Genomic DNA, 70,503 nt, shown 5'->3' with positions numbered 1-70,503 from the left:
AATCTCAAATCTTCTAGATCAAGAATTTCATTTTTGAGGCTTTTTATTTTTGAAATTTTTTTTTGTGTTTGCTATTGGTTTTTCTGTCAAAAAGGACTGTGATTGTGTCTTTTTTTTTATAGAACCCCTAGGCTTCCCTCTTTTCCTTCACTGTGTGTTTTAGGTTGATTTTATAGAGCATTCTTAAGTCTTTAAATCCTAGATAATTTGGGATTCAGGAAGACTTTCATGGCTCCTTAACTCATACTACAAAATTAAGTTATGGCAGAGAAAAAAAAAACCACTTTGGCAGCTTAATTTCAGCTACCAGAGTTGAAACTAATTTTTTTTTACTTTTTTTTTATTATTTTGGATAAAATAGATATCCACAATGCCCCTTTTTGCACATTGCTCACATTGCTGAATCAGGAATAGGGCAAAAATAAAAAGACAACTATTTTGTTAGGATGATGTTATATTATGAAAAACTTTAATCTTTTTTTTTGTTTTGTTTTTTTTAAATTTGGAAAGCTCCTTTAAGCAGAGGCTTGACAACTTTTGAAATTTTAAAAGCTTCGCTAAATAAAGGTTCAATAACTCCTGAAAATTTAAAAGGCTCCTCTAACCAGAGGCTATGAAACTTTAAATTTAAAAAGCTCATCTGACTAGAAACTATGAAACTTTAAATTTAAAAGACTTCTCTAACTAGAGGCTATGAAACTTTAAATTTAAAAAGTTCCTCTGACCAGAGGCTACAAAACTTTAAATTCAAAAGTCTTCTCTGACCAAAGGTAACGAAACTTTAAATTTTAAAAACTCCTCTAATCAGAGGCTATGAAACTTTAAATTAAAAATTTGAGAGAATTTATAGATTATGCCTTTTGGTCTTACAAATCATGTCTAATTAAGATGAAGTCCTCTAACTAGAGGCTCTTAAAATTAAAAAGCTCCTCTAACCATAGGCTACAAAACTTTAAATTCAAAAGGCTCCTCTGACCAAAGGTAATGAAACTTTAAATAGCTTCTCTGACCAAAGACAATCAAACTTTAAATTAAAAATCTGAGAGAACTTATAGATTATGCCCTTTGGTCTTACAAATCATGCCTAATTTTGATGGAGTCCTCTAACCAGAGGCTCTTAATATTAAAAAACCCCTCTAACAACAGGCTATAAAACATTATATGGCTCATCTGACTAGAGGCAATGACACTTTAAAAAAAGCTCATTTAAACAAAGGTAATGAAACTTTAAATAACTCTTCTGACTAGAGCTAATGAAACTTTAAATTTAAAAGTCTGAGAGGTAACGATATTTGAAAGATTCCTCTAAATAAAGAGTTCACATCTGTTTTACTTTTAACTTTTCCTTTTGTTAGTCTTAGATTATCCTAGACCCATCTATCTATTGTGTCACATACATGCATGAATGATATTTTCATGCTTTTACAATGTCATGCAATGAATGATGATCATGATGCAAACACACTTATGATGCAAATGAGGAGACCATCTTTTTTTTTATCATTTTCTTTTAATATTTGAAATTTTTCAATGCTTGTTTCCTTTCTTCTTCTTTTGAATCCCATGCATTCCAGTAGTTGGTTAAGTTCAAATAAAAAGATTTCTTTTCATATTTCTCATATTCAATGTCTACCACTTTTATGACTTATTGGCCTCCTTTCTAATTGACCTTTGTTCTTTACTATTTTGCTTATCATTTTAAATTTCTTTCAAAATAATGTATGTGTTTTTAATAGTCATTGTTGTTCCCTTATCATCTTTTGAATTTTATGATAATTATAACACATTGCACATTTCTCTTTTTAATAAGAGGGACAATGGAAGAATAAAAAAAGGTGAATTTTATTTCACTAAAAAGGATAAGTGTTTCACGCATTATCCAAAAAGATATAAACAAGAAAATAAGTGATCACATAATGAACATTTAGATCATCATGAACTAATTCATCGTGGATTTTTTTTGAAAACTTTTGATTAATGCCTTTGACTTTCTAAAAACACAACAGAGCAAGCTAACTCAAAACTAATAAGATTTTCTGGCACATATTGAGAATTGACCCATTCCATTCAATGCTTCTTTATCTAAGTCACTTTTCATATTTTCAACTTAGATATCTTTTTGGTTCTTTTTGCTTTTTTTTTTTTTAAGCATAGTACTTCTTTACTACATCGACATTAACTGGATTTGGCAAATCATTCCCATCCATTCTTGTCAAGATCAGTGCCCTACTAGAAAAAGCTTTTTTCACCATATATGTACATTTTAATTAGAAGTTCATTTTTTTCAATGATCTTGTTGGTTAGGAAGAATCTTTTTCAATACTAATTCTCTTTCTCGAAATTATTAAGAGCAAACTTTCTTGTCATAAGCTCGTATCATTCTTCTTTGATATAGTTGACTATGACAAAATACAACTAGTCTATTTTCTTTAATGAGATTTAACTATTCATAATGAGTGAGAACCTACTTAGCTTCTTCTAACTCAACTTTCATGAGAAGGTGCAAAGAAAAAATTTCAACTTTAATAGGCAAAACCATTTTCATCTTATATACCAATAAAAATGGTGCAGCTCCTGTAGATGTGCGAATCAAAGTTTGATAAGCATATAATACAAATGGTAGCTTTTTATGCCAATCTTTATATACATCTATCATTTTTTCAACAACTTTTTTTATGTTCTTATTAGTTGTTTCAACTGCCTCATTCATTTTTGGATGATAAGATGTTGATTTATGGTGTTTGATTTTAAACTGAGCATAGACCTCACTCATTATTTTATTATTCAAATTAAGAGCATTATCTGAAATAATCTTTTCTGAAAGTTCATATCGACATATAATCTTTTTCTTGATGAACTTACAAACCATCATTTTTGTCACATTAGCATATGGAGTCATTTTTACCCACTTTATGAAGTAATCTATCACCACCAAAATGAATCGATGTCTATTTAAAGCTTTTGGTATAATGGGCCCTATCACGTCCATTCCCTACGTAAAGAAAAGCCAAGGTGTTTATATGACATATAAGGATGTTAGAGGAACTTGCACCTTATTTGCATAAATTTGTCATTTGTGATATTTTCTAGCATAGTCGATGTAATTTTTTTCCATTGTTAACCAATAGTATTCTACTCTCATGATTTGTTTAGTCATCATATGACCATTTGTATGAGTTTTACAAATACTTCTATTGTATGAGTTTTATAAACACCTCGACAGATTTTTTTTAGCAATTTTTTTGGCTTCAGCAGTATTCACACATCTCAATAGTGTTCACACATCTCAAAGAAACCCATAGCCAATTTTTTCAAAATTCTCTTATCATTCTTAAATATATGCTCTACGTATTGCTGATACTTGACATATTATAATATGTCAGAATACCATGATTTTCCATCAACTTTTTTCTTAACATTTGAAAAATGAGTTGATTTCTCATGCAAGTTCAACTTGATGGGTTAAATTTTAGCATTTTCATTTAACTTAAACATTATTGCCAATGTAGCCAAAGCATCAATCATCTGATTCTCTTTTCGAGATAAATGATGAAACCAAATATTTTCAAATTTTTTGATCAATTTTGATATGTACTTTTGGTATAGAACCAACTTTAAATCTTTGGTTTCACATTTTTCTCATAATTGGTATATGACCAGAGTAGAGTTTCTATAAACTTTCAATATATGGGCCTTCTTTTCAAGTGTAGCTTGAAGACCCATAACATATGCTTCATATTTTGTCAATTATTGGTGCAATCAAAGCTTAATTTTATAGTAATTGGGTAGTAGTCTTCTTCAAAAGATATCAAAACTACTCTTATACCATGCCCCAAAGCATTTGATACATCATTAAAATACATTTTCCATGTATCTTCATTAGGTTCTGATTCATCTATATGCAATACAAACATTAAGTCTTCATTTGAAAAATTGAATGTCATAGGCATATAATCTTTATGAACATGTTCTGTAAGAAATTCAATAATAGCACTTTCTTTTAGTATCTTTTGGGACACGTATGCAATGTCATATTCAGAAAGTAACACTTGTCATCTTATTATTCTTCCCAATAATGAAGGCTTTTCAAAGATGTACTTGATTGGATCTAGCTTCACAATGAGCCAAGTGATATGAGATAATATGTATTGTCTGAGTCGATGAGACGTCCAAGCTAGTGCACAAGACATCTTTTCCAATGGTGAATACTTAGACTCATAATCAATAAAGTTTTTGCTTTAGTAAATAGCTTGTTCTTTCTTTCTTGTTTCATTATATTGCCCTAAAACACATCTCATTGATTTTTCATGCACCATTAAATATAAGATAAGAGGTCTTTTAGGGACGGATAGCATTAATACTAGTGGGTTTGAAAATATTCTTTAACTTTTTCAAACATTATTTGACAATCTTCATCCCATTCCCCTAACCTATGCTTTTGAAGAATATTGAATATGGGGTCACATTTAGTTATAAGTTGAGAAATGAAACAAGCAATATAATTCAATCTTCCTAGAAATCTTTTTACCTTTTTTCTGTACAAGGAGGTGGTAGCTCTTACATGGCGTGTATCTTATTTTGATCCACCTTGATTCCTCTTTTACTGATAATAAATCCCAATAATTTTTCTAAAGTCACGCCAAAAGTACATTTAACGTAATTGAGCTTAAGCTAAAACTTTCTTAATTTTTCAAATAATTTTTTGAGATTAGCCACATGATTTTCTTCTTCATGAGATTTGGTAATCATGTCATCCACATACACCTCTATTTCTTTATGCATTATATCATGGAATAAAGTTACCATGGCTTTTTGATAATTTGCCCTAACATTTTTCAAACCAAAGGGCATGACTTTATAGTAAAATATTCTCTATAATGTCACAAAAGTAATCTTTTCCATATCTTTTTGTACCATCGTATTTGATTGTACCCTAAAAACCCATCCATAAATAAAAACAGAGAGTGCCTAGTGGTATTGTTTACTAAGGTGTCAATGTAAAGCAATAAAAAATTATCTTTTGGATTTGCTTTATTCAGATCTTGATAATTAACATGCATTCTTACTTTTTCATCTTTCTTATATACTAAAACTATATTTGCTACTCATTCGGGATATTTGGCCAATTCTAAAAATCCCACATCAAATTGTTTTTTTTTTATTTTATTTTCAACAATATTTCAGGTTCATCCTTCTCAAATTTTATTTAATTGGTTTGTACTTGGGCTTCACAAGTAGCTTATGTGCTATAATTTTGATATCTAGCCCTGGCATATGTTAGTATGACAAGCAAATACATCTACACATTCATGTAGCAACTTTATCAACTCTTGTTTTATTGGTGATGGCATTGAAGTTCCAACCTTAACCTCTTTTTTAGTTTTTTCATCCCCTAATTTCACAACTTCAGTGGCTTCTTGATAATGCATGATTTGCTTGTCTTCTTGTTTATTAATCTCAATAGTTCTGGAAATATTGTATAGTTTTTCACATTCTCTTCATCTTTTAGTTCACCAATATAAATAGAATTTTTAAAATCAAATCCTAAAATATTCTCATAATGATCTTCACATTGATTATTTAATTAACAAAAAGTAAGTGAAATGGACGAAGTGTAAAGGGATATATAGTAATGCGAGGAATTAAAATAAAAGACATAAAAAAAATAGAGAAATTCACTATACTTGTCGTTTATTCAATTGAAAATAAGGAAACAAACACACATAAAATATTTAATGCTTTTAACAAAGGCATTTAGATTAGGTTCAATACTTTACTCTGAAAAAAATTTAAAAATAACAGAAAGCTCCTCAACATGTCAATTCTTCAATTCTATACCAGGAGGAATAGGATACACCATGGATAATATAGATCTTTATTCACCTTTTCACCCACCATCTGTATTGAAAATTCAGTGAAGATATCCTCTACTGATAGTGTAAGCCTTTTTTTATATTTTTTGCTACATCTGTATAGATATAGCCAATTGTGATGAAAGTTTCGTAAAAGAAAAAAAAAAGATAGGCCTTCAGTTTTTACCTCTTGCCCTAGAAAATGAGTTAACTTTTTTTTTATAAACTTCATCATTTCTTTTCAAGTAAGCTTGTATCCCAGATCAAACCGATCATCTTTTTTATGTATCATCCATGGTCATTTCATACCATGTAAATTAGTCCACACATGTTATCCTTTTTTTGTCACTTTTTTAAGGGCCATCTTGAAAGCTTTAGATAGACATATAATAAGCACTTATGATCTTTCACCCATATAGGTTGCATTAATGAATTTAAAAGATCTGAAAGAACATTCTAGGGCTCCTTAATTGCTTCAACATATAATACAGTAGATGGTTTAGCCATCAACAGATCTTTCTCACTAGCAACAATGACTATTTTTTCATCAATTATGAATTTTACTTTCTGATGTAGAGTGAAAAAGGTAGATCTTGTTATGTGAATCCATAGCCTTCCTAAAAGATAGCTATAAGAAAGAGTGATATCGATAACTTGGAAAACTATATCAAAAGCACAAGGGTCGATTTGAATTGGGAGCTCGATATCACCTATCACTTCACGACAAGTCCCAACAAAAACCTTTACTATCATGTGACTCATCTTCATGTAAGACATGTTAATTGGCAATCTAGATATTATAGCCATAGACACTTAGCTAGTGTGTAATCCTTGTATCTTATGGAGATATGTAAAGCCTTGGCATCTCTCCTACCATTAGGAGAAATCTTGTCATCACTAAACGATATAAAATTTCCTACTATGATATCTTTTACTATGCGATTAAGTTTCTTCACAAATAGACTATGAGCTATATAAGCCTCATTGAGTATTTTGAGCAAGGCATTTCTATGAGGCTCAAAATTTAACAATAATGAAAGCATAAAAATTTAAGTCGATAAGCGATTCAATTGCTCCACCACACTATATTCATTGTGCTTAATAAGTTTCAAGAATTCACAAGCTTTTTTTTCTGTAATTCGATTTTTATGGTCTAGGATTTAGGCAAAGTGAATATCTTGATCAATGGGTGGTTTATCTTCTTTTACTAAGCTCGTCTCTCTTTTTCTTACTTTTTTTTGTTGTATCAAATGCTTCAGGCGAATAACATCGCCCATTTCGAGTTATGTCTCCTACACTAGTTATGTTTGCTATGCTTATGTCACATGAGCCATATTAAAGGGAACCATTATCTGAACCTTATGATATGATATTATAATCATACTTTTAAGGGACTGCCTTATCAATTTTATACAGAAATAGGCTAAAAACCTCAATTATCACTTTTGGTATAGTCGTACAAACTGATATATCAATTTTAGCACTCGATTTTTCATCATAAAATATGGTGACAGGCTTAAAATTCATATGAACTAACTTATCAACCTTAACACTCGATTTCTCTTCATAAAATATGGTAATAGGCTAAAAATTCATTAAGTAAGGCTTACTTTTGGATTAATCTCTCATCACAAGATTCACTAAACTTTTTCCATATTCCTTATAAAATTCGACCAAGAAAGAATCCATTATCCTCTGTAATTCCTATCTAAATGCTTTACAATCATGAAGCGAATGACTAACCATCCCCATGTGAAATTTACAAATATGATCAAGATTATATGTGAAATTGCTATTACATGAGTTTTTAATTATTGGGTGAATCATATTGGCTTTCACTAGGGCAGCAGATATTTGATCCATAAAAGTTTTGATCTCGCTTACTTTTCTTTTAATGTTTTGAGGTGTCTCACTACTCAGAGCATTTATAGATCCCCTATCATGATTGGGTAACAGATTGGCCTCTACATTTGGTCTGGCCTTTGTTGTGAAATTTAAATTTTCATTATCAATCAAGTTTTGCACCTTATGTTTTAAAATTGTATAATTTTTTAGAAAATGGCCCTAAATCCTATAGTGATAATCACAAGAAGTTTCAATATCATATCACTTTAGATATTAAGGTTTTAAAGGCTTTATGGGTTGTCGAGCCACCGAATGTTTCTTGAATAAATGAAGGAACAGTTTCATGTAAGTTATAGGAATTAGATCAAACCATTGTTGCTCTTAATTATTTTTAAGTTTTCTTCGATTAAAGTCTATGGTGTTTAACTGAAGGAAAGGTTATGGTAGAGGTGCTCAAGGACGAGAATTGGTTTAGAAGGTACATTTTTGGGTTTACACTGGTTGGTAATGGTATGTGTTTTGGGAAATGTTGGAAATGGTTCAATAAGAAAGTTGGTATATAGGATATTAGTGGTATAAGGTAAAAAGTCTCGATTTTAGTTTTTCAATGGTGATAGCTTGCACTTATGCTTTTTTTTTCTTGAATGGTCCTTTTTTTTTTTTATCTAGCAACCCCTTCGATTTTTTCATTCTTAATGGTTTTTTCTGTTATCTCACTTGTAATCACCATATTAATAAAGTTTTTCGTGACATAACTAATGAACCTGTCATAGAATATGGCTCAAAGGGTATTGATGAATAGAATAGTTATTTTTTTCGGTGGAAAACGGCTGAACTTAGGCGGCAACATCTCGCCATCTCTAGGCATATTCTTTAAAGTTTTTGTTAGCTTTCTTTTCCATGTTTTGTAAGGATAATTTATCTAGAGCTATTTTTGTGACATGCTTGTATTGAGTAATAAATTCTTTAGCCATATATTTTCATGAATAAATACAATTCATGTCTAATTGAATATACCATATAGTAGCTGATCCAGTACAATTATCCTAAAAATAATGGATAAGTAACTTGTTGTTGTTTGTATACCCAATCATTTTTTGATAGAACATGGTGATATGTGCCAAGGGGCATTTGATTTCATTATATTTTTTAAATTTTGGTACTTTAAACCTTCATAGGATCACCAAATCTAGAACCAAACTGAGTTCACTTGCATCAATTGTGCTAAAAATGTTCACACCTTCAACCGTTCATAGCCTTTTTTTTAAGAGATCTAACTTCTATTGGGCCTTTATATTCTTAGATTATTCGAACATACCTTTCTTTAGTCTTTCTTGTTCTCTTAGGTCATCTAAATTTGGACCATAAGTGCCTCAACATGACTTACCCCATTATTTAGACCAATGTGTCCTTAACTATGTGGTTGAACCATGAAAGAAGGTAAATTAAACTAAGCACATGGCTACCTTTCAAGCTGTGTCATTTATGGATACACTTGATGAGAGGCTTAAACATAAAGTGAAGTGAACTATGGAGGATACAATGGATCTTCCTTATCACTGGTACTTTTTTCGACTTGAGGTTCTTTCTTAGTGGTCACTTCATCATTTACCTTTTTTTTCCTTGGTCATTTTCCTTATCATGTCCATCATTACAGCCATTTTTTTTTCAAGTTTCTTCTTGAAACCTAATCATTTGTTCTATCAACTTTTGTTGAAACCTAATCATTTGCTCATGCATATCAAACTAAGCTTTCTTCATCCTTTTTATTCTAGATGCTTGCTCATTTTTTATGATTTTGACTTGTAAGTGAGTGTTGTAATGATCATGGGTGGTTTGATCTATGTTTTCTGATGGCCAACTATCTTTGCACCTGATCGAGTTAAGGAAAACTCTTTGAGATTTGTTATTTTGAGGCCTCTTTCTTTTAGATATGATGTATTTTTTAAATTTAATATTGAATGAAACACAAATATGATGCATGAATGCATCAATCCATCAATACAAAGAATGTTCTTGTTATATATCCAATATTTGCAAAAGATTTTAAGTATAAACTTAAACTACCACATCATAACATCACATTATTCTTACTGAATACTTCTTTCATTACAATATTAAAATTTTTAAAAGAAACACCTTACATGGTTGTACTGCTTATAAGCATTATCTAAAAAATTGTTCAAGCATTGGTTATGCTGTCCTAGGTCAATTTTTTCCTTAACTTGTTTAGCTTCTTAGGCCATGTCTCTTACTTTGAAGCTAACTTTTCTTATCTGTTCTACCAAGTGAGTGATTTAAGATTCTTTTAACAGATATTCTTCCTTCCAATATTATGCTTTATGTTCAAATTAATCTCATTCCTTTCTCAAAACTTGAATTACTTAACGTCGATAGTGCATTTACCGTTTCAAGTCCTCTATGAGATCTTGTAATATCTTTTTTTTTTCATAAACTAACTAAGCTCTTCTTCTTTAAAAAAAAATTAGATTGAAGCTATTTTGCATTCTTTTTTAATTCTTCAAGCTCTATGGTCATTGAAGTGACAAACCTATGCTAGCTTTTAGAAATCTTATCTTGTTCTCTTTCAAGCCTTCAAGATTTGGTTCAATCTTATTAGTCTTATCTTTCCACTTATTAATCTTACATTGAAGTCTTTTTTTTCAAGCTCTCATATTTTTTTTTCTTCAAATTTGCACTTCATAATCTTCATGTCTTCAAGGATCTTTTCACAATGGGCATCTTATTAGTGGCATAATCTCTTTTCTTTAGGACTAACTTTGCTTATGATATCAAATATCCAAGTGAGGCTTTGTTCGTATACCTTGCACAATCCACTCTTTGGGTCTGTTTTTATTTTTTGATAATCTCTCTCACCTTTTCAAGAAATCCTAGCTCCTCGAAAGAGAATTCTAATTCCTAAAAGCCATGAGTCATTGGAACGAATTACTATAATCCTATTTGTCGACAAACCATTACTGAAGCATAGCTTATACCTCCACATAGCCCTAAGAGTGGAACCCATGACTTGTCACCATATTTGTACGACATGACTTCTCCTAACATCCATGGAGCTCTCTATATAACTTGAGTCCTAGTGAGATTTTACAAAATCAATACCCATTCTTCCTTCAACTTTGATTCTAGCCACTTAACATTGCAGTATTCTTTAATTGGTCTACTTTCATTACTATAAATAAGATGAAATTTACCCACAAAATGTTGAAGATGACTTTTTGCCCAAATGCAGAGTAACTATACACACCTTATCAAGCATTCTCCTCTTCTTCGATAATGTTTCATTTATCTTAAAGTTTTTGCCAGTATAAAAAGAACAAGATTGATTTTGTTGTCCACCTTCTCGAGAAAGTTAATTATTGATAACTCAATGTATCCCAGAATCTTCGAGAAAATGATCAAGCCATAAATTGAAAAAGCTATCATTTTCATACCTCATTCATCCTCCAAGTGTTTGACAATATAATCACACAAGATTTCTTATGGGATGCAATCACTTTTGCCTTTTATTTGAATATATGAGTTCATATTCTGAATGGGGACCTCCATTGTACAAGCAAGTTTTTTTTTAAATTTAAGTTTTTGACCTCACTAATAGATTTTATCTGGATTTGAGATATGCAACTATAGCAATATAGTATACTCTTCGATTGTTAAATTCATATCTATCTCGTTGAATATGAAATATATGTATACAAGGTCTCCAAACTAAACTAAAGCTCTTATCATTTGGTTTTACGTAGACACCTCAAGGAGTCAAGCAATATGACCATAACTTTTCTCAAAAGCCATTTTCTTAAAAGTTATTATGTGGCGCCAAATCTCTACTAACTCAAAGATGTGATTTTGTTAAAGCCCCAGTTTGATTTCTTCAGGCAAAATTTCCTGTTTAGATTTTCTCATATAGTTTCTCATTCTATTTTGGGCTTCTAAATATAGAGTTATCACCACATTAGTCTTTTCATACACGATGGTCTTCATAGATGAAAACATCATGATGGTGTTTCTAAAACAAGATAAAAAATCTTCTAACTAATATTGGCACATTGACAACCACATCCCATATACAAGTGTTTATGATGATGCATGATCATGAAACAACAAAAAAGCAGAATAGATTAGGGTTAGTCATCGTATTAAAATAAATATTCTCTCATGTGTCCTAATATATGGTATAAATTACAAAAAAGGTATGGCTCTATCTAGGTTGATTTCTTAAGGTTCACTATATGTAGGGGTTTGGTAATTAACACTGGCTAAAAAAAGGTTTTCAAATTGATCTCCACTATCATCCACTCTGGACTAGTAAGGCCTCCAGTCCTCACCCATAATGGGCTACCAACGAAAATGGTTTAACTTGAGTGAAAATATTTTGCTAGTCCAAGCGGAGGCATTATAACCTTATGAAAGCGTAGGTACTCTACTCCCTCTTAAAAAATGATAGATTTGAGAGCCGGGGTATAAAGTTCATACACGAATGAAAATATGCATGTGTGTAAGGGAATGTAACAATTATTAGTCAAAATAAAATCAATAATATAATTAGCAACAATATAAGATAAATAAAATGACATAATAAAACTAAATGAATCCATCATATTTTTAACCTTTTTTTCCTTATTTTTATTCTAAGATGAGATAAGAAATTAAAATTAAATATCAAAAAGATCAAAAATCAAGGTTTGGATGATACATGTTTAATTTTTTACTTGACTCTCAAATTTTTCCAACAAAGTCGCCAAGCTGTCATAATGATTTTTCATCTAGGGGGACTTGATCGCCAAACTTGATGAAAATTTTCATAGTCGCCACAAATATTTTTTATAGGGTGTGATTGGCCACCCAAAAATATCATCTTTTAATAAAAATCTTAAAATTAATTAAGATTTACTAAAATAAATTTAGGTCTATGAAATCAAGGTTAAGTCCGAGAGTACAGTTACAAGTGAAGAAAGTATTAGCACCTTCACGTCACCCATTTGAAGAATAGTACCAATTAAACATGTATAATCATTTGATTTTGATGATATGGTCTTCTTTATATTTAAATTTAATTTCCTAAAATTTATTTATAAAAAAAAATATTTCTTTGTTGTGAAATTAACATTATTATTATTTCATATTCTATAAATTCTCCAACATTTGGAATTAATAGAAATTCTTTATTTGGAAAATATTTCGAAAAAATTTACCATTCACAAAATTTTTGAAAATTTTTCATAGAATATTTTATTTATTTATTTATTTATTAAAATGATTTTAAAAGCATCTCGACTCTTTGGCAAGATCTCAAAATTTATTAAATAGATTTTAGAATTATCCCGATTCTTTGATGAAATCTTAAAAATTTTAAATTAATTTTAGAATCATCTCAACTTTCTGTTGAGATCCTAAAACTTTTTTTTTATTGATGATAATTAAGAAAAATGAGATTTTCTCAATTTTTTTGAAATTTTTACCCGAAGGATTTAATTAAATAGTTGGTTGATTTTTATTTATTTATTTATTTATTATTTATTACTTATTATTTTCATCATTTTTTTATCATTTAAATAAATCTTATTTAATAAAAATATATATTTTTTGAATTATCCCAACTTTTTAATGAAATTTTAAAAAATATATTTTGGTAATAATTAAGAAATTAATTTAAAAAAAACACTTTTATTTTTTATTATTTATGGTTTTAATATTGTTTAAATAAATATTTATTCTAGTAAAAATAATTTTAGATTATTCCGACTTTGTAGAGATATCTAAAAATTTATTTTTACTTACAATAAGAAAATCAAATTCTTTTAATTTGTTTTTAAAAAAATTACATTTAAAAAATTGACTTAAACAATTCTTTAGTTTTTATTTTTTATTTTATTATTTTTTAACAAAAATTATTTCTTTAAATTATCCTAATAGTTTCGTGAAATTTAAATAATATTTTGTTTTAAAATTATAGGAAAATAAAGCTTTTTTTTACTTTTCCTTAATATTATTGTTTTTATTTATCCTTTTATTTTAAATTAAAATCTTAGTATTTATTTTTTATTGCTTTACATTTTTTATTATTACTAATATTATTTATTTTTAGTAAAAAAAATATATATATAAATATATAAATATTATGAATCATAAATTGTAAAAAATATATATTAAACAAAAAAAATAAAATCAAAATCAAAAAATAAAAAAAATAGAAAAAGAAAAACTTACATACAGGTCAGATCTTTTGGCAAGTCCCACACAAATCCTCACAAGTTGAAGGACGGGTTAATATGGTAAAACGATATCGTTTTGGTGCAGCTATAAAATGCCCTTTTTTTTTTAATTTTTCCTTTTCCCTTCTCTTTCTAAAAAATCAAAGCCCCTCTCTCTAAAAATTCAGCTCCTTTATCGACCATCATGAAGCTTAGATTTCGATTGGTTGTCATCGTGCACCAGTAGTTGAAATCTTCAAAAAACATCAAAAAATTCAAAGATACCTAGTTTCTAGAGGATTTTCCATATTTTGGTTATAAAAAAACTCAAACGGGCATCGAAAAATTTATTGATTGTCGAAAATTTCAAAATTTTTCCTGAATCTAGCAACCCAAAAATTTTTTTTTTAAATTTTCAAAAATTCCCAAATCACTCTTTTTTCTGTTCTAAACACTTTCTTAAACAGATTTTCCAAAAGAAATTCCCAAATCTCCTAAATCAAGAATTTTATTCTCGAGATTTTTTTTCATATTTTTAAAATTTTTATGTGTTTGTTGCTGATTCCTCTATTAAAAAGGACTATGATTGTGTTTTTTTCTTTTGTGTCTCTTTTTTTTTTTTATAGAAACCCTAGGCTTTCCTATTTTCCTTCCCTATGTGTTATGGCTCGATTTTATAGAATATTTTTGAATCTTCAAATCCCAAACAATCTGGGATTCAGGAAGATTTTCATAGCTCCTTAACTTATGCTGCAAAATTAGGTTGTAGTCAAAGATAAAAAAAAAAAAAAAAAAAAAAAAACCACTCTAGCAACTTGATTTTAGCTGCAGAGTTGAAATCAAAATTTTTTTTGACTTTTTTTTTTTGGACAAAATAGGTGTCCACAAGTTTATTGGTAAAAATGTTAGATTTTTAATTTTAGTAATTAAAATTAAAATTTTAATAGCTTTAAATATTAAAAAAATAAAAAAAAAGAATTTAAAATATATATTATCGTTGTAAAAAATTTTAATTTAAAATAATTATTTTAAAATTTTATTAAATACAAAAATTTACTGATTTATACTTTTAAAAATAAAAAATATTGATGCTTCTCACAACGAAGGAAAATAGATTTTATTAGTTTAGACTGAGAACTAATACTAATAGTTAGATCAACCATTGTCAATGAAGTCTTGTTTATTGTATCAATTGTAAAGTGTAAGTTTTTGAATTTTTAAAATTTTAAGTTCAAATTTTATCATATGTGAAATTGATTTAATTTTATATTAAATTTATTTAATTAATTTTTATTCATTTATTTCTTATATACTAATGCTTGTAATTTCTCGTCAAAAGAACATTTTTTTTTTAATTTTAAAGTGCGACTAATAAAACAATTAACTTTTCAAGAGTGACAAAAGTATTGATAATTTCATTCAAAATCTCCGTAGATTAGTATTCTTTTCCTTCAAAAGCTTTTATCGCCCTTCTAAAATACTTTGGGTTAGAAGTAAAATTTTGAGTTGCATTAATCAGTTTTCAACAAAATGGCTCATAGCTTTGAACCCAAAAAAAAAGGTTCATAGCTATCGGGTGATTATAAATAGATTTTCAATTATATAATTTTACAATTACGAATTCTATCGAAGAAGCAATAATCTATTAGTATGTACTAACAAAAATGTGTGATGATTGGAAGGTTGAGATAGCTTTTGGCTCCAAAATTGGAATATTGGAACAGCTAACAATTTAAAAAATGGAAAAAAAAAAAATCAAAAGGTTTGCCATAAGAGAATGTTCCAAAGAACCCACTCTTGGACCCAAACATATCCTTTTGGGCATTGTATCTGACCACTGTTTAGGTTAGGCTTGTAAACCGGACCGTAGCCCAGACCAAATGTTTCCATCAACGGCACCCTCTTCAGACACCACTGCCCAAGTTACAGGGAGCGTAAGACTAGGACAAAGACAAAGACAAGGACAAAGGCAAGTTGTTCATGCTCATTTCTTTACTTCGATGAGGAGAATCAATCATTACTTAAATAATGGAAACTGATAAGGACATCTCTCAATTTATTATAGTTATTTATTTATTAGAGAAGACCAAGCTAAAGTCTATGTCTTAAAAGAGAGTACACCACCAAGTATGACTTGATCACACGCTATTCACAATGGAGGCACTGTAACCGTTCTGATCATCATAGAACTTAGACCAAAGCATAACACCTCCATACTTAGCTGAGCTCCTAATCACCGGAAGTATTTGAGAAGTTAACACATTCGGTGGAATATACCCACTTCCAGCCGCTGCTGGTGCTGCCGGTAACCCCAAAAATATATTCCCTGCTTTTATGGATGAAGTCCACTGGTTCCATGAGTTGACAAGGTTGTTAGTGTTGCCTGAAGTGTATTGGCAAGGGGGATTGTTATAAAACTGAATCCAAACATAGTCAAAGAGGCCCGTATTAAGGGCAGTCCCCAAAAAACTGTCAGGAAATGGACACTGGGGAGCAGCTGTTAAGTACACCTTCCTTCCCTGGTTGCTGTAAGCTGATAGATAACGAGCAAGATCATCCCAATATTGGGTTGAGCCAAGCTCTATATCAAAATCAATGCCGTCCAACACTGCGTCGCCTAGTGGACGGGAAGAGGATTGACCACCCAAAAAATTGTTCCATAGATAATCGGCTACATTTTTGGCGTCTGCTTGTGAAGCCAGAGAGTAGCTGCCAGCACCGCCTCCAATTGAGAGCATGACCTTGATTCCTTGGCTTTGACAGCTTCTTATGTCGTTGCTAACACCAGTACAACCATTGGATGCTGGATTACAGTGACCAGCTAGGTTGATTTCAGGGGTTTGACCATTGCCAAATTTGTAAAGGAAGGCTATGTTAACGTAGGTATACCTGCCCATGGCACAGGTTGCGGTCAGGGTGCCCTCGTTGCCATTCTGGCCCCAATAGATGGCGATGCCACCAGCATGGGAAGTTTCAAATATTATTGCCAAGAATAAAAGAAGAAAGAAGACCGTCGGTTCGGTTTGAGAGTTTCTTGCCATTTTTGCTAAAGACGTGCTTCCAATGTGCTAATGGGCTTCATCTATATAGTGCCCGTCCGTCCAATGGAAAGAAAAGTTTCTGAAGTCAACAAATAAACGTCAATGAATAGTATCTCCATGCCCGTCACTCACGGAAGAAAAAACCAAGTGTGAAGAAGCCAAAACAATAGCATTTTCTATTTACCTGAAGAAAAAGAAATTTGACCAAGAGCCTAATTAAATTCCAGTTTAAAGCAATTTGATGATAACTAATAATTATCAAAATTGTTAACATCGAATCAGATAATATTTTAAATTTTTTTAAAATATGTTATTTTATTGGTATTAGTGGTTTTGATAATTATTTTAAATTTTTTGATTTAATATAAATATATATATGAATTGATACACTATGATATAATTAATAATTTATAAAATAAATATGTAATATCTCAAAAAATCAAATAAATAAATTTAAAAGTATAAAAATAATATCATAAATTTTTTATGATATTTTTTAACATTTAATTTGATCCAATGATATTTAAATAAATATTTTTTATATAAATATTAAAATAAAAATAAAGAGATGAAAAAATTAACTTTGATATCACAATTGTTAAAAAATTGAGTACAATTACTTTTTTAAAAAAGATTAAAATATTTATAAATTTTAATTTAAAAATTAAAATATAAAAAATAAGTTACAATAACAAAAAGAAAATCTTATTATTTTGTCAATTAATTTTATTTTTATTAAATTAAAAATAATCAAATTATAAAATATAAATTATAAAATATTTTTTATATTTATGTACCAATCAAAATAAATTAATTTATCAAAATCAATCAAAATTAATAAAAATAAAATATATTATTCCAAATTAAACCTATTATAAAAAAATATTTTTAAATATATCATATTTTAATATAATTAAAATGTAGTAATCGGTGTGATCGTTATTGAAATGAAATCAACCTCTATGATAATTACTAAAGCAGGATGCAAAGCTTTTCAAGAGGTCAATAAACCAAAGTTACCGCTCCACTTATTCTTTTTCTTCGTTCCTGATGTTTGAGCGGGCTTTTGTGATAATCGACTTTCAGAGTCATTAGTGGTATAACAATAGTAAGTCAAGTCAACTATGGGCGCACAAACATCGAGAACCAGGAGACTCTGGACTTGAAATTTTCAGCCATCGACTTTCCACTAGAATTCATTAACATTTTCCACTAAAGAACCCATCTAGTACTTAATTTTGTAGAAAACGAAGGAAGGTGGAGGTGTTCAATTAATGCTTTTTTTCTCTGTTCTTTATTCTATTTTTATTTTGTAACTTTTATTACTTATTTTTTATTAAATAAATTTTATACAAAATTAATAAAGATAAAGATAATGAATTAATTTATATTTAATTAATTTTGATTTGTATCAATTTAATATAGATATTTTTTAATTGATATCGAATGAATAAATTTTTAAAAATGTGTTTGAGTAAGAGAGAAATTCAAAATGTTTCATCACATCTTTGGTATCCATGTGGCACCTCTCTTTTTATTATATTTTTCAGTTTCTGTTTTTTGATTTTTTTATTTTTAAAATTTTATTTTTTATTAAATAAATTTTATAATAAAAAATCAATTGAAATAAAAATGATAAAATAATTAGGATACAAAATAACATGTATCCGATAAATTTCCATTTATGTGATTTAATTGATACACTTTTTTTTTTAATTCAAGATAGTTGGATTGAGTTTTTTTTTTTTAAATCTAACTTAGGTGAAGGCAAAATTTTGGATATTATATCTCAATCTTGATATATATAAAAATATATTTAATTATTTATTTAACTTTATATTTATATATTATTTAAAATATTATTTAATACTTTAATTTAATAAATTTGCCCATCATCTCATTTGATTTTTTTATCATTTTTTTAATTTTATTTATTAGATAATTTTTGCAAAGAAAAAATCAATTAATGTAAGGATGACAAACAACTTATATTCATAGATTTCAATTCATCACAATTCAATTGATGTGTTTTTTTTTTTCTTTTTAAATTGGATCAAAATTTACATCAAATTAAGATTGAGCTTGAAGTGTTCTGCACCAACCTTTCTCGAAATATATAAAAAATATATATTTTATTATTTATTTAATTCATATTTATATATATTATATTAGTAAAAATATTATTTAATACCTTAATTTAATAAAAATATTACATTTATATATAATTAAATTATAATCTATATTTTAAAAAATATACTTATATTTGTTTATATTTTACCATTTATTAAAATTTGACATAAAAAATTTACTTCTCTCATATTTAAAATATAATTTTAAAAAATAAAAATTGTTCCACAGCTAAGCGCGGGTCTAATGCTTGATTAAAATAAAATCTAGATTGATAGGAGTACAGCGCAGACAGTTCCTGCAATAATCAATGATGTTCTAGATATTCATTTGCCAAATTAGCATAAAGGTAACAACCATTAAGTTCCGCTTCCTGCGATGACATGCAAGTTTCAGGTCATCTGACAGTCCCTAATATACGGCTCTATTGCTACAGTACTGGTAGAGCAGCGGTAACTCTTCTTGCAGTCTTCACCCATCTGCCAGCCAGACATATGACAAACATGAACCTGCCAACCTCGCCCTGCCTGGGATGCCCAAAGGTGACAAGTGGAGTGCAGTTTGAACTAACCTGATGGAGATGGTCACTTGACTAGGTATATGCAAATGAAGTTTCTATCACGGTACATCAAGACACAAGGATATGGCTGTAAGTCCTACCTGCATGAGGAGTATGAGTTAGAAATGAGAATGCAACAGTTTTCGAGCCATGTCCATCATCAATCAGAAGTTTAATACACTTGTTCCTAGAAAAAAGGGCCCTAAATGTTAGAAATTGCAAGTTCCGGCTTGTCCTGTTGTCCATCATATTTCATATGAGAATACAAGATCAAGGTGAGAACATGGAAAGAAACGATATTTATGGTTCACAACCAATCTACAAAGAAAACATCTAATAATCTTATAATCAGTATCACTGGAGAACTAAGCATAAAACGCCCAACTTTGCACGCTAAATGAAGAATATATAAGACCACCTACCTCTCAAGATGAACAGCATTTTGAACCTGATGTCAAAGCTCACAATTAAGCCATACCCTATTTCAATCATGAAGGCTTCAGGACACTGAACCGACCATTCCTTTTTAATTGCTATGACGAGAGAAGGCCACTTAAAAGATGATCAAAATGGTCTTACACTCTTATAGATTTAGACAGGAATATAAAATTTTTGGGGCCTATGCTAAAGCAAGGTATGGCCACTGACCAGACCTAGGATCAGCAACTATGGTAATGCTGTCAATTTAGGATAATCAGTGTTCACTCTGTCCCAAATTCAGTCCCTTGATACAATCATGGTATCGGCAGTCGCAGTGCCAAGACCAACATACAACCAAGTCATGCCAAACCTGATTTAAATGAAGGACAACTGACTTCTGTTACTTATAGTCCAGTATCTTGCAAATTCAGGAGCACTTTTCCAAATTGATCACCAGTAATCTCCACATGAGCAAACACCATTCTGGAAATGGTGAAACCGATAAGTATCCCTGACTATGATTTCACGTTCAGCAATTTGTGAAATGAGCTTAACAGCAATATGGCAGTCCCCGCATATACGAAGATTCTTGGTGATTCTAATAGGTGTCCCACGTTTAGTATTTAAAATGGCAAAGACAATAGCCAACTTCTCACTGTGAACAGCCAGATGGCATTCCTTGTCTTCCTCCTCCACATCATGAAGTGCAGAGTGAGTTTCAGGGATATAACCTGCCTCTTTCATCTTCCCCAGTAGAAAATCTAATTTTTCATAGATTGCCTTGGACTGTGGATGTGACTGATCACCAGCAAGAAAGGTATAAACCTGATTGTTGATCTCGGTATTGCTAGCACCAGCCATTTTCTTGATCCCTTTGCTCTTCATGATTGATCTAACAGTTGTAACATCATCCCATCTACCAGCCTTTGCATATATGTTTGATAACAAGACATAATAACCAGATGGCTCAGGTGCTAATTGAGAAAGATGATCAGCGGCAAGAAGCCCAATATTCATGTTAGAGTGCATCCAGCAGGCACCCAACAAAGTTCCCCATATCCTCTCAGTAGGTTCTATTGGCATCTGTCTGATGAAATTATAGGCTTCCTCTACTTGCCCAGAACGTCCAAGTAGGTCTACCATACAAGCAAAATGTTCTACCCTTGGAAGAATCTTATGCAGGTCTGTCATCAAGTTAAAGAAATACCACCCCTGGTCCAGTAATCCTGCATGGCTACAAGCCGAAAGAACTGAGACAAATGAAATAGAATCTGGACTCAGACCAGAGTTTTGCATTTCAGAGAAAAGGGCCACAGCACTGTAACCTTGGCCACTCATCCCATATGCTGAGATCATAGAAGTCCAGGACACAATATCCCGAAACTTCATCTGATCAAACACTGCCTTCGCTTCTTGTAAGCATCCACACTTTGCATACATGTCAATTAATGCATTCTCCAATGACAAATTCGGAAGGAGTTTCTTCCTCTCTATATATTCATGAATTTGTCTTCCTAGAAAAATGGCTGAAAGATCGCCACATGCTGGAAGGATACTAGCAATAGTAAAAGTATCTGGTTGTATCCCATATGCTTCCATCTGTGAATACAAATCAACAGCTTCACTTGACAACGAATTATTCACAAATACCGCAATCATCACATTCCAAGAAACCAAACTCTTTCTAGCCAACTTCCAAAACATTTCTGTAACATACAAAATATTATCAGAACAAGTGTTAGTCACAGCTGGCAAGAGGCTGGACATAGTCCCAGCATCAGGTTTTATCCTCAATAACTCCATTTCCCTACAAACATCCAAAGCTTTATCAAAACATCCATTTTGAGCGTACCCAGAAACCATTGAATTCCAAGAAACCACATCTCTAATTGGCATTTCATGAAGAACTCGCCTCGCTTGGACCAAACATCTACACTTTGAATACATAGAAATCAGCCCATTCCCTATAAAAAGATTCAAGTCAAGACCAACTTTGACCACAGCACTATGAATTTGCAAACCAACCCGCAAATTATCTGATCCGGAACATGCCTTTAAGACACATGGGTAAGTATAATGATCAGGGCTAAAACCATGACTAGAAATTTCTTTGTATATAAGAAGAGCATCGTGATAGCAACGGTTGTTTACATAGCTTCTTATCATGACGTTAAAAAAAACGACGTTCTTTTCAGTAATTTCATCGAATATGTGGCGTGTGACTGTTGGTTCCCTGCAAGCAGCATAGGCTCTCATTAATTTGATGGCAAGAGATAGGTTGAAGCGAAGATGTTGGTCATTGAATATCTTGGAATGGAGTTTTTTTAGTGTTTTGATATCTGGGTATCGGTCCAATATTTTACCACAAAAATCTTCATTGAGGATAGGTGGATAAAATTCAGGTTTTGGGGGTGATGATGAAGCTAAGTTTTTTAGTTGATTGGCTGTTGAGAAATGGCGGCAATGAGGAGTGATAGCTCTCATTAGCTGATGTAGATTTTTGAAATGCTGGATCAAGTCAAGTAATTTTCTTGCCAAGCATGTTTTAAGGTACACCAAAAATACTGGGTTGCCTAAAACTGCAGCACAGGCTGGCTGGGGTGATTTTTTGTCCCAATCGTCTCAAAGGGCTACGCAGCTAATCATTTACTGTAAACTCCGATTGTTCCAAGCGAATCTCAAGGTTCCTTAGGTCGAGCGATGAGATTAAAACTAACGTAAAAATGAGATTAATTAGATTAAAATTAGTAATAGGATAAATATTTAAATGTATAAATAATAGGGACGATGAGATAAATTAAAATAAAAATAAAAAATTATTATTAAAAATTTTAATTATTGAAAATTTATTTATGATATAAATTTTATTAATAAAATTTATTTAAATTATTTATTAATATATTAAATAATAAATTTTATTTATTACATTAAATTAATAAAATTATTTTACAATTTTAAATAAAAAATAAAAAACAATTTAAGGATATTTTCGAAATAATCATAAAACCTAAAGAATAAAAATTAAAAAATTAAAAACCCCTACCGGCCGATTAATCAACTAAACCAAAATTGGCCAATAGATAACTCGCCAGTCATCAATGCCAAGTCATTTAGATGACAAAATCCCAATTGACACAATTTTAACAAAATTTTTTATTACAACTACACTGCAGCTAGAGGTGCAGTGTAATTCAAAAGGGAGTCCGAGGCAAGGTAATTCTTAAATGTTAAATCTTTATCCAGTTAAAATAATAATTTTAAAAACCACACCGTAATATAATATAAAATTTTAAAATTTTAACAAAAATTATATATAAATTTGACAAAAACTAAAAAATAATATAAAATTTTAAAATTTTAATAGAAACTATATATAAATAAATGTTATAAAAATTAAAAATATATATTTCTTATTTTACATATTGATATAAATTTGACATTATAATTTTTATACTTTATATGCTTTTCAATTTAAAATAAGTATGACACAGATACATAAATGACCAAACTACATCAAAGATTCAGATTTCAGAGAAAAGAATTTTAGGCCTATGAAAAAAAAATGAAAAGGAATGCCTTTACAAATAAGAATAAACCTCTTATTCTTCGGAAGAAAGAAAAAGAAAATAGATCTTTTATTCAACGTTTAAGTTGTAAGTTTACATGAAACTAACCTTATGTTCGGCTAATGATAAACAAGTTATAACTAATTCACAAATAATTAGAGGCTGTGATTAAGATAAACCTATCTGGTTAAATTTTGCAACGTTAAATGGCGAATTCACGGCAGCAACTTGCCTGAAAGGAGCTCTGCATCCTTCCACGTTCTGTGTTAAAGGCATCATGCCAGCATGGTAAGTGAGAAAAGCCTTGATTCTTATTGCATATCATCTTGGAACAAAGCCTTTGAGACAGGACCATGAGAGTGAGCTCTGCAGTCTTCATTGTCTTCTTCATCATCAATGCTGTTTCCACATGGGCTAGACCGCTTTTTTGCTGTCATTGGGGTCTCACATACCATGTCATAGCTTGCTCTGCTACGGTTCTTCCTTTTTGACAGTTTTCGAAGAGGATCAGACTTGGGTTTCATTGCCTTTGGCTGCTTTGGAGCCCAAACTCTCTGCAAATCGGGCATCCAACTTGTAAATGATGAAAATCGCCGAGCCCTCTCCCTCCTCTCCTGAGCCTGAATCAATTTCAGGGCATCCTCCTTAGTCCTAATCACTCGGGGACTTCTTTTGTTATCATTTTTCTGCAGTTGGGGGGACTCATCTTCTATTGAAACTGGTTCATTATTTCTGTAGTTTACATCTTCCTCTGGTTTTTCTTTCCAGGATCGATTACTGTCCTCACTGTTGAGTAAATGATTAGGCAATTCATCCTCATTGTCAAACAGCAACAAATCCATCTTCTTATAGATTCTATCAACTACATCTCTGAGAGAATGATAATACCTGAAATTATGTGTTTCAAAATTTATTTAGCATCTCCGCCTATAACTTTTCTGAACAGCAATAATAGGCTTCTTTCTTCCACAAGGAAAAAGGCAATAATGCTTAGGCTCACTGTCAATTACTGAGAACTACATAAAACAGCATATTTTATTCAGGTACTATCCAGTTTAAGGTTAGCATACTATATTCAGGTACTATATTCAACATAACAATTTAATTTTACTCTGATTCATCAAGCCAGCCGATATCCTGCTAAGGACTAACCTATGCAATCAAGGATGCTACTTTCCCTCAAGTTTTAGATGACAAACCATTTCTCCTCACAGAGCTAACATATCAGTAAAATAAAGAAAAACACATTCATAAGTGTAGATATATATACCTGCTCTTTATGATATTTTCCACATACTTGTCAAGTCTCCAATCACCAAAAAAGCCACCCTCAAGATGGCACTGAATAGACTCCAGTGTTGAGCAAATTTGTTTTACAAATTTCTGTTTCGTAGGCTCCTCAATAGTTGCACTGACCTCTGATTGAAGAATCTCCATACGAAACAAAATCTGCAATTCATATCTTATTCTCATTAAGGAAATTTGCAGATATTTGAGCCCATTGTTCACCTTACAGGAGGAAAAGAAAAACCCTTGCCAAGCATAGAATGAACAAAAGAGAAATTATTGTTAAAAATGAAGTAAAGAAACAGTGCATCATATGAATATGCAGGAATAAAAAGGATACTCTCTAACTACACTAACTGAAACAGATCCAGAAGACCTTGAATCAGATGCCTGAGAGGATGGATCTCTCATTTTATGCATAGCAGCCAAGTCCTTTGGCTCCCTTAGTAGAAGTTCAATTAGTTCAACAGCAGCTTTGCTAGCACATGCATCATTAGCTTTCACCAGAGAGGTTTGACTTTCCCAAATGCCTTCCATTTTATTCTTTTGATATAACCAATAAATGGTTGAACTCACAAGCCGTTCTGCCAAAGCCCCTAATTCTACTTCACCCGATTCTATCCCTTGTTTAATTTTAATAGGGAGACTATTGAAGAAATTTTCCATAGTTCCTGAACAAAAATCATTACCAGCTTCATCTAACATTCTGGAGAAACCTTCTCCTGCTGATTGAGAATAAGAGGCCAGCTGTTCTCTATCTTGAGGCAACTCAATTGGCCTATGATTAATTTCTTCTGTAGCATCCTGATCTGGCTTGGCACTCTCTGGTATCTTCAAGCTGGAAGAACTACATTTTTGGACCTGCTTCATCCAGCATTTCAGAAATTTTAACTTCTTTGAGTTATTGCAGTCCCTGGAAAAGTAACTTGCTTCTAAATCTATAGCTAAATGTTCAGCTGCTGCTTGACAGAAGGCACTCCACGTGAAGTCATGAAGCAAACGCAACTTCTTTTTATTCTTCTTCCTTTTCGCAGCAAACTTGTGGGAAGGTGAAGAATGAGATTGGGACTTCAAAAACCCGGCAGAGTTCTTTGAATGAACATAGAGTTTGTTAGTTTCATTGTCCCTTTTTGCAACACATGCAGCCAAATCCACCCTACCATATTCTAGTAACTTGTTAGGGAGGAACCCATCATCAATGATACACAGCATTGCCGAAAAAACAGTGAATGGCTTCAGGATTCCTGTATACAAATCAATATTGCCATCTGAAAAAGATACCAATGCCCAGTAACCTTCCCTATAAAGAAAACTCAAGAAAATTTGCCAAATGGGAACAGGTTTTCTCACCAATGATTCACCCATATCCCTTGCAAGTATTTGAAGAACTCTATCTGCATAAAACTCACCCGAATGATCTTTTGGATCTTTCCATGATTTTCCCAAGGATTCAACAACAATTATCGGATTCAAGAAGCACCCCTCAAATTTCTCACACTCGTCATTCATCCTCAGTGCCTTAACACGCACTTTTGTTACTCCATCAAAATAATGGTCTAACAAGGAGTTATTCTTTTGGTCATCAGCTCTCATTTGTGGATTACTGACTTCAGGTGTAAACAAAACATCACCTTGTTTACTTCTGGAACACGTTTTGAAATTAACAAACTCAAGCTCACAGCACTTACATTCTAAAGGCTTCCCATTGGCATCTAATATCTCAAGACTCAATTGGACATTTCTCCTTCTACCAGAATCATCATTAAAATCAAAGCCAGGAAAACAATTTGACGAAACCACAATCATCGGATAAATCAGACCAAAAGGAACAAGAGCGGAACCTAAAACAATCGATTCCGTAGAACAAAATCCCCAACTTAAACTTCTAATCCCACTCTCCAAAAACTCAAACCCCAAATTTTCAAAATCTTCATTTTCCCACGATTTAAACTTCAAATCAACCCAACAACAATGAATATCCCTACTAACAAACGCATCATTCACACCCTCAAAAACCCCACGAAACTCTTTAACAAAAGCACCCAAATCCCTCAAACATTCATCATCCATTCCCACATCAAAGAATTCATGTAACCAATTCAAGTCCCTATAAACCGGAGATAACAAAATTACCAAATTAGACCTAATCAAAAGGGAGCTATCAGAGTTGAACAGCGTACCGGCCACCGGATCGGGGATCAGTGGGTCCCAGGCGTAGTCATGCACGAGCTGGCGCAAGGAGGCGGCAAGATTTAAAGCGCGAGAGGGGTATAAAGGGAAGGAGGCTTTATTTATTATGGTGGGGAGAGAAGTGAGGAAATGAGTGAGGGAGTGGAGAGTGGAATCTGGGTGGTTGAAAGAGAGAGAGAGGGAAGGAAATGGGAGTTTTGAGGAGGAAAGGAGAGGGGAAAGAGAAGAAAAGAAGGGTCTGAAAGAGAAGAGAGAAGAGGATAGAGGAGGGAAAGAGAGGAGTGTTTTGAAGGAAGAAATGAGGGTTTTGATATATGGATTTGGGTCTTGGATTTGGAGAAGTGGGTTTAAGTCTATTAGGAGGACTATGCGCTGGGTTTTGCTATAGTTTGGGAATGGGTCTATTGCTTCTGCCGCCATTCAAGAATGAAGAAACTGTGAAGGCTTGCTTTTTATTTGAAAATGGAGGCAATCAGGCAAAAGCGACTGCACAGATATTGAAGAATGGAAGAAAAGGGCAAGAAACAAAGGGACTAAACAAGTGCTGGTCTAACATGCAGGAGGAAAGAAAAGAAAATACATCTAAAACGGCCGCGTTTAGGCTTGACCCTACGCGCTTGTTGGCGGGAAATAGCGGCAAAACAAAGATGACGTCTCAAAATAAAAAAAATAGAAGAATCGGGAAAATACCAAACTAAACGGCACGTGGTACTATAAGTCTTTCCAATTTGTCTATTTTTTATGATGTCACACATTTTAAAAAATTACTAGTACGTTAGCCCAAAAAAATTACAGTACAAGATATAAATTGTATTTTTTAGTATTTATATTTGATGTATTTTTTTGTATTTATTTTAAGATTTATATTATTAATGAATAAAAGATTGTCACTGAATAAACCTAAAAATAAAGATTTATATTCATTTTGTACATATTAAGAAAGATACACCTATATAATTATCAACAATAACTGTTTTTTCTAGCAGTTTAAAATAATAAATTAGAAAATAAAAAAGAAATAATCATATTGCCCCCCCAAAAAAAATAAATTAATAGCTACGAATAAAACTTGAGGGTTAAACCAAATGATTCATCAACCTTTTTTAAAAAATTATTTTCAATAAGGCGAGAATTTAATTTTCAACATTTATAAAATTTTTTTTTTAATTTTCCTTAGATCTTGATTTTATACATAAAAAATAATATTGCTCAATAATAATACCTCATTTTACACCCTTTTCCTATGTTAAAAACAAAAAAAAAAAAACATGTCTCTCAATTCTCAAATTATTTTGTCAGAATAATAATGAAATTATTAATTCCTTACTATGTAGCTTAATTATTTTTTTAGTATAAAAGAAGTTGTAGTATAAAAATAAGAAAAAAATTTTAATTGTTAAATTTTAAATTTTAAATTTGTTAATATCAAAAAGTAATTGTATAAAACAACTTAATTAAATTTTCATCAAATAATAAAAACAGCAATAACCTTCACCTTTCTATTCATAGCATCACAAACCTCTTATAATTCCCTCTGCCGCTACTCCATAACCAGACCAAACAAAAACACAACCTTTTCCTATCTTATATTTGGCGTCTTCTGCTGTATAAAGCCATCCCTCACCTCTCACCCTTCTTCCATCTTCCTGTCTTTACAAATTCATTGAAAAAACAATAAAGAATTCAACAATGACTACAATACCATGGTGCTTCACATTGGCCCTCTTCATGGTCATTCTCCTGGCAATTCCTAATGCAAGTTTGGCTAAGATGAATGTGATTGATAAATGCTGGAGAGAGAATCCTGATTGGCGGAGTAACCGGCAACAGCTGGCCAAGTGCTCTGTTGGTTTTGCTGGCAAAATGACCAACAACACCGGTAAAGGTGTTGTACGCTATATGGTCACCGATTCTTCTGATGACCCTCTAAATCCTAAGCCAGGGACCCTTCGTCATGGAGTCACCATGATCAAGGGAAAAGTATGGATCACTTTCAAAAGGAACATGCACGTCACACTCCAGAGGCCACTTCTTATTAGCAGCTTCACCGCCATTGATGGCCGTGGTGTTGACGTTCATATTACAGGCGCAGGTTGCCTCTTGGTGTATCAGGCGACAGATGTAATCATCCATGGGTTGCGCATCCACCATTGCAAGTCACAGCCACCTAGTTCTGTGATGGGTCCAGATTCGAAGGTGATACCCCTTGGTCAGATGGATGGGGATGCCATCAGATTGGTCACTGCAAGGAAAGTGTGGATAGATCACAATACGTTGTATGAGTGCCAAGACGGTCTCCTTGACGTCACTCGTGGTTCGACCGAGGTTACCATCTCTAACAATTGGTTCAGAAATCAGGACAAAGTCATGCTTCTTGGGCATGATGATGGGCATTTGAGAGACAGGAACATGAAGGCCACTGTCATATTTAACCATTTTGGACCTAACTGCAACCAACGAATGCCAAGGTAATAATAATTAAGCTCCAAGTTTTAATTGTTTAGTATCTGTCCGTAAACTAATTATAAGTAATAAATTGTTTATTTACACGAATTCAAAATTCAACTCATTAATTTAAATAATCTTTTGACATCGAGTAAATATGAAATTCAAATATCCATATTTGTAACTTATTGCTATATTAACTACATTACAGAATACGCCATGGATACGCGCATGTAGCCAACAATCTCTACCAGGGATGGGAACAATATGCCATCGGTGGGAGCATGAGCCCCAGCATCAAGAGTGAATGCAACCTTTTCATTGCTCCAAAATCGGGCAATAAGGAGGTAAACACCACCACTAGTATTAAGTCTTGTTTTCTGTGTGAAATATTTCGCTCCGAATTTGAATTAATGGCTGACTCTGAATCCATATTACGTTCAAATAGGTAACATGGAGACAAGGCAACATGGCAGACAAAGCTTCATGGAAATTCTATTCTGTGGGGGATATTTTCGAAAATGGAGCATCTTTCAGTAAGCAAACAGGACTAGGTGGGGCGAAGCCATATTATAACCAGGAACAGAGTTTTAAGGTTGCCGAAGCTAGATCAGTTAAAGAATTGACAAGTTCATCAGGTGTTTTACAATGCTCTAGGACTTTGAGATGCTAAGTCCAAGCGAGAAAAAAAAAATTTTAATGCTATACAATAAATTCATTGTTAAATAATTACTTGTACCAAATCGTTTTTATTTGGCTCAAATGAACGAAGAAATTACTCAGATTTATGCTCGACGGCAAATATATTCGTGAAATTAACTTTTTAAGAATCAAGTGAATAGCCTTTTTTTTTTTTTGGTCTCCTAATCCCATAACATTTAATTTTCCAAGTTTTCAAATTGGAAATTTTTAATTAAATTTAAAGTTCAAATTTTAATCATTAAAATGTAATTAACATAATAATTAATATAATTTCATAAGGTTTTATGAAAATTTCAGTTCACTATTGAAACACAGAAATTTTCATTTTTACATTTTTTAGGGTATTTTTATTTATTATTATTACTATTTATTTTTGTTTTTCTAGATAAAGAATTCTTTATAAAAAAGAAAAAGAAAATCCCCTGACCCCAGTCCCAACCGTATAAACATGAAGAAGATATGGCAATGGGGTTTTAGCATCCACTTGAACCCAGTTGCCACATTCTACACGAAAAACTCATGAAAATTTATATTTTTAACAAATTATCGACAAAAAATTTAAGCAATTGAGAAGTACTAACAATTAAAATTACAAGAACCAAAAAGAAAACCATGTCTGCTTTTTCAGTCTCGAATTTAATCATTACTGATTTTCTTTCATCAATAACACAAGCCTCAGCTGCTACTCCAAAACTCCCCTGTTTTTCTCTACTCCATAAATCTCTACCCTTTCCTCACTCTGTTTCTCACTCTCGAAGGAAAATTTTAACCTTTGTTTCTTCAAAATCATCGGAAGCGGAGGAAGTGCCAACGGCCGAAGATGAGTGGCTCAACAGACTCCCAGATAAGAACAAGCCCCTTTACTCTCACAGCTTGCCTTGCATTGAAGCATGGCTTAGGAGCTTAGGGTTTTATCAAAGCAGTGAGGACCGTGCTGTTTGGTTGATTGAAAAACCTGATTGGCATGCCCAGTTATCTCTTGATGTCACTGATCTATATATAAGGTAAAGTTATTTATTATTATTTTTTTTTTTGGATTTCAAGCGGTTTCTTTATCTGGGTATTGTGTGTGTGTGTGTGTGTGTTTTACTATTTGTTTAGTTTTATATGGGTATATTTATTTGGATTGATTGTTGATCTGGTTTTAAGAATTTTTGAAATGGTGTAAATTGGTTTTTCTCCTGATAAATTACGTGAACAGGAACAAAATTCATTAGCATTTGATTTGCATGAGGTAGCTGGTGTTGCTTTGCTGAAACTATATTCTGATAAGGGGCAATGGGCATTTGCTGTATGCGTGAGAAAAACTATAGGAAAAACAACAATGTAGCTAGATGAGATTAGAAAGATCTCCCTCCTGTCATTTTAGTCCCTTGCTGCAGCTGTTTTTTGAGGATTTGTCTATATATATCCTTTTTCGCTAAATGGTTGTTGCCTAATTTCCATTGTGGAGCATTCTGTTAGACTGTTGAAGGTTACGTGTTCTATTCCTTTCTTGAATTTATTTGGGCTAGATGTCATGAGGCTTTGGATGACTTATTCCGTTAGATCACAACCATTCAATGGATGATGAAGATTTAGATTTAAGCATTGGACTTATTCGATTTTTAAGGAGCTCAAAATCTCATACATATGTTTTTGTAGTTTAAGTTCTAATGAATAACATAAGATTTGTATATAAAATTCATAAGTTTTAGGTGTTGTAGCACTATAGACTGAAAAGGCTTCATTATATGCTAAAGTGGTTTATGTGAAATACTAACAATCGGAGATGGTAATGGCAAAATTTTAATTGGCTTGACCAAGTTCTGTATGAGGTGGAAATTAAACAGAATGCTTTGCAGCATAACTGAAGTTGAATGGATGTTCTGCATTCAAAAGCAGTGATCAAGGATCGAGATAAAGTTGGGAAGGTCTGGCCATTTTCACTTTCTACAAGTGGTAACACGACTGGTGATCACAACCATTGGTGTGGGGATGCTATTGCTGCTCTAGCTCCCTTCTTGCAACTCCACCTGGACTTAATGGAGCAAAAACTATGAATGTTAAATCCCTATTTGCTGTTTTTTGATGCACATTTTCTCATTGAAGCAGAATTAATTAAGAGAGGTGCATAGAAAGTCAGAAACAAAGAGGAAAAGGAGTTATGCCGGAAAATCGATACTTATAGTTAGAGAGAATGAGAGAAAGCTTTATGATGTTAACTGATGGAGTTCTTAGAAGAGAATGCTTAATTCTCTCTTGACCTTGGCTGAAATCTGATTTTTCTTTGTGTATCTTGCTTCTGAGGTTGGAGCAAGCCATATCTCTCTCTTAGACAAACTGCTAAGAGGAATTATTTCTATTTAGTGAAATTCATTAGGAGATTGTTTGAGTTTTAGCTGGCCGCACTTGATTCCTTGACGATGTTGGTTTAATTTAATTTAATGTACACCATACATATGAGGGGGAAACTGGATTGGGGAATGAAGAAACGTCAGTGGAAATTGTTATACATCATACTTCTCAGCTTTTAACAAAAATTTATTCTATGATTGAACTGAGAAGAATGTATCATACACTGCAGGTACTTGAAGAGTGGACCTGGGAATCTTGAAAGAGATGTGGAAAGGAGATTTAGTTATGCATTGAGTAGAGAGGATATAGAAAATGCAATACTTGGAGGACCATGAAGACCAATGGTTAGTTCCTGCAAATGTATAACTTCACTCAAGCAGTTGCATAGTGTTTAAGATGTCAGTTAGTTTATCCACATGCTAAACTTTGAAGGTTTCATAAAACTGCAATCTTTTTTCTATGATGCCATACCTTTTCTCCTTGCTGGTTGTAATTTTCTACCTAATTTTTCATAACCCTCTAGCTAAGGTGACAATCTCTTAAATTGTGCTAAGCAAGTAATGGGCATTATGACCAATTGATGTACGTTTTTATCATTGATTTCAGATTGAAAGATGCATCACCCATTATCATCATGATGCTTGTTTTCCCATTTTCCAAGTTATCTTTTCATTTTTGCTTTGTGGTGATTCCAATTCTGCAACATTAGGAAAAGCCGAGAAGCTCAGGAATAGGTCTGAATATCTCAGAGAACAGAGTACAACTGCTAAGTAGATAAGAAAGAAGTCACAAGCTATTACATTATATTCTCTGACGCTAGAAACGCATCTTATCTAGCAATGCTAGTCCATTGCTTTTCGCTCTGAATATAATGTGGCACTCGAGTGTACTACTTGTCCGACCTTTGCAGCATTGGAGAAGTTCTAAGTAAACTCTTGAAAGCAATAAGGCAGAATGGTGTATGAAGGCATCTACACAATCTCGTCCTCTCTCCTTCTTGCTCCAGCTTCCTCTAAAGCTAATAAGTAAATCATGTGTCCTGTGTTGTAGTTCTTCAGATTCCCAGCCTGGCAGACTTGAGGAAATCTAGAAAACCTAGAACAAGAATTTCTGTTTCCTCTCCTTTCCTCTTAGACCCAGCAACTTTATTTAATCTACATATCCTATTTCCTAATTGCACATCTTTCCATCGAGCTGGGATGATATGAATTGGCCGATGAAAAGTTTATGAACTTCAATGCGACTCTGCAGACTGATAGTGGGACCAGTATTCCTTGACAAGTTGCCCAAACAGCGAACCTTCTCTCTCCATCAACTTCGTTGGCTCATCGTACTCCACGAGTTTGCCTGAAATATAACAAAAACAACATTCATTCATACGTGATTTTGTTATCAGTAAAAAAGACACAAGAAAAGTTCCCCCATTTTCAAAGCCGAATCTACTAGCAAAAGGCCGGCCCTGCTTAATCTTCAAGTAGAGGGCTCTGCCATTTGGAGTTTGATTGTCCAAGGGACTCTGATCCAGGGAAAGGATGAGTTTTAAAAACAAAATGTCAGAAGGAAAACCGCAAATGAGGCAATATGATGCCCATGTATCAAAAGCTAGGTTGTCAAATTATTGAAAGATGCCTGCGCATTGAGTGCAAAGCACATTCGTAAGTAAAGGCTAATTCTCAGGTCAGCATTAAAGAAACTCACCATCACTGACGGCAAGTACCATCGTGCAATCCATAACAGTTGGTATCCTGTGTGCCACTGTGATAACAGTACAATCTGCGAATTCGGTGCGGATAGTTTTTTGTAAAATCAAGTCAGTTGCATTATCAATTGATGCAGTTGCTTCATCAAGTACCAATATTCGACTTCTCCTCAAGAGTGCACGGCCCAAACAAAACAGCTGCCGTTGTCCCATGCTCCAATTCGATCCATCTTCCACAACTGCATGACCAGTTGTTTTTTGTCAGTGAATAGTGACCATGAAAACAACAAACATACAACATGATCAAATTTCAGATAATTACCCAAGGAGTCCAGTCCCTCTTCCTTTTCCTGAACAGCCTCTCGAAGTTGGCACTTGTCAAGAACCTTAAAATACAGACGAAAAATTAGCTAATCCAAAATATTCTTAGCGTTACAGGAAGCAAGAAATCATTGGCCAAAAAAAGTCAAATTTTACCTCCCATTTCTCCCGGTCAGTATGTTGGGATAGAGGATCCAAATTGTATCTCACAGTTCCATTAAAAAGGGTAGGATCCTGAGGAATTATTCCAAAACGCGACCTCAGATCGTGAAGGCCAATAGTAGAGATGTCAATGCCATCAACTATTATCTTCCCTCCAGCTGGCTCAACCAAACGGAATAAAGCACTGATTAGTGTTGTCTTCCCACTGCCAGTTCGGCCAACAATACCAATCTTGTGCCCTCCTTGAAATGTACAACTGATGCCTCGAAGAACTAATGGTGCATCGGGCCGATATCTGATCTGCTTGAATAAATTTTCTCAGTATACTAACTGGTGCTGAATAGAAGTTATTTTATGTATGTTAACAAAAGGAAAAATTATACCTGCAAATCACAGATATCGACTTTACCCACAGCTGGCCAATTGGATGGAGGACGATTCTCCTCTATCACTTCAGGGGCTTCACTTGGTATATACATGTATTGGTTAAGCCTTTCTACAGAAATGATGTAATTTGCTACGGTGCATTGGTTTTGAATTGAAAATACAAGGGACATATTCAATGAAAGACCATAGGAAAGAGCCATGCCAATAAACCCTGCAATAAGATTGTTATAGATTGATATGGAAAAGACAGTGGCTTTGTCTCCTAAAAGATTTATTGACATAAGATTCTTGAATGAGTATAAGAGATTGACAGTTTCTTCTACTAACCAGAACTGAAAGTGCCCGGAGGAAGAAAAACCATGCAGAGTGCAGCAGAGGCAAGAACGGTAGCACTAAGTGTCTCTAACCGCTGGATCAACCATTCATTTGCGGAAAAACCATGGAAGAAAGGACTAGCATTAGTGTCAATGAGGTCAAGGTTCTTTATAAAGAACCGCTCTTCCTCTTCAAAAGCCCTTATTGTAATGGCTCCTGCTATTGACTCAGCTAGATGGTTTGCTACCAAGGATTTGGTTGTGCCATTTATCCTCATCAACTCTTTTGCAGTGGAGAAATAATATTTCTATACAGAACATAAAAATTTTCAAGGTTAGTCATATTTACATAATGGCATATTGAATTTGTCAGATTTCAAAGCAGATGAAGGAACTGTTCCTTCCTGCTAAGTCTATCTCTGGTAAAAAACTTGTAATGTTACCTGTAAGCGAATTGCTGCATAGATAATCGGTATTGAAACAAATAGGACTTGCCAGGTAACAACAGCCAGAACTCCAAGATTGCTATAAGCATTTATGGTAGCCCCAACAGCAAAGATTAAGCTGAATGGGACATCAAGATCAACAATGCTCAGGTCTGAAGATACCTATATGCAAAGAAAGAAGGTATAAATATGAGTTACTTGAATCATTTTCAGTCACATCCATATTCGGTGAGTGGGATGCTTACCCGACTTAGTATCCTTCCCAGAGGAGTGGAGTCATAAAATGACATAGGTGCACGAAAAAGGGAATTTAGTAGCCGTGAAAATAGAGATTTTGAAGATCTAATACCCAAGGTAACGGTAGAAAGGGATCTACAAAGCAACAATAGTGTTGATGAAAATCCAATCACCAAATAAACTCCGATCAGTTTCAATGGGCTGACATTAGGATTGTCGACATTAGCAGCCATCCAAGAGTTCTGTGATATCTGACAGCCCACAAACAAAAGGTGAGTAAAAGCAGAAATGGTGAAGAACAAAAAGCCTTTGTTCTCATTGAGATACTGTATGTATGGCTTAAACCCTATATCTCCTCTTTCCCTTTCTTCTTGCTTGATCAGTTGATCACCTTTTGATGCTTTAAACTTTTTTTCCAAATAACTCTTCTTGATCTCTCTGGTGGATGTTCCATGTCTCTTGGAAGAGTTAGCTTCAGCAACTCTTCCAGACCCAGCAGTTTCTTTGTGTGCATTGACAAGGTCCTGAAATTCTTGACTAGAAGCTATTAAGTGATGATAAGGAGCTGCTTGCAGGATCTCCCCATCTGACATTAACTGTCAATAGAATCAACATTACAATAAAATTTTTTATTAGAAAAAGAAATTCCAAAGAATGTTCATAGGGAACAAAGAAAACACAATCCTATATTCCAGGAATATATACTAACCAAAACAGAATCAAAAGCAGGTAGGAAATCAACTTGATGGGTCACAAGTAAAACCGCCTTCCCTGAAAGTGCTTCCATAACATATTCCTGCAACGATCCAAGTCAGCTTTCACATAAGTTGATAAAAGAAAAGTTGCAGTGTGACAGCAGATTGTGGTTACATTAAATAAACTTGTAGCTGTGTGGGCATCCACGGCACTGAATGGATCATCCAAGAGATATAGATCAGCATCCTGATAGAGAGCACGAGCAAGTTGAATTCGCTGTTTCTGACCACCACTAAGATTGACTCCTCTTTCACCTATTTCGGTTTGATCACCATAGGGAAACAACTCAAGGTCCTTCACCAAGGAACACCTCTCAAGTGTTTCTTCATATCGTCGCCTATCCATGGCAGACCCAAATAATATGTTCCCTTGTATCGTTCCTGTCTGGATCCAGGCTGTTTGAGAAACATAGGCAATCGTTCCAAATACTTGAATCTGTACATTGGACAATGGAGCATATTACTAACAGTAAAACTAACTTTATCTTCATGAAAGAAGAAACAAGATTGAGCCCACCTATATGCTTTTAGACCCGCTAAGAAAGAAGATGAAAGGCAACAATATGCTAAAAGGAAAGGCTAAATGCATTCCATCATTTATAAAGAATCAAATTTAATGACTTACAGATCCTTGGACGTTAGGGACTTCCCCCAGAATTGCGGCTAACAGGGTTGACTTACCAGAGCCAACTTCTCCACATACAGCCACTTTTTCCCCCATCCTAACCTCTAAAGTTATGTTTCTTAAAGTGGGTTTTGAAGAATTCTCTTCCCAGGAAAATCCCCCTGATTTAATAAAAATGGCTAAGTCGGCATTCTCCATATGGTGTTTTTGCCGGACATTTGCACTCTGCAGCTCTGGTGCCTCAAGGAATTTCACAACACGCGCAAATGCAACCTTTGCTTGAATGACTATCCCAATAACATCGGGTATAGATCTAATGGGATCCTGAACAAGACGTAATGTGGCCACAAAAGTGAAGACATTGCTAGCATGGAGAGGAATTTTCAAGAAATAACATGCCCCAAAGGTACCAGCAGAGACCAAAACAGGGGAGGACCAAAACAGAAAGCCATTATATGCTTTCCGCAACTGCACTGCTGATAACCATTTGTATTCCACAGCCCTTAAATTTTCAATAACTTTCTTAAAATGGCTCTCCCACGCATATAGCTTCAGCACCTTCATGTTTATAAGAGCCTCAGAACTAGCCTTAAGTCTCTCATCTTGTGCAGCCATTAGCTTGCTTTGAAACCTATGCTGCAACTTGGCGAGCGGAGTATTGCACAGGACAGTGAGGACGATAACAACTAGGGCTGCAATCGTGGCTAGTCCCACCGCACGGAAGAGAATCACTAGAGCAATGCACAGCTGAAGGCTTGTTGTCCACGTCTGATGGAACCAGAAAGGAAATTCTCCAATCCTATAGGCATCAACTGTAACATAATTCGTTATCTCACCACTCGAGTGCATCAACCTTGCAGCATTGGATAATCTCAGTTGCTTCTTATATATAGCTGCAGTGAGCAAAGACCTTACTTTCAGACCTATTAGTCTGGTACGAAAATACCACTGCCTTTGCGACAAGGACTCTAAATTTTTTGCAAAGAAGAGTAATATGGCCAATAAATAACCTTCATATTTGAAACTTCCTTTTCCCTCAGCAACCAAAATGAAAGCATTAAGAAGCAGAGGACCGGACGACAAAGTGAGTATCTTAAGCAAAGCAAAAAATCCAGACACAAAAATCTCTCTCCAGTAGCATGATATTATGATCTTCAAAATAGATGGCTGCGATGATGGTTTGGCTTGCTTTTGCTTGTTCAATTGCTCTAAGAACAACAAATAGCAGCTTTCTGCTCTCTCTGCCGCGCCTAACTGGGGTATATCTTCATCCTGAAGATTCTTCTCCTTACCTTTTTTCATCAAAGGATTTAACCACCAAAAGGAGAATTTACTAAAGCATCCGGCTGTGGCAAATGGGGTAACTTTCGCAGTATAATCAGCTTTGGTACTGCCATTGGACTCGGCATTTAAAGGGTCATAAAGGCCATTTTCATTGGTGTTCTCATCCCCATCTTCATATTTATATCCCTTGTAAGCGCATAACAGCAACAATATTGCTCCAGGTAATGACAGAGCATCCAAAACTATTTTTATTGTAACTAAGTTGTTCAGAATAGCAACAAAAATGGACAAAACGCAAACAATTGCTGCAAATATGAAGGCGATAATGGACAGTAGACGAAGTGGTGTCTTGGGAAGTTGATTACCCCTAATGCTCACAGTTAAACCCACCAACAACCATGTGCAGCCCTGAAACAGTGATAGAAACCACCAATTCAAAGGCAAAACAGTCTGTGTTTTCCTCAACTTCTCTTCCAAAATCCAAATGCCTAAGCACAAGTACATCAACCCAAGACAACCATTAACAATAGCAGAAGCCATCTGCAAAGCAGAACGATTTTGAAAGCGAGCGGTAATGCCAACTGTTTTTGAGGATGATTTCTGAATCATGTTGAATAAGAGCATGATTAAGAGCAGAATATTGAAACAAATTATTATCGCATGATTAATGCACGAAGAGCGATGAGTGAAATGCCAAAAAGTAGAATTGCATGACTTTCCATCACTATCTGAACAAGCAAATTCCCCACAAAAGATGGTCCATAAATCCTCCATCTTTGCTCTTTTCCTCGATCTTCAAACCTGTTTATACCTCAAGAATTCGATAGGTTCTAATAAGAAATTAGTAGTGCATAAGATTCTCAAAACATCAATCATAGAAAAGAAATTTTAATCGATTTTAAAGCTACTTTCTTTGTAAAAGAAAATCAAAACTCAATATGCAACTAATAAGTCCAACTGTCCCACTCAAACAGAAAATAAAAAAAATAAAAAATGAAAAAATAAAAGGGTCTTAAAAGGGAAAGAGAGCTTGCAACTTGAAAGCGATAGAAGTATAAAGAACTTTGAAGGCAAAGGAAAAGCAAAACATTCATGCCCATAAACAAAAATGCACTAATAATTTGCTTTAGAGGAAAAAAAACTCATGATTTCAACTCTCAAGTAACATACCGATCAGTTGGTCAGAAGACAAGGATCCCGCCCAACCCTTTTCTCGGCAATTTACTTCCACAACGTTCTGGTGCAAATGCTCCTATAACAGAAATCGATTCAAGTCGAAGAAAATCAAAACCGAAGTTATCTAAAGCAAAAATCCCGGGGAGCAACAGAAGAGAAATTGGCAATAATCAAGAACATGCACGGTTATGTTTAAAATAAAAATAAAGCAAATATCAACGTGGGATCAGGGGCAGGATTAAAAATTCTGATGATTTCAAACCCGTATGACCGTAAAAGAAAAAACAATCCTTACAAAAATGAAAGATGAATCGTACTATTAAATGCGATTTTTCGAGGAAAAAAAAAAGCCAAAAGGAAAGCATTCAAAACAAATGATGAATGAATTAACTGCACCAATTCTCTTTATGTTTTTACAAAAAGAATAATATAAAACTAACCAGTGAAGTGATCAAACGAAACCCCGAAAACTTCTCACAAAGGTGTTTCTCCTCGTATTAAAAAAAAAAAAAAGTGAATTAGGATTTGTTTTCAACTTCTTTCTTCTCCCTGGAAAAGAAGAAAAGAAGGAATGAAATTGTTATTAGTTCATTCACATTTGTTTTGCAGTGTCAAGGAACAGCTCGCAAACCAACAGTGAAATGCAGAAAGAGACATAAAGTAAAGACATATAAATGAGCAATTAATGCTTTGTTTAAGAAAAATAAATAAATGGTTGTGAGGCTTACAAAGAGACGGAGATGAATTAAAGTGTGATGTCGTCATGGCTCACGTCCTTTTTGGACGTGTATTTGGTCCTTTTACCCTTTTTTGGTTTTTTCGTACGAAAAATTATTAATTATTTAATTTTCATTCATGACAATCTTTAAGTGGCTTTTGATAATTTGCATTTAAAATAAAATATTTAGATTTTAGAATTAATGTAAATTATGTGATAAAAGTACATATAAATATAATTTTCATGATTATTTTGTAATTCATGAATTCATTATATATCTATTTAGTAATAAATTTAAAATACTTATAATTATTTATAAATTTAAATTTTATTTTTTTATATCTTTCAAATATATAATTATATTGAATCTTAACTTGTACACACAATATATATATATTATTCTATCATTTTATTTTATATAATAAATAAAACTTTAACTCAACCTATTAAATTCATTTTTCAAACATAACATTGAATTTTCCTTCTAAATTTGACAAGTACCTCAAAAGGCTTTACCTCCACATAAATATTAATTGGTAATAATTAAAGAAAATATTGTGAAGGCTTTGGAATAAAATAATGAGAGATGAAGAACCCATTTGGTTTTTACAATTGAAATTGAGTTTAATTTGTAATTTTCATAATTTGAAGGCAAACATAATATTTAAAAATATATATTAAATTTTAATTATCATAAATTTATCTTTAATTATAAAAGCAAAAGAAAACTTATGATTACTTTCAATTGTAATTTCTTTCAATGTAATCACAAAAAACAATGAATTTAAGATTTTTCTCTAATTTAAATAATGAAAGCATCACTAGCCACTAGACCCTGATATGACTTCCGAAGTAATCCAACTTTATTTTTTGTTTTTATATGTTTAAATTTATTGAAAATTAAATTTTAATTATTATAATTGAGCGAAACACCTACCAAGTTTCAACAAAATCATTGTTGGCAACTCAAATTTGCCTTCTTTTTTTTCTTTGTCCACGTGAGTCAAATTACGATAAAGTGCTACTACTTTAATTTTAGAGGTGTTTGTCGGGTAGCTGAAATTATATTTACATGATCTTCTGGCAAAATTTATAACCTATGTTGAATATTCCATCTAAATTTTAAAAAAATTGTTAAAAATTTTAATTTTTTTTAATATTTATCACATAAAAATAAAAATTGTTTTATTTCAAACTTTAAATAAGGATAATATCTTTAACTAAATTAAAAATAAAAATATTTTTTAATTTTTTATAAAATATAGTAAAAATTATTATTTCATGTGTAGTATATATTTGGCATTGTCTGCAGTCCAAACCCTCTCTTTCGAATCCAAAATGCATGTGCAATACTTACGCTCGACATAATATTTGATGCTCTCACATTGTGTAAATGCAATGGTAATGTTGGAAATCTATAAAGAAATTTCGAATTTACCATATATTTTCATTTAGGTTAGTTTATATAAATTTAATTTTGAATTTCCTATTTCTTTTATATACACTAAAATAAGTAAACTGTTAATGAAACTTTAGCTTAATGATAAAAAAGAGGTCTTATATCCCTTAAATCTTAAGCTCAAATTATTATTTTAATTAAATTTTATGTTGAATTTATTTAGTTATGTTCTAATTTATTCGTTGACTGTTTAACAATTTTTTATATATAGATGTAATGTTTGATTATAATTATAATTTTTTTATAATTATAATTTCATAAAAAAATAAAATAAGTAAATTGCATAAATGCAACCAACTTTTAGTAAAGGCCAATGAAGAAATAAATTGAATAGCCAGGGACGGCCTCAATTAGAATTTAGAAGTTTTAATAATATAAGGCGAACTATCAATTTTTCACCTTATTTTTTATTATTTATTTTATGAGTGACTTCCATACTCTACTTCAACTACGCATTTGACATTGGAGCTATTTCATCTGTATTCTTTAATTTGATGCATAAACCTTTTGCTTTAAATTCTTTTTTTTTTTTTATAGATTTTACATTCATTGCTTTAAATTCGTTTCTATATATCAAGGTAAAATTGAAATAGTAGCACCTCCGATTTATCTCTGCCAAATAGTGATATGATATGTCAATAGAGCATTTAATTTTTTATTTTAATAATCAAAATTTAAATTTTGATAATTTTAAATAAAATACTAAAAAATCGAAAAGTTTTTGGTGGCTATGGAATTTGATTTTAGTGCCATTCTCTTTCACTTGTAGTTAGTGGATTGAGCAACTTGCTCAATATTTCAGGCTAACTAAAATGAAAAGACAAAAGTGTGGAGTTATTCTTTGTTGTTGGTTTCAAACTTTATATATATATATATATAGATATATATATTATTAAATCTCATCCCACCTTTAGGTCTAAGAATAACATTTTACTTGAGTGACTTTTAAATTAATTGATATATTATTAAAATTAATATTAAAAAGTTACGAATTTAAAAAATTTTATATATATAATTTTTTTAATTAAATAAATATAAAAGTAAGAAATTCAAGTGTAAATTAGGAATTAAAAAATATATAACATCTTAATTTGCTTAGCAAAAATATTGGCTACTTAATAAACACGCAGCAAAAAACTTAAAAAAAAAAAAAGGGGGGGGGGGGGGGGGATGAGATGGGGATCTTTTGTACAAAAGCTTGGGGGTAAGATGCTGAAACCAAGAAATGGAGAGTGGAGAGGACAGCATGCATCAATACGAAGTGCGAACAACTGGTTGGTCATCTCTGGCAATCATGTTCATGGACCATCTTTTTTAGAGGATTCATGGTTCCTTCCCTTCACCGAAAGGCCCCAACAATGTAGTAAAAAATTTTAGTTGATTATTTCTAAAATTAATTAATATATTATTAAAGTTGATATTTAGAGATTGTGAGTTTAAAAAAAATTATACACATAATATTTTTTTTAATAAAAAAATAATAGAGTAAGAAAGTTTAAGAATAAATTAATTTTTTTTTTAAATATAGTATAAAATTTTAAAAAATTAAGATCAACTCTTAACAATTTTAAATATATAAAAAAAAAAAATTCAAGCAACTTAATCATAGAGTATACAATTTTTTTAGTTCAAAATTAATGAACTCAAAATTTAATGCCATTACAGTCAAATTCATTTTGGTTTAAGGGATAATATGGCGTAGATAGTAAATATACATCATTGAAGAACTATTTTGTTAATTTTATAGTAATATAGAATGCCACATGGGGCATGCATATTCATTTAATTGGAACAATAATATCGCAATCAAATTGCTGCTGGATTGTTGGTTTGATTGTGACATCCAATATTGTTGATGTGGCAAATAATTTGATAAGTTCTTTGTTTTTGGCATAAAACCGTAATTGCTGTACATTCCCGATGTCGATAGAGTAAAATCACATGACCCATGAACAACAAGTGACTGGGATGTTTACGCATTTATAACCATGCACATGCATAAAATTTCATTAGGGTTAAGAAAAAGTATTTTTGTTGTTAAGAAAAAAAAAAAAGGCCAAAACTTCAGCCAATCGATAGCATTGAGATATTGTCCGAGTAAAGACAAAACAGGCACACCATTACTGTAGCTTGAAATTCAAAACTGCTACTCATTTCCCCCTTTTGCAACATGTGATATACATTTTTCTGTTACCCAAAGGGAAAGGCGAAAAAATGTTTAGAGATGCTAACCTTTTTTAATTTGGTACCTAAAAAGCATTCAGAAAAGTATTAAAAAAGTAAAATTCAATATTTAATTTAATCAATTCATATAAATACTCTTAAGATATAATATTTTAAAATTTTAAAATTTAAATCTCAAAATTCGTAATATCTTCTTTTATTTTTAAACTTTGCCCTCTTTGTATCAAATTGAAATTTTAAAAAAGTGGATATATTTTACCTAGATTCAACTAAGTAAGACTAAAACAGCTAAATACTTTTGCTTTTTTTAAGGGAATTTGCTTAATTAATTATGCTGATGGAAAAGAGAGATCTATCCTTGTTTTGTGAATAGGAAAGGAAATTTGGTGCTAGTTTTATGTTTCAAATGGAATTGAGGATTGTGATCCATTTTGAATTGCACATTGTTTTCAACAAATCATTATCATTGATACCAAATATGATGCGATGAAGATGTCGTTTCTGCACTGCTTCATCGTTGCCTACGCCATTTGCAAAATTTTTTAATTTGTTCATCTCTCCGTATCAAGTGCATTTCCTAATGTTAACAGACAATCCCAGCTGTGGTTTTATAAATCCAAAATCTCCTGTCGCAATGTCATAACCTAACCTTTTATTAAAATGAGAAATCCCTAAATTATTCACGGAACCATAATTATTGCTTTTTTTTTTTAATGAATATCAATTATAATTAGAACAATAAAAATGCAAATACTAGCTTTTTTACCATACACGTAACATAGCATTAATCAATAATACAATTTTAAATGCGAATTTAAATTTTCAAATTACCATAAAAAAAAGGAGGGGTTGATACATGCTCTATCGTTTTCAGGTCTGTGAAATTTTATTTTATTAATTAATAATTTAGAATGAGATTAATTAGAGATGTGGTGTAAAATGATTGATGTTTTATTAGAATATTTTATCTGGCAGGAGCATTCCCACCATCCATCCAAAAACAGCATGAAGTCAAAGCCTAGCCAGTAGCCCCTACCCTCCTCAGACTCGACCCTCGAAAACTTTAAAAATGGGAAATTAAAAAGTAGGAGGATCGTATGATTCTATAAAGTGATTAAATTTTATGTAACTAAAGTACCCCACTAGATCGAAGAAGCAAACTCCAAGAACTTTTACTCGAGTAAGCCATCCACTAAGCATGGCATGGTCATGCCATCATCACTCGCACTTTCTCTATTTCATATTAACACACATCATTAGCTTCGTTAAATTATTATAATTACTACTATTATCATAAACCTCACGTCCTGCCTGTTTCAACAAATTTATAATAATACTCTGGCATGCATGCATAAAAATATATATTTTTTATAATAATAAAAACTCTTTCAGGATCAGTTGAGGTTGCGGTGTGATCTAATCCAATGGGTGATGGGTCAGGCTCATTAGTCATTATTATTTTGCTTTTCTTGTGCTTCTTATTCTGGTTTAAGCCAGACCATATATAGTTTTAGTTATAAATTCTTCATAACACTTAACCATATTTCAAAGAATTAAGTTTGGCTTACGGTAATATATTTCTGTCATAACGTAATACTGAATAATTGAAGAAAACTAAAGATTGGAACCGGCAAAGAACAAACGAAAGAAAAAACTAAGAATAGAAAAATCCTTGGAGAAATGATATTACACATTCAAAGCCCTTTCTGATTTCTTTTTTCAAATAAGTTTCCAGCTGTTGATGTGTTGATGTAACGATATATTCTGCAGTTCATCAGTCGGAGGCATGATGTGCAATGGTACAGCATAAAGTTTTACTTTTTTATAAGAAAAAATTTGGAGATTGGTAGATTATTCAATTTTTTAAGTTAAGATAAAATATATTATATCTGATAATTTAAAATAAATGATTATAAATCATATATTTTAGATGATCCTAATAAATAATTATCAATAAAATTCAAACTCAAAATTTATTTTTAAAAAATAAACTTTAACCAATTGAATCAATTACTTATGTTTCAACTTCAAATAAATAATGAAGGACATTGGATTTGTTGCTGATTGCTTCCTGACTGGCTCGTGCCATGAAATGAAGTGCTTGAAAGCAATGGTAATTAGGTTTGAGAGATTTAATTAGTATTATATTAAAATTTAATTTTTTTATTAATTTATTTTATTATATTATTAATATAAATATATATAATGTACTAAAATATCTTACAAAATTATAAATTTTATTAATTTATAAACAAATGTTCAAAGAAACATAATATATCAAAAAAATAATTTTACTTAAAATTATGAACGATTTTTTTAAATATATATTTTTTCAAAATAAGTAAAAATAAAATATACCATTAAAGGAATAAAGTTAAAACTTTGAAATTAGAAGTTATGATGTTTTTTAAAATTTTATAAAGTGATTTTAATCTAATTTTTGTATTGAAAAAACTGTATGTTAACTGGAGAAAAAGATTAAAAGTAAAATTAAAAATGAAGATTATACGAAGAGAAGTTGTAGTTGATTAAAAAGAAAAGAAAAATATATTTTATACTTAATTATAAATTTAAAATCTTTACGAAGAAGCTAACATTTCAACAAAAAAAAAAAAAAAGTCTTACGAAGCAGCTAAAAATTAATTTGAATTTTATTAAATTGATATGATTGTGATTTAATTCCTATAACAAATTTATTAATTTTTAAAGATTTAATTAGTAAATAATGATTAATTGGTATAATAATATGATTTTAATTATTTTTTAATTACAATGCATAAAAATAAGTTAAAGGCTAAATAAAAATAAATAATAGAATGTTTGGTTTAAAGGGTGAATTTAATATATATTATGAGGGTTTAAAATTTTGGCCCCCTCTGGCTTGTATTGAGGGCCGTCCTCTTATATGAGGAACAACAAACCAAGCAAACAAAAAAAGTGAACAGACACTTAGAAAGGTGCTATACCAAGTGCTTATTGCTTAACAGATTAAGCATAGGTCCCCACAGCAAGCAGGATGTGGGAGAGATAAGAAAAATTTTGAGTCTCTGAGAACACATCAAATCAAAATAACTCATGCATACATGTTGAGACATTATTTCAATCCAAAACTTAAACTGATGGATTTTCGTATCCTCCGTATATAAGTGTATATATATATATATATATACACACCACTCTATATCCTACTTTTAAAAAGTATGAGATATCACACTCACATGTAAATCTCAACACAAGAAAAAATGTCCCTTCAAGCCAGAAAATTCCTCATGGGATATTATTTGCCTAGCTCTTGGTAACAATTATCATTCGGAAGTGCACGAATAGTGATAGCCTGGAAATGTCATTCACATTATTTTCTTTTGAGATTGTTGTGAGTAAGCCATGACACAACACAATGACAAAGAAAACTCCAAAGCAATAATAGAATGACTGGACTCAATTGCAGGCCACATAAATGACAACAAACAGAAAGAGAATAGACTCACCGCATTAAAAGAATAGGTGGGCGGTTGCCACTGGTAAAAAAGAATGTGCTTGACTCTTAACACTTTTGTCAGTCGGTGGATGCAGATGGTATAATAATACCCTTTAGTGGTAGCTTGTGCGTGGGGCAAAATAATAGAAGGTTGGCCAAATGGAAAGTTGGAAAAAGAAAATAGAAATGACAGAGAGTGAAAAGAACCGAGGCTCGAACACACACCTAGATACACTAACCAACCACTTCAACAAGACAACAACAAAAATCACTAATGAGAAAGTAGTTTGAATTTGATTCTATCTGGTAGTTCTTGGCATTTAATATGTAAATTTGAGAAGATGGAAAATTTTTGTCCCAAAATGTCCATGATTTGTTCACAGATAATAAAAATGATCAGTAACATTTCAATCTAACAATATTAATATTTGCCTCCTTGTTGAAGATGAATTATATATCCCACGCTCACGTGCATGAACTATGGCCGATGATCAAGATCCAATAAAATATGTTGGATTGAACAATGGCAATTGGCAACCATTAATTTGATCCATTCTTTTATTTATCGGTATTACCTTGGCTTCCAGAGCCCTAGGCTAAAGGTCAGGAGTCAAGACTCAGGTGGGCTCATTAGAGCCCAAATTTGAACATAATACATTGGAGTATTGTGTTCAACTACCCCATTAGCCAGGACTGACTGTCCCATCAGCCACGTGAACGAAATGGGTTCAAATTGAAAGAGATTATCACTGTAACTCAAATCCAAAATGAACTTTTTATACAGAAGTAAAAAAAAATTTTGAATTATTGATTTTTTACATGTACAAGAAATTCTTTAATATTATAAAATCTTACAGTTAGCTTATAAATAAATCTGTAAAGGATAATTTTCCAAAAATTAAAAAAAAAAAAAACTAAGAATTACAAGTTGGTAGAAATTTGGTAATGTCACCCATGCTGAGGCGGCAGGCAATGACAGACAAGTTGGACACAACACCCACTCTGCCTTTCTATCTATGTGAGAGAATCCGACAATATTTTACATTTCCATATAGACGATACATGGGATTCCCATATTATCCAATTCTAATTTCATCGTACGCAAAACAAAGTGAAAACAAAACGATTAAAGGCTTGAAAAGGAAAAAAATGAAATCCTGATTTTGTGAGTACTTAGAAACGATAAAAACCTGTAAGTTTGGGTGCTTTGCTGGGGGGGACATTGCACTGAAACCCAAAGCTAAAAGACAAGAAATGACCGAGAACCCCAGAGAATTATTTTGGACACTGACAGGTCAACTCTTGGCCAATTCCTGGAACATAGTACGAAACTCAGGTCAGATCATCTCTGAAAACCGATAGTTAGACTTGGATCTACCCCCTCATTTAAATCATTGATTCTGAGTTTACCTTAAAGAATTCTGAGTTCTTTTTTGTTTCTTTTGTCTGAAAAGAAGAAAAATGCACTGTAAGGTATCCAATAGTATGGTTTCAAACATGGTATTTCGAACACGAATCTCTTCATTGTTGATCTCCATGTTCGCCACTATTGCTTCTTTTTATGTGGCTGGCAGGTTACTTCTCTATTTATTATCAGACCCATCTTTTTAATTGTAATGTAAATTCATTTTATATATACTGATTAGAGATCCTTCCTTTTTCATTTATTGATATGAAATTTTTATTTTATGGTTTTTTCTGTGGAATTTAGATTATGGCAGGATGCAGAAAACAGGGTTTATTTGATAAAGGACCTTGATAGGATAAGTGATCTGGTGAGAATTTTTAGACATTTAGCCTGGTATTTAGATTTTACTTTTTGACTTTGGAATTTAGCTGTTTTTTGTGGCTATCATTTATCATATTGGCTTTGTCACTTAGTCTTTAATTTTATAATTGTTGAAAAAGGGAATTTAGTTAATGAGTGACCATTTCATTTCAGGGACAATCCGCTATATCAGTGGATGATACTTTGAAAATCATAGCCTGCAGGTAACAAAGGAAACTATTGGTTTTTGTTTGTTATGAGTATTAACTTTTATCTGTTACAATGAGAATCTGTATTGCAATATTGATATACTATAGAATATCATTTTTCTTATTAGGGAACAACAGAAGAAATTATCTGCCTTGAGATGGACCTTGCTGCAGCTAGACTAGAGGGTTTACTTCAAAGCGTTCATCAGATACTGATGGAGCTGTATCAAAGAGAAGGCCACTTATAGTAATAGGAGTTCTAACAAGATTTGGACGTAAGAAGAACAGAGATGCAATACGGAAGGCATGGATGGGAAGTGGTATGAACTTTTTGACTTTCTGTCAGCTCATTCGTTCATGTGTTCTCTATTTGGTGAGATTTTATTTCCTTGAGTGGATTGGTGTGTAAGGCATTTAATTCTTGTTGGAAGGACAAAAAGGTTGGCATATAGAAGAATCAATCTCTTTCAGTTTTAAAAGGAAAGTGGAGAAATGGAGATCATTGTGTTTTCTGCTTGAATGCTTGTTTCTGTAATCAGTCCCACGTGTAGCTAATGTCTTAAGTATAACCGTATAAGGGCACAAATTAGACATATGCATATTCTTTTGAAAATATATATGCCAACGGGGTTGGTTGAGTTGGCAAGGTTTGAATTCTTTGCTATAAAGCTTAAGTTCAAGTCCTACTGCCAGCAGTCCCCCTTGGTGGGCGATCTATAAAACCACTTTGAGACCTGATCTGCTTGGCCCTAGAATAAGGAAGCCACCCCTCCCCCTAAACTTTTTTGTACCAAAAAAGAGTGAAACATGTATGTTGTCTAATTAATAAAAAAAAAAATGAAACATGTACGCTGTCTAATTAATCTTGCATTTATACTGAGAGACAGTGAGATTGATGTGAGAATGACTTGATATTTTTTTGTTGGGGGATGAAAACCTGAATGTTTATTTTACAGGTGCAACTTTGAAGAAAATGGAGAATGAAAAAGGCATAGTTTCAAGATTTGTCGTTGGAAGAAGGTATAAATTCCACTTTCAATTTTTTTATCTTCTTTTTCTAGGGATCCTTGCAAAATTATCAAGATGGTAAGCTAGAACTCATTCTTAAGTTGCATATTTTTGCAGTGCAAACCATGGGGACAGTTTGGACAGGAGTATTGATGATGAAAATAGGCAAACAAATGACTTCATCATTCTTGTAAGTTAATGGAACACTCCTTATCCGACTATTGATTTGAGAAGTCAGTTGAAAACAAATGACATCTTGTTTCAAAATGTTGGTTATGAATTCAACTATATGATCATTTCTATAATTTCATTAACAGGACCAAGTGGAGGCACCTGGGGAGCTTCCAAAGAAGACCAAAATGTTTTTTGCTCTTGCTGCAGACAGATGGGATGCTGAGTTTTATGCAAAAGTCAATGATGATGTTTATATAACTATCGGTTAGTATCACAATAGATGGATAACCTAAGATTTTTCTTGACCCCCTCCATCAACTATGTGCATCAATATGAAGTTGAAAGAATCCTATACAGAGTTGTCAAAGTTATAGCACTTCGTTTATGTTATCAAATTGTTTCACTTGGTTACTTGATTTAGAAAACAACTTAGCTAAATCTTTGTGAGGTCAAATTCACAATGATGATTCTCTGAGATGACCCTATACAGTAGATGAAAACCATTTTCTAAGATCATAAGCTGTTCTAAGTGGCAAATACCACAAAATCAACATACTAGAGATTTTGCTTTTAAATATATTGATTGCAGATGTTAGTAAAAAGTGAGAAAGCTGTTGAACAGTGTAACTATGGGCTCACTGTATGAATATCTGTCAATTTATTAGGTGCACTCTTTGTGTTATTCTAATGTTCTGCTATCATCTTCAAAGGTGAACAAGGTTTCGGTTACAAGATTTGTTTCATTATTGTGGTATCCTAATCTTGCCATGCCTTCACAACATATGAACTTGACGTTTTCCAGATGCCTTGGGAGCTACACTTACATTTCATCTAGACAAACCTCGTGTTTATATTGGCTGTATGAAATCAGGCGAAGTTTTTTCTGAACCGTGAGTTTGGCTTAGATATTGGATTTTGGATTTACAGTTTAGGATATATGAGTTTGATATTTACTTGAATAACCTTTATTTCTTCAGTTCTTCTCATGCTTGCGAATCTGGATATTGGCAGGAACCATAAATGGTATGAACCAGAATGGTGGAAGTTTGGTGATAAAAAATCGTAAGTTTTGCTGCCACTGATTTCATCTTCTAGGACAATTAGAGGAAAGCATCCGTGACTAATCTAATTTATGCTTTTTACTGATATACGGTTGATAAAATCTCATGGACCATTATCTTTTAATAGTATTTAGTTGTTTGCTTTTCTTAATTTGAGTGCCGAAACCTTCATTTGTTGAAATGAGGTTCAAATCTACAGCTGTCTTATTTATGGACACAAAAACTTGGAATATGTTTCTAATACTGGTTGTTTACTTATGTTGATATTTGTTTTCCTAGTACGGACCACTTTTAAAATATTTTTGGGTGTTCAACAGATACTTTCGCCACGCTTCAGGTGAAATGTATGTCATATCAGGAGCTTTGGCTAAATTTATTTCAATAAATAGGTCAAGTCCTTTTCTCTTTGGTGCTACCATTTCATAAGTTATGCCATTATAAATCAAGAAGTTGATCCTAATTTGTGTACTGCAGATCTCTTATGCGCACCTATGCCCATGATGATGTCAGTGCTGGATCCTGGTTTATAGGACTTGATGTCAAACACGTAGATGAAGGGAAGTTTTGCTGCTCGTCTTGGTCAACAGGTCTGTCTGTCTGTCTGTCTCTCTCTCTCTCTCTCTCTCTCTCTCTCTCTCTCTCTCTCTCTCTCTCTCACACACACACACACACACGCACACACGCACACCCCCACCCACCCACCGAGCACCTCGCTTTCTTTCTTAAATAGACTGTTTAAATCATACATTTGATGGTATGTAATGTATTAATGTGGATACTAATATCCAAATTTTACTGCAAAGAACAAGTAAAAAAAAGAAGTATTATATTTTAACATTTCAGCTATAATGTCCTGTATACGTTATTAATGAACGGTTTAAGGTATAGACATCCCAAAATGAGAATGTTCTTCCAGATAGATTGATTTGGCTCTTTCTTGGGTAACTAACATGTTTCTTTTTGTTTCCTCTGGCTGTGGTTTCAGGATCTATTTGTTCTGGAGTTTGAATTTATTTACTGATACTGGAAAGTAAATATAAACCTGATGCAATGTGATAGGATGTATTTTATTTCCGAACAGTCAGTCTGCTCAATATGAATTTGATACAGAAAGAATTGCGTCTCAAATTTTGATAGGGCTTCTTGCTTGGGCAATAGAAGTTGTCTTGACCTCCATTGGAGAACCCTTTAGAGCAGAGTTTGAAAATGACACAGTGAAAGGCTCATAGAGTTAATAATAGTAGTTTAAGAGGGTTAAATGATTCCTTCTTCCATTTATTTCATCTTTAGACTTCTAAAATGTACAAGTTAATTCATTTATTAAAAGAAGACGTGTGATTTATTCTTAAGTTGATATCATTTGGATTAACCAAATTCTCACATCTTTCTTTCACATGTCCTGCGCTTGAAATTTAACCATCCAAAATTATATTTGGAGACGGGCCAGTAGACAGTAACTTATAAAAGTATCTGATTCTCCAGAACAATGATATGGAGTAACACCACATCCATGCATAAGATTAACACCAAAGAGGAAACAGTGATAATAATAATTTTTTCTTTTATTAGAGGGGACAAAATATCATAGAATGAATATTTGTACAATCTGTTTCAAAGCAGAGAAAAACACACAAAAAATAATGGTATCACATAATCACTCCAGTTTTCACTCACATAAAAACTATTTAAGTTTGTATAATCCTCATGATGAGCTGTTAAGGAAATGTGCCAATGCCTTGTCTGTATCATTGTCATACATGATTAAGGCTTCAGCAACATTGTTTGATGAGAATCCCATTTCTCGCAGTAGGTTGAAACCATTGACAAATTCCCGAACCTAAGGATGGAAAGAAACAAAATAAATAAATAGCAAAAGACATTCTTTAATTAGCTTTTTGAAAATCAAAGACCAAATGCCAACTGCAGATCTGGAAGAATTGATGAAACTTAATGAAACTACTCAAGCTAAACGTCAAGCACTGGGACAATTTTCCCTCATAACAAGTCTTGCTTGTTTCTGTGCATCAATGACACAAAATTCAGGAAACTAACTCCTCTCATCAAAACCAGTCACTTTCCTAGAACATTACATTACTGAGCCCAAAAAGAGTAACTAAATAACTGGAAGGAATTCTAGCATGCAACTAAACCAAAATTAATTTCTAGTCTCTGTTAATCAAAGAAATGCAGGTAGACAGGAGCCTCAATCTTAAGCATAAAACATATGTACTAGAAGACGTTGCGGGGGTGGTGGGCAATCAAATCCAACCTACAATTACAAATGATTACATCACAAGGAATGCTTCGAAGTATATCCAACCAAGTTCTATGTTAGGACTACAATTAATCCATGCAAAAGGTTTTCAAGTAAAATCATCAGGTGTTCCAACTACATGGGTGCAGTAACAAAAGTTATTACACAACAATTAACATACCTTGGTCGGATTGTCTCCATAATTTGCAACTGCAACCGTAACAGCGTCTCGGCTGAGCCCAGAAGCAATGTATTTGCTCACCACAGGATCGGAATTTGAACCCTGAACATTTAAATATATATTTTTTTCTTTTAACGACAAACCTTTAAAAGCCCAACAAAATATGGACTAATTTCGTTAAAACAAAATCATACTCCAAGTCATCACAGATAAACCATCGTACAGACAAGTTACAAGGTTAATGAAAGATTTAAAAGTAAGTCTAAATCTCTATCCGAATTAAGAATAAACGTACCGATGAAGAAGTTGATTCGATAGGTTTCGAAGGAAGGTTTTCCAAGCCAAGCCTGCTCCAATTCATGCTTTCCTTGTCTGCTTCAGCCAAGATTTTCCTCTCAAACTCGAAATCAAACTGGAAATTGCTTCGAGGAATATCCCCAACTTGCGGCGACAACATAGGCTGCAAAAACAAGAGATCAATGTATAGGATAGCTCTAACAGCGTAACCTATTTCTATGTTAAAACCCAAAAAGAAGCGACTGAGATCGCTTACCGGAGGAGTAATCCGATATTCAGGTTTCAAAGCAACCCTAATTCCCAAGCCAGCTGCCATAAATAAAATGAAAATAAATAAATTCGAATTTATCAAATTTAAAAATCAATAATAGTATAGAAACTATTTTTCTTAGGGGAGAGAGTTTACAGGAGGAGGAAGGAGAAGAGGTCTGGCGGAAAACGGAGGTGTGCGGTGCGGGAGGGACTACGGTGTGAGCGGGTTGACCGATCTTTGGGTACAATGAAGGTCCGTACATCGGATGGCTAGATGGCATGGATGATGATGATGATGAAATGGGTTGTTGCCGGTACGTCGGGATTTGGGCGTTGTATGGTGGACCTGTTCTGCTCCTGAAATCGTAATCCATTTGCGAAGTTGGTTAGAGGTTGAGGTAAGTCGCAAGGGAGGGGAATATCGGGAGGGAAGGAAAAGCAGTCCTGAGATGGAATTAGAAAAAATCAAAGTCTTCTTTTCGGAGTTTTCACGTTTGCTCGGAAGATCTGACTATTGGGTACACGCGGTCGTGGGAAAAAATTATAAAAAAGGATTAATATTAAAAATATTTAATATCTTATTTTAATTTAAAAATTTTTAATAAAATATTTGAATTATAAATTTATTAATTAATATAATATTTTAAAAATTATTTATTCATCACATATTATTTAAAATTAATTATATTAAAAATAAATATTATATTAATTAATATATTCATAATTTAAATATCACATTAAAATTATTTAAAATTTAAATATTATATTAAATACTTTATTAATAATTTAAAAATTATTCATTGTATTAACCTATTAAAAACAAAAATTGTACTACCGACAATATTTGTGTGTGAAAAGTATTAAACAAATATGGACATACTGATCATATTATATAAAATATTATATTTATATTATATTTTATATAAAATTTACGTGTTATAATTTGTATTGATAAAAAAATATAAAATATAATTTTTTAATTTTATTAAATTTATTTATAATTTTTTTAAAATTATAAGTCATGTTATCTCTATACATTTTATTTATATCATTTTTTTATTTTATTATCATGTTTTAAATTGTCATATCTACACAAATATAATTTTGTGTGCTGTAAAAGTGGATTACATTTTCTTTTCCTAAAGTCATAGTATTAGTTTTATAAAAAGTTAAAACATTTTTATAAAATAAAACTAAATAACATCATTACTCCTTAAAATTTGAAGGACATACACGAACTTACCAACTGACATCAACTTACACTTAATATCAAAATTATTGTTCAAATTGAATGATCAAAACATTATATGTTTATAAGTTTGAAAATCAACAAATGATATTTGAAAATATATAAACCAAAATTATATGTGATCTAAAATATAAAGACCGTAAATGTTATTTACTCTAAATAAAATATTACTCCGCTCTATTAACGGGGTGGGAGACTGCATACGGCAGGCCTCTTCTTAGCAATCAAAACCTGCTGAATTGGGAGACATTTGAATCACAATTCATCCATACATTAAGACAGTTTTTTAGCTTCTTTTCATGTAACAATATTGGCAGGTATGTACGCAGAGCCATTGATACATGGCCACCACAAATTTGAATAATATAAACTGAAGAGCATGAACTAACTATGAATGTAGGATATAAGTCATTCTAACACAACATAAGGTAGTATAGAGAGTTGCACAACGAGTCACAAGTCGAATATATGGTCATTTCCAAACAAGGCAGCATTGAACTGTCTGGTGTTCGAGTCAACCCCATCCAGAGCAGAACCTAACCAATCAAGCCACTGTGTTGGGCTTGGATTTTCACTTCCCTCTACCCATTCTGAGGTCATATCAATATCGCCAAACTGATTGAGGTCAGCTTCCATGGACCTTGTTCTCATCTGTCTTGCCAACCTGAGATTGTAGTTAATATACGCAAGATCATTCAATGTTTCCTTGTCAATCTTATTCCTCTTTTCAGAGTGAATCTGTTGAAACGTGCTCCAATGCCTCTCAAAAGTAAAAGTGCTGCAAACTTGACTAAGAATTCTAATAGCAACCTGTTGTAACACAGGTGCTGAGTCCCCAAATTGCTCCCACAAGAGCCCTAGAAGAGATAAATGTAGACACAGTAATAAACTAGTGTCTCTTATGCAAATAATCCCCGAAGAATAACAGCTACTATTTCATGGGATAGAATGATGTATTTCAATAAGTGAACTGCCTCAATTTCCTAGGAAAGGAGGCAAATTTAAAGGGCAAAGAAAAAGCAAAAGGCAAGGGGCTGCTCATGCACACATAGATGCCCAAAAAGGCAAGCAGTTGCCTGATAGAAAACTGTATACATACCCAGAGAAACTGTATCCCGGGCCTCCATTGCTAGATTACAAGCGAACATCCCCTTTGCCCTTGTAAAACTAAAAATTTGATTGGTGATGTCACGCCGTAACTCAGGTGTGGGAAGTGGTTTCTCCAGAACCTTGAAGAAGTCTTCTTTTATAGATCCAAGAAATTTTATTTCCGGATTATACTGGATACTCGGATTTAAAAATGCCCCAGCTGAATGTAAAGGTAAATGAAGTTGGTCCCTCCACTTTCTCTCAACTATGTCCAAAAATGTCGTGCACTTACTTTCATCCATTATATAGCATGTCCTTATTGATTCCTTGGCTCTGGTCATTAGTTCATATATAGAACCAACAGTAGGTTTCCCTCCAGATACTTCCCTCAACACTTTCAGAAAAGGCTCAGATATGGCCACACATTCTCCTACTGCCCTCCAAAAGTCATTATCCTCCACAGTGATGATGCAAGATATCCTCTGTGGTTTATTTGCATATGAGTTAGTAGAAACTTCAGGGCTATTGAACATATGCTTCAATCTTGATCTCTGTTTCAAGATTGATTGCAATGATAGAAAGCTGGATACAAACTTTGTTATCCCGGTTCTTATGAGCTCCTGTCCTCCAGTGAACTTCTTCATTAAATCAAGTATTGATGCATTGTTGTATGAAACTTAGATAACGTTTGTGCTTGTAAGATACATCTGTTCACGCAATCTACCTTGGAAAATTCTTCCAAGATCAGATTCAAACATTGAGAAGCACAAGGAGACACAAAAATGGTTCCATAATTCTGCAAAATATGGCTTGAAATACCAGTATAGTTGAAACCACTATCCATGATAATTTGCATAACAGTTTCCGGGCCAAAATCTTGAATAACAGAATCAAATAAATCAGCAAGGCACTTTGTGTTCTTAAAATATGAGGCATCTACAGACTTGTGGAAAAAGGCCCTCGAGGGCAATGAAATTAAGAAGTTGATTAAAGCTCTAGATTTATTGTCAGTCCATGTCTGCAATGATGGTACAACCAGTAGTAGCCCATTCTTTCTCAGTATGTTTTGATTGCAAACGCACTTCAGATATGATCCTTTCCAACCCCATCATCTTCAAGGTTTCCACAAATGAACCTGTAAATCCAGGACCATATTTTCCAACTGCATCAATCAATGCTTGATAGGGCGAAGAACAAGCCACACTAAAGTCCAACGTATTCTCAAAAAAGAACAAAGCAATGCTTCTCTCCACATTTTCTTGGTTGCTCAATGTGGAAGGAGCAATTGGTGAGACGGTAGGGAAAACTTTTGCCACAGGAGATGATGCCTCTAAAGTACTAATTTTACTACTAGTAGATATATATATCTCCAGGAGACCTAGCTTCAGCTGTCTTCTTCTTCACACTAGATGTTTCTTTAATCTCCTCTTTGTACGAGATAATAGTTCTAACCCTATCAGTAACATCATTTGTAACTTTAGTACAAGGGTTGACATAGATGATAACCTACTAATCCCACTCCCACCATTCAAAATTCTAAGGCAGAATTTGCATCTAACTTTACTTCCATCTAATTTTTCAGCATATTCCCAACACACATCTTTTTCCCGAACCACTGCCAATCAAGTGTACACAATCATCATTTACTCTGTCATTTATGACTATGCAATCAAACTATAATTGACAATTGAAGCAGATTATTTCATTCAAACAAGCAAATGCAAATGCAAATGTAAATTATATACATATATATATATATATATATAGAAAATTTGGACTTACTGATGATGGTGGGAAACGACTTCCAAATTTTCCAATTCAACCTACAAAAAGAAAGCAAATTCAAAAGAAAAATCACGTTAAGTAGCTCATCAAACATCAGATAGTCAAATTTTCAAATAAAGCAAATTTGATGTTTTCATGTTTTTCAACATTGTAGTTTAGTTCAGAGCTCCATGCTCAAATCTTCAACATTTTTGTTGTTGGGAATATTGACTCAAATCCCATAAGAGATTTGTTAAAGATTTGTTTGAGATTTGTCAGATATTGCTTGATGGACAAGAAGACTTGCAAAAAAAAAAATTCCAAGAGAAAGAGGATTCTTAATAGGTAAGTTTGACTTGCAAGAGAAGAATTCTAAAAGGAAATGGATTCTTAATAGGCAAGTTTGACTTACAGGAGAAGAATTCTAAGAGGAGAGGGATTCTTAATGGGCAAGTTTGTATGGTTATAAATAGGTGAAGTCTCTACAGGGTTAGGTATGAGAAAAAGATGTAAGAGAGTTGTAGGGTTTTGTGGGATAGACACCCCATAGGAGTATTGGGGCTCTACGTCTTATGGGTGTATATGTTTGTTTGTGAGTGGACTAAAAGAGATTGAGAGGGTCCACATAGGTATGATGTATGAGAGTATATGGGTATGTGTTTGGTTATGTTGAAAGGATGCACAAGGGTTTGGGTTTGTGTTTGTTTGGGTTGAGAATACTCCATAGGACTAGAGGAGATTGAGAGTGTCTTATGAGTATTGATTGTTGAGTGAGGTTGATGATTTGATGTATGTTTGTAATTCTCTACAACTAGTGGATCTTGTTTCTCATCCGTGGATGTAGATCAGTTGGACCGAACCACGTTAAATTATTGTTTCTTGTGTGTTTGATTTATTGTTTGATTTCGCTTCCGTTGATGTGATTGGATTGAAGGCTTTTAGCCCAACATTTGTTTCGTTGAAGAATCATTTCAGTGAAATTTTCAAAAACAAACTTTCTCGCAAAATCTTTTTCCGCCGAAACAGAGAAAACCGCCACTGGAAAACTTTACACTTCAAAATTCGAAATTTCCTCCTCTCGTTTACGTCCATTTTCTCAGCAACGAAACACAGCATCATTTTGTTTTAAAAAATCAAAATCCAGCTCCAACATTAGAAGCTTTTTTGGAATATTAAAAAAGCGATGAAGTATTTTGTTTATTTTAAAATGTAATAAGAAAAGCGAAAATTATATGAAGTCGGAAATAAACAAAAAAGGAATGAGAAATTAGCGAGAGATTCAAGAAGCTCACAAACAGGAGAGAAAGAGATTAGTCTTATCGACGGAGAGATAAACGGAGATTGCAGATCTGGAAGTTTTATCATTTATCGCGATATTTGGGAGTTTTGGGTTTTTGTTTCTCCAATCTTATCTCGATGCTTCTTTTGGAATTTGGAGTTTTATTAGAGTCTTAAATCTTAATCTTATCTTCTCTAATTTCTTCTCCTTTTTTTTCTTTCTTTTGGCGAGATATCGCGGATTGTTTTCTGATTTTGAAAAAATCAAATGTTAAATTTAGAAGGTCTAATAGACGATGTCGTTTCTTCTCTTATGCTAGATGAATAACCAAATATATCAACGCTGGAAGCCACTCTTTATCGGAGCCACATTTCGATAGTGGGTCCTGTCCTGTGCCCACCACTAGAATGTTCATTTCATTATTTCAATTATTAAATTTAAATTTAATTTGGTGAATAATTTTTAAATTATAATAAAATGTTAATATAATATTTTAATTTAAAAAATTTTTAATATGATTTTTAAATTATAAATTTATTAATTAATATAAATTTTATTTTTTAATGTAATTAATTTTAAATGATGAAATATAACAAATAATAATTTTCTAAATATTATATTAATTAATAAATTTATAATTTAAGTTTTATATTAAAAATTTGTAAAATTTAAATACCATATTAAATATTTTATTATTGTTTAAAAATTATTCAAAATATTAATTCTTAAATTAATTAATTTTAAATTGAATTAATTATTTTTTATTAAATAAATTAAATTTATTAATTTTAAAATTTAATAATTCAAATTTAATTTAATTAATTATATTAAAATTTGAATTTATTAAAGAATAAATATATTTAAATTATAATACATTTTTCATTTTTTATTTTTCATATTTAAAATAAATTAAATAAAATAATTTAATAAAATATTCAAATATCAAAATTTTAAATTAAAAATTTTAAACATATAAAATAAAATAATCTATTTTATATACTTTTTATTTTTATTTTTAAGTATTCTATATTTAGATTAAAATCAAGTTAAATATATTCAATCAATTAATATAATTAAAACCAAAATATGATACTTAAATGTCTTATCTATCGATAACTCGGCCTAAAATAATTTATTTACTTAAATTTTTGAACTCATCAAGCGTTTTTTGACGAAAACTTTAATCAATTTATTCCAATCGATACATTTATGGAATTATGGTATTGAAAATTACTAAGTGACACTCAACAAGACAAGACAAGACAATATCTGAAACATGCAGTTTCATCCAAAAATTAAAAAGAAAGAGTGCCGTCTAATGTGAAAAGAAGAATGTTCAAATAAAATAAGCATCGATAAAATTCATGAAGACATGCGTGTAGGTAAGATATAATATGATTTCACATTTTTCCAAAAAATAATAATGTTAATATCCATGAACTGATCTAAATCATATTATCTCATATTGTATTATTGTAATGATTTTGGAGTCATCGATGAATTTAAAAATAAAAAATAAATAAAACAAAAAATATATAATAGCTATTAATATTTTTTTGATTAGGTACGATTGATCATCAATTAAAGTATATCTTCTTAATGAAATATTAAATTAATTAAAATTTATTAAAAAAATAATTTTAAGATCTGTGAAATAATCTGGGTCCAGGAATTAGTTAGGCGTAGAGAATGATTAGCATCCTCACAGTATCCGTTTAAAACGGTACTAATTAACTACATGTTATCTATTGATTTTGATAAAAACAAGCTTATTTCGGTGTTTAAAAAATAATTTCTTTGATTTTTTTATTTATCGAAGTTTTTTAGTTTTTATTATTATTTATTATTTTTTTATTATCCTTTTTGTGTTATTTGATCTTATTCGAGAAAAATAAATTAAAACTTTTTATTAAAATAATTCTTAAAATGTTTCAATACGTTATTAACATTGAATGAACTTTTTCTTACTTAGAAATTTTTTAGGCATCGCTTCTCAGAATATTTTAAAATTTTATATTCAGAGACTCAGATTTACTTTTCGTAAAAAAAAATCATGTATGCAATGCAAATGATAATATATTAATACACATATTTTATTTTGTTTTTAGAAACTTTATTTGTTATTGAATTATTATTTAAATTTTTGAACAAAAGATAAATTTTTATTATATTGAAAATTTTTTATAAATACTTTAATTTATTGGTAATATTTTTAAAAAAATCTTCTCATTTAGGAATTTCATAAAGTATCACTATTCGAAATACTTTTGGAATCCCATCATCGAATAAAATTTTATTTTTCTTTATTTTTATTTTATCATTTTACTTTTAACAAATTAGTTAATTTTCATTTAATTTTTTGAAAAAAAGAGAAACTTTTATCATATTGAAGATTTTTTATAAATACTCCAATATACTGGTAATATTTTTTAAAAAATTCTTATTTAGGGATTTCGTAAAACATCACTACTCGAAATACTTTTAGAATCATGTCATCAGATAAAATTTTTTTTCTCATTTTTATTTTATCACTTTTATTTTTAACAAATTAGTTAATTTTCATTTACTATTTTATAGGGAAAAAATTTTTTTGTTGTATTGAAAACTCTTTAAAAATATTTCAATACACTGGGAGTATCTTTAAAAAATATTCTCACATAGAAATTTCATAAGTATCACTATTCGAAATACCTTTAATCTCATCATCGGATAAAAATTTCATTCTCTTACATTTTTTATTATTTTATAAGGTTTATTTTAAAATTAACAAAATTATCAAAAATTTAACTATATACTCATTATTTATTTATTTTATTTATTAATTATTATTATAAAAACAACAAAAATTTATTCTAACAAATTTAAAATTTTATCATGCATAAATATTAATAATAAAACTCAAAATAACAAAAAAAATTAAAAAAAAATTAAAAAAAAATTGAACTAGATCAATCAACGATTTGATCAACGTCAGGTGATTCAGCAATTCGATTGGACCAGTGGTCTAACAATGATTCATTCGAACCGTCTGGTTTTAAGGTAGAGGTAGGTCATAGGTCAGTTGTGCGGATCTCAATTGGGTTAGAGGCATTTCCTTAAACGATATTGTTTTGACTTTAGGCAGTTTATATATAAACCTAAATTTTTTTTCAGTTCATTTCAAACTTTTTTCATAAAAAAAAGCTTCATGAAAACTATTTCCCTTTTTCTCGAACAAACCCAGGAGTCGATAGCCATTTGCTGTGATAGCCATCGCGTTTCTCGTTACCGACGATCATCGGTCATCAATATGTCAATTGTCGAAAAAGCCCAAAACTCACCCACAAACTCCTCTTATCTTCCTATTTTCAGGTTTAGCCTTCCTTTCACCAAAAAGAGTCCCAAACGACTTAGATCAGCTTTCAAAGTTTCAACCAAACTTTTTTTTTTTGCTTTTTGGCTTGTGCTTTTTTTTTTTAATGTTTTTGTAATTTTCTTGATGGCATTGGGTTCACCATCCCCAAGGGATTGCTTAATTTTTTTGGGCTTGGTTTTTGGTTTTTTTTTTATGGTTTTTCTGGTGGGGTATTTAGGCTTTTTTTTTTTTACAGTAGGTTTTTGGTTTAACAAGGTCTTCCTTTTTTCTTTTTTGGTTTAGTGTTTATTTTTTTTTTGGCAAAGTTTTTTTTTACTTTTTCTCCTAGGTCCCTTTGGTTCTTCCTTCCTAGTAGGCTTTATAAAGTCGGCTTAGGGCATAGGTGGTGGTTGGTGGTGAACAGGTGGTTAGGTGGGTAAGGTATGGTGCTCTAGAGGCACTAACGGTTCTGGGGAGTTGGTGTTATAGGTGCTTGGTCATGGAGTGGGTGGTGCCAGGGCATGGTGTCTAGGGGCACAAGAGGTGCATAAGGCCTTGCAAGGGTTGGTAATGCCATGCACGACACCCAACACCAGTCCCATACCCCTTTTTTGTATTTATTGGTACTTTTTGTTTAATTGATAAATTAATATTATTATCTAGTTAATATTATAAAACTAAATAAATATCAAAATAACAGAAAAAAATGAAACAAAAAAGTAGGCTTAAGCCTAAAAAAGAAATCAAGTTTCGACCTGTGAACTCGATAAAATCTAAGAGTTTAAATCAAAACTCGAATAATTTAGTGTCTACAGCTGCCTCTCTTTATGCATTGCTGAGAATCAAGAATAGGACAAAGATAAAGACAAAGACAATAATTTTATTCGAAGTCAAAAGGTTTTGTTTTTATTTTTTTATTTGATCTAAACAAATCAAAAGCTCCTTTAATTAAAGACTGGAGATCTTTAAAGATCAAATCAAAATGCTCTTTTTTCTTGAGGCTTGATAACTTTTGAAAACTTAAAATGGCTCATCTAGGTAGTGGCTTAACAACTTAAAAAAAATTTCATCTTGAAAAAGGCTCATCTATGTAGAGGCTCAATAACTTTAAAATTTTCATCTGGATAAGGCTCCTTTTGGTTGAGGCTCAACAACTTTAAAAAATTCTCATCTTGAAAAAAAAAAGTTCCTCTCAGTAGAGGCTTAACAACTTAAAAATTCTCATATGAAAAAAGGCTCATCTTGGTAAAGGCTTAACAACTTTAAAAAAAAAATCTCAGCTTAAAAAAAGGCTCTTCTAGGTAGAGGCTCAATAACTTAAAAAACCTCATCTTGAAAATGCTCCTCTTGAAAAATGCTCAACAACTTTAAAAAAATATCATTTTGAAAAAAAAAAGCTCCTCTAGGTAGAACCTCAACAACTTTAAAAATTTTTACCTGAAAAAGACTCATTTTAATAGAGGCTTAACAACTTTAAAATTCTCAATTTTGAACAAGTAAATTTCTCTCTTTTGAACTCTTTTGTTTGATTATTATCCTTACTTAAAGACTAAAATTTTGTTTTTCATTAGGGAATGAAAGATCTTTGTCCTTGTTATAACATTTCATGGATGCATGTATTGAATGCTCTAGATATAATGCATATAATGTGATCAAAATTATTCGTTTCCAATTGTGGTAAAATGGTTCTCAAAATTTCTCATTTTTTGCTTATTTTATCAAAATTCCCAACAATCGTCATATGACCAATCTGTTCTTAACGTTTGACTATTGTATTTTTTTTCAACATTATTTTTTTTAGAAATATGCAACATCAATATCTTGTCATGCTTTTCTCATCCTTTTTTATCTATCTTTATCAACTTTTAAAAAAGGTAATGCTAAGATCTTCATTTTTTTCATCATTTTAAGTTTAAGATTAATAAAATACAATTACACATTTTTCTTATTCATTTGTAAAGTGAACAAAGATATCAAATGAGATGAAAAAATAGATAAGCGTTATTTTTTAAATAAAGAAAGTATACTTCATTAGACTGAAAATAAGTGCATATCAATAAAAGTGCTTGGGTTAAAAAAAAGGTACCCAAACAATGATTACAAGATAGTCATGAACCAAATATTCCTAGATTTTTTTTTAAAAATTGAATCAAATGACTTATTTGATTCTTCAGTGTTCGTCTACACTTGTCCCTATGTTATAAGGTTATCTTTTGATGATGTTTTTCCTTCACATTTAAGCCGTTTTTTTCAGGTTTTCAATTTACATATGTCATTTTTTAAAACTTTTTTTTAAAGTAAAATATTTTTTATAGCATCTGAATTTATTGGAGTGGGTAAATTATTTTCATCTATTTTTACCAAAATCAATACCCCATCAAAAAAGGCCTTTTTCATCACATACGGGCCCTCTAATTTGGTGTCCATTTTTTTTTTATTATCATGTTAATTCAGAAGGATCATTTTCAACACTAAGTCTTCTTCTCTAAAACGATGAGGATGAATCTTTTCATCATGTGTTTTATCATCTTCTTCTGATATAATTGACTATGAAAAAGCACTGTAAGTCTCTTTTTTTCAATGAAGTTCAACTACTCGTAGCGATTTCAAACATATTCTACTTCCTCTAACTCTACTTCTGTTAGGACTCTCAACAAAAGAATTTTCACTTCAACTAACAACATAGCTTCCATTCCATAAACCAAAAAGAATAGGGTGACCCCAATAGATGTTCAGACTGATGTTCTATAAGCATACAAGGCTAAAGGTAACTTTTCATACCAATATTTGTAAGTATCAGTCATTTTTTTAAGATTCTTTTGATATTCTTGTTTATAGCTTCTACTATCCCATTTATTTTTGAACGATACAGTACGAAATTATGACAATAGATCTTGAACTACGTGCACATTTCATTCATTATTTTGTTGTTTAAGTTTTTGGCATTATAAAAAGTAATTATTTTTGAAAGCTCATATCTGCATATTATCTCTTTTTTATGAACTTGTATGCCATGGATTAGGTCACGCTAGCATATGATATAGCTTTTACCCATTTCGTGAAGTAATCAATCATCACAAAGATGAATCTATGTCCATTCGAAGCTTTGGGAGTGATGGGACTAATGACATCCATGCCCCACATAAAGAACAGCCATAAAAGAGCCAAAATGTGCAATGCTGAAGGTAGAGGGTGAATCTTGTCAACATAAATCTAACACTAATGGCATCTTCTGGTATAATCAATACAATCACCATTTATTGTCAACCAATAATAACCAGCTCTTATGATTTGTTTGGCCATTATATGACCATTTGCATGTGTGCTATAAATTTTATCATGTATTTATTCAATAATCTTTTTTACTTTAATTGCACTCACACATCTTAAAAGTATTCGATCTTAACTCTTTTTATAGAATACATCTCCATCAAAGAAGAAATTCATAATCAATCTTCTAATAGTCTTTTTATCATTTTTATTGCATGTTTTGGGTATTACTGATTTTTGATGTATTACATAATGTCATGATACCATGGCTTCTCATTAACTTTTTTTTCGATACCTGAGCATGTTTTGGTATATTCTTCATGTCTAGTTTAATGGGTTAGATCTCAGTATTTGTATCTATTTTGATCATTGTAACTAGAGTAGCTAATACATTGATAATTTAGTTTTCCTCTCTAGACAGATGTTCAAACTGAATTTTTTTAAATTATTTGACCAACTCAGAGATGTATTTATGGTACTAGATCAACTTAGAATCTTTTATTTCCCATTCACCTTGTAACTGATAGATAGCCAGGATGAATCTCCAAACCCATCTAGCACTTTGATCTTTTTTTTAATTACTACTTACAGACCTATAACACAGCCTCGTATTTAACCACATTGTTTATGCAATTAAAATTCTATCTAGCCATGATAGGATAATAGTATCCATTGGGAGATATTAAAATTGCTCCAATACTATAACCCAAAGCATTAGTAGCTCCATCAAAATACATTCTCCAAGATTTCTCAATAGGTTCATTTTCTTCAATGACTATCACATCTTCATCAAGAAAATTCATTTTCATTGGCTCATAATCTTCGGCTGCATGATTGGTGAGGAACTCGACTATTGTATTCTCTTTAATAGCCTTCGGAGTCACACAAACAATATTATATTCTGAAAGTATAACTTGCCACCGCGTTATTTTTTCTATCAATGAAGGCTTTTTGAAGATATACTTAATAGGATCCAACTTTGCTATGAGCCAAGTAGTATGATAACTTTTTCTTATTTTTATTTTATCACTTTATTTTTAACAAATTATTTAATTTTCATTTACTATTTTTTAGTAAAAAAAGAAAATTTTTTATTATATTGAAAACTTTTTAAAAATACTCCAATACACTGGTAATATTTTTTAAAAAAATTTTCATCTAGAGATTTCATAGGTATTACTACTCGGAGTATCTTTAAATCTTATCGTCGGATAAAAATTTTCTTCTCTTACATTTTTTATTATTTATTATTATTATTTTGTAAGGTTTATTTTAAAATTAACAAAATTATCAAAAATTTTAACTATATACTCATTATTTATTTTTATTTATTTATTAATTATTATTATAAAAACAACAAAAATTTATTCTAACAAATTTAAAATTTTATCATGCATAAATATTAATAATAAAACTCAAAGTAATAAAAATAATATATAAAAAAAATAATTCAAAAAAATTAAAAAATACCTGAAACAGATTGATTAATGATCCAGTCAACATCAGGCGGTTCAACGGTTATGTTGGACTTATGGTTCAATAATTGTTCAATCGAACTAGTCCGAGTTTGGGGCAAAGGTGATTCGTGAGTCAGTTGCACAAATCCCCAATCTAGTCAGGATTGGCACGTGAATCCTTAAGCCTAAAAACAACGTCGTTTTAGCCCTTCCTCAAATAGCATCATTTTGGCTTTAGGCAATTTATATATAAACTCAAATTTTTTTTAGTTCATTTCAACCATTCTTCACAAAAAAAAAACCTCTAGAGATCTATTTCCCTTTTTCTCAAATAGACCTAGGAGTCGGTAGCTGTCTGTCGCGATGGCTGCCGTGTTCTTTGTTATCAACAATAGTCGAAGAAGCTCAAAACTCACCAACAAACTCCGTTCACTTCCCTCTTTTCAAATCTAGCCATCATTTTCACAAAAAAGAATCCTAAATAGCTTAGATTGACCTTTTTCGGCTAAATTTTTTTTTTTTTTTACTTTCTGGCTTGTGTTTTTTTTAATGTTTTTTTATTTTTCTTGATGGCACTGGGTTCCCCATCCTCAAGGGAATATTTGATTTTTCTTTGCTTGGTTTTTTGTTTTTTTTTTTTTTTTTATGTTTTGACAATGGTTTTTCTATTGAAATATCTTGGTTTATTTTTTTACAGGGTTTTTTTTCGACTTTTCCTCTTAGGTCCTCTTGAGTCCTCTTTTTTAGCCAGGCTTTATAAAGCTAGCTTAGGGAATGTGTGGTGGCTGATGGTGAACAAGTAGTTAGACATGTAAGGTATGGTGCTATAAGGATGCCAGGGGTTATGGGTAGGGGGTGTTATAGGTACTTGGTCAGGGAGTGGGTGGTGCTAGGGCATGGTGTCTTAGGGCACAAGGTTTGCACAGGGCCTTACAAGGGTGGGAGGTGCCAGTGGTGCCGTTCATGACACCCAAGCACCAGCTCTTTACCCTTTGTTTTTATTTTTTATATTTTATATTTTTTGTTTAATTAATAAATTAATATTATTGTCTAATTAATATTATAAAACTAAATAAATATCAAACTAAAATAAAAAAATGAAACAAAAATAGTAAGCTTAGGCCCAGAAAAGAAATCAGGTTTCTACTTGTGAACTCAATAAAAACTTGAGAATTTAAACCAAAATATGGATAAATTTGATATCTATATATATAGATATGAAATATATAAAATATTTTATGTCATAAAGTATTCATATTATATAAAATATTAATAATTTAGATATTCATATTATATTTGATATAAAATTTATGTATCATAAATTTTATAAATATAAAATATATAAAATATATTTTTTATTTTTATTAAATTTATATATAATTTATATTAAAAGTTTTAATTATATCATTTTTATATTTTCAATATCATTCTTTAATCAAATTTGCACGTATAAATCAATTTGACTCTATGATCCTCCTATTTCTTTTTTTTTTTTGTATTTTTACTAAAATTTTTATTTTTTATATTTTAAAAATTATAAAACTCCAAATTATTTTAGCGCAATGATGGTTCGTGGGGTAAGACAAATAAGTTGGATGGGCAACATCACGTGGGGGGGGGGGGGGGGGGGGTAAGGAGTTGGTAGTGGCTACTGCTGTCATCTCAGCTGTGAGATTGGGCTTTGGCGCTCTTAAATTGGTTCCCGCTTTGTTTTAATAATAGCCCACACTACCGAATCCGGAGTCAACGTCTAAATCTAGAGCGTGTCGCTAGCGTCCCTATCTCAAATTACGATAAATTCAAATTTGTTAGGTCACCTTCCATTTTTAATTTCTTAATAAAAGAAATTTAATTTTTTTATTCATGAGGAAGAGTTTGTTAATGTCAAACCGTTTCGTATTTCTATGCATTTATTAATATCTAATACTTAATGGTCACAGTCAACATAATACTATTATAAATGCTTTTCTTTTACCGTAGATTTAGAAAACAACCTTGCCTGCAAAATTTTATGAAATTTCTGTTTTATTAC

At 31.8% G+C, this 70,503-nt stretch overlaps 8 protein-coding genes and 1 pseudogene across 14 annotated transcripts; 3 read left to right on the top strand and 6 right to left on the bottom strand.

The window, feature by feature from the left end:
- Window positions 1-15,867: 15,867 nt before the first annotated feature.
- On the bottom strand, window positions 15,868-16,947 carry LOC111309590 (hevamine-A-like). The gene has a single exon (XM_022908607.2). The coding sequence runs from the start codon at window positions 16,945-16,947 to the stop codon at window positions 16,045-16,047; it is 903 nt and encodes a 300-aa protein (XP_022764342.2). The 3' UTR covers window positions 15,868-16,044.
- A 2,349-nt stretch (window positions 16,948-19,296) lies between these two features.
- On the bottom strand, window positions 19,297-22,733 carry LOC111309579 (Tetratricopeptide repeat (TPR)-like superfamily protein). The gene is made up of 2 exons (XM_022908600.2): window positions 20,056-22,733; window positions 19,297-19,734 (listed from the first exon to the last, which is right to left on the bottom strand). The coding sequence occupies exon 1, from the start codon at window positions 22,535-22,537 to the stop codon at window positions 20,504-20,506; it is 2,034 nt and encodes a 677-aa protein (XP_022764335.2). The 5' UTR covers window positions 22,538-22,733; the 3' UTR covers window positions 19,297-19,734; window positions 20,056-20,503.
- A 911-nt stretch (window positions 22,734-23,644) lies between these two features.
- LOC111309555 (LIM domain protein) lies at window positions 23,645-27,695 on the bottom strand. Of its 2 annotated transcripts, XM_022908591.2 has the most exons (4): window positions 27,087-27,580; window positions 25,247-27,013; window positions 24,890-25,081; window positions 23,645-24,507 (listed from the first exon to the last, which is right to left on the bottom strand). In XM_022908591.2, exons 2-4 carry the CDS (start codon window positions 26,974-26,976, stop codon window positions 23,931-23,933), a joined length of 2,499 nt encoding a protein of 832 aa, XP_022764326.2. In that variant the 5' UTR covers window positions 26,977-27,013; window positions 27,087-27,580; the 3' UTR covers window positions 23,645-23,930. The 2 variants fall into 2 exon arrangements, with proteins under 2 accessions (XP_022764326.2, XP_022764321.2); XM_022908586.2 differs by having other exon boundaries at window positions 25,247-27,695.
- A 604-nt stretch (window positions 27,696-28,299) lies between these two features.
- Window positions 28,300-30,370, top strand: LOC111316226 (putative pectate lyase 4). The gene is made up of 3 exons (XM_022918243.2): window positions 28,300-29,564; window positions 29,753-29,888; window positions 29,990-30,370. The coding sequence occupies exons 1-3, from the start codon at window positions 28,786-28,788 to the stop codon at window positions 30,212-30,214; spliced, it is 1,140 nt and encodes a 379-aa protein (XP_022773978.2). The 5' UTR covers window positions 28,300-28,785; the 3' UTR covers window positions 30,215-30,370.
- Window positions 30,371-30,725: 355 nt separating this feature from the next.
- On the top strand, window positions 30,726-33,065 carry LOC111309537 (tRNA dimethylallyltransferase). Its single transcript, XM_022908572.2, has 2 exons — window positions 30,726-31,247; window positions 32,810-33,065. The coding sequence occupies exons 1-2, from the start codon at window positions 30,856-30,858 to the stop codon at window positions 32,913-32,915; spliced, it is 498 nt and encodes a 165-aa protein (XP_022764307.2). The 5' UTR covers window positions 30,726-30,855; the 3' UTR covers window positions 32,916-33,065.
- Window positions 33,066-33,301: 236 nt separating this feature from the next.
- LOC111309498 (ABC transporter C family member 10-like) lies at window positions 33,302-40,631 on the bottom strand. 4 transcript variants are annotated; one of them, XM_022908545.2, is made up of 13 exons: window positions 40,427-40,631; window positions 39,981-40,062; window positions 37,527-39,640; window positions 37,017-37,337; window positions 36,856-36,942; window positions 36,155-36,742; window positions 35,907-36,071; window positions 35,477-35,771; window positions 35,146-35,360; window positions 34,757-35,062; window positions 34,602-34,665; window positions 34,279-34,518; window positions 33,302-33,927 (listed from the first exon to the last, which is right to left on the bottom strand). In XM_022908545.2, exons 3-13 carry the CDS (start codon window positions 39,582-39,584, stop codon window positions 33,815-33,817), a joined length of 4,452 nt encoding a protein of 1,483 aa, XP_022764280.2. In that variant the 5' UTR covers window positions 39,585-39,640; window positions 39,981-40,062; window positions 40,427-40,631; the 3' UTR covers window positions 33,302-33,814. The 4 variants fall into 4 exon arrangements, with proteins under 4 accessions (XP_022764280.2, XP_022764287.2, XP_022764273.2 ...); XM_022908552.2 differs by having other exon boundaries at window positions 37,527-39,621; XM_022908538.2 differs by having other exon boundaries at window positions 37,527-39,611.
- Window positions 40,632-48,587: 7,956 nt separating this feature from the next.
- LOC111309476 (hydroxyproline O-galactosyltransferase HPGT1-like) lies at window positions 48,588-53,309 on the top strand. 2 transcript variants are annotated; one of them, XM_089765708.1, is made up of 13 exons: window positions 48,588-49,161; window positions 49,280-49,399; window positions 49,537-49,600; window positions 49,768-49,817; window positions 49,931-50,122; window positions 50,759-50,822; window positions 50,928-51,000; window positions 51,128-51,248; window positions 51,787-51,874; window positions 51,996-52,046; window positions 52,363-52,434; window positions 52,520-52,632; window positions 53,031-53,309. In XM_089765708.1, the coding sequence occupies exons 5-13, from the start codon at window positions 50,113-50,115 to the stop codon at window positions 53,051-53,053; spliced, it is 615 nt and encodes a 204-aa protein (XP_089621834.1). In that variant the 5' UTR covers window positions 48,588-49,161; window positions 49,280-49,399; window positions 49,537-49,600; window positions 49,768-49,817; window positions 49,931-50,112; the 3' UTR covers window positions 53,054-53,309. The 2 variants fall into 2 exon arrangements, with proteins under 2 accessions (XP_089621834.1, XP_022764258.2); XM_022908523.2 differs by lacking the exon at window positions 48,588-49,161 and having other exon boundaries at window positions 49,178-49,399.
- Window positions 53,310-53,586: 277 nt separating this feature from the next.
- LOC111309487 (uncharacterized) lies at window positions 53,587-55,554 on the bottom strand. Its single transcript, XM_022908529.2, has 5 exons — window positions 55,184-55,554; window positions 55,034-55,086; window positions 54,776-54,940; window positions 54,481-54,582; window positions 53,587-53,882 (listed from the first exon to the last, which is right to left on the bottom strand). The coding sequence occupies exons 1-5, from the start codon at window positions 55,401-55,403 to the stop codon at window positions 53,748-53,750; spliced, it is 675 nt and encodes a 224-aa protein (XP_022764264.1). The 5' UTR covers window positions 55,404-55,554; the 3' UTR covers window positions 53,587-53,747.
- A 671-nt stretch (window positions 55,555-56,225) lies between these two features.
- LOC111302885 (uncharacterized) lies at window positions 56,226-59,135 on the bottom strand (annotated as a pseudogene). The gene is made up of 2 exons (XR_016345104.1): window positions 57,378-59,135; window positions 56,226-57,135 (listed from the first exon to the last, which is right to left on the bottom strand). The product of XR_016345104.1 is annotated as an uncharacterized LOC111302885 (transcript).
- Between the last annotated feature and the right edge of the window lie 11,368 nt (window positions 59,136-70,503).

Source organism: Durio zibethinus, chromosome 9 (genome assembly GCF_047325235.1).
Source record: "Durio zibethinus cultivar Kanyao isolate XHJ-2024 chromosome 9, ASM4732523v1, whole genome shotgun sequence".
In the NCBI taxonomy this organism is placed as follows: domain Eukaryota; kingdom Viridiplantae; phylum Streptophyta; class Magnoliopsida; order Malvales; family Malvaceae; genus Durio; species Durio zibethinus.
This window is presented reverse-complemented; position numbering and strand designations above follow the sequence as displayed.

Coding starts and splice junctions, on each gene's coding strand:
- LOC111309590 (XM_022908607.2), bottom strand. CDS start 16,947: ATGGCAAGAAACTCTCAAACCGAACCGACGGTCTTCTTTCTTCTTTTA.
- LOC111309579 (XM_022908600.2), bottom strand. CDS start 22,537: ATGAGAGCTATCACTCCTCATTGCCGCCATTTCTCAACAGCCAATCAA.
- LOC111309555 (XM_022908586.2), bottom strand. CDS start 27,516: ATGGCGGCAGAAGCAATAGACCCATTCCCAAACTATAGCAAAACCCAG. Junction 25,082..25,246: donor TCAGTTAGTGTAGTTAGAGA/GTATCCTTTTTA, acceptor AATGAGAATAAG/ATATGAATTGCAGATTTTGT. Junction 24,508..24,889: donor GAAAATATCATAAAGAGCAG/GTATATATATCT, acceptor ACATAATTTCAG/GTATTATCATTCTCTCAGAG.
- LOC111316226 (XM_022918243.2), top strand. CDS start 28,786: ATGACTACAATACCATGGTGCTTCACATTGGCCCTCTTCATGGTCATT. Junction 29,565..29,752: donor TGCAACCAACGAATGCCAAG/GTAATAATAATT, acceptor ACTACATTACAG/AATACGCCATGGATACGCGC. Junction 29,889..29,989: donor CAAAATCGGGCAATAAGGAG/GTAAACACCACC, acceptor ACGTTCAAATAG/GTAACATGGAGACAAGGCAA.
- LOC111309537 (XM_022908572.2), top strand. CDS start 30,856: ATGTCTGCTTTTTCAGTCTCGAATTTAATCATTACTGATTTTCTTTCA. Junction 31,248..32,809: donor GTCACTGATCTATATATAAG/GTAAAGTTATTT, acceptor CATACACTGCAG/GTACTTGAAGAGTGGACCTG.
- LOC111309498 (XM_022908545.2), bottom strand. CDS start 39,584: ATGGAGGATTTATGGACCATCTTTTGTGGGGAATTTGCTTGTTCAGAT. Junction 36,943..37,016: donor CAGCTACAAGTTTATTTAAT/GTAACCACAATC, acceptor GGATCGTTGCAG/GAATATGTTATGGAAGCACT. Junction 35,772..35,906: donor ATGCAGCAATTCGCTTACAG/GTAACATTACAA, acceptor TGTTCTGTATAG/AAATATTATTTCTCCACTGC.
- LOC111309476 (XM_089765708.1), top strand. Junction 50,823..50,927: donor AGATTTGTCGTTGGAAGAAG/GTATAAATTCCA, acceptor ATATTTTTGCAG/TGCAAACCATGGGGACAGTT. Junction 51,001..51,127: donor CAAATGACTTCATCATTCTT/GTAAGTTAATGG, acceptor TTTCATTAACAG/GACCAAGTGGAGGCACCTGG.
- LOC111309487 (XM_022908529.2), bottom strand. CDS start 55,403: ATGGATTACGATTTCAGGAGCAGAACAGGTCCACCATACAACGCCCAA. Junction 55,087..55,183: donor CTCTTCTCCTTCCTCCTCCT/GTAAACTCTCTC, acceptor TATTTATGGCAG/CTGGCTTGGGAATTAGGGTT. Junction 54,583..54,775: donor TCGAATCAACTTCTTCATCG/GTACGTTTATTC, acceptor TTAAATGTTCAG/GGTTCAAATTCCGATCCTGT.